At 44.7% G+C, this 71,213-nt stretch overlaps 4 protein-coding genes across 5 annotated transcripts; 2 read left to right on the forward strand and 2 right to left on the reverse strand.

The window, feature by feature from the left end:
* Positions 1-25,597: 25,597 nt before the first annotated feature.
* Positions 25,598-30,232, forward strand: LOC125540421 (4-hydroxy-7-methoxy-3-oxo-3,4-dihydro-2H-1,4-benzoxazin-2-yl glucoside beta-D-glucosidase 1d, chloroplastic). Its single transcript, XM_048704039.1, has 12 exons — positions 25,598-25,930; positions 26,101-26,170; positions 26,440-26,498; positions 27,005-27,080; positions 27,224-27,295; positions 27,388-27,475; positions 27,828-28,086; positions 28,190-28,523; positions 28,630-28,664; positions 28,904-29,006; positions 29,359-29,464; positions 29,682-30,232. Exons 1-12 carry the CDS (start codon positions 25,655-25,657, stop codon positions 29,896-29,898), a joined length of 1,695 nt encoding a protein of 564 aa, XP_048559996.1. The 5' UTR covers positions 25,598-25,654; the 3' UTR covers positions 29,899-30,232.
* A 2,188-nt stretch (positions 30,233-32,420) lies between these two features.
* Positions 32,421-38,027, reverse strand: LOC125540422 (SART-1 family protein DOT2). 2 transcript variants are annotated; one of them, XM_048704041.1, is made up of 13 exons: positions 37,730-38,027; positions 36,535-37,131; positions 36,236-36,401; positions 36,088-36,148; positions 35,828-35,941; positions 35,656-35,749; positions 35,518-35,584; positions 35,382-35,441; positions 34,652-35,258; positions 34,171-34,541; positions 33,689-33,909; positions 33,075-33,156; positions 32,421-32,889 (listed from the first exon to the last, which is right to left on the reverse strand). In XM_048704041.1, exons 2-13 carry the CDS (start codon positions 37,092-37,094, stop codon positions 32,809-32,811), a joined length of 2,484 nt encoding a protein of 827 aa, XP_048559998.1. In that variant the 5' UTR covers positions 37,095-37,131; positions 37,730-38,027; the 3' UTR covers positions 32,421-32,808. The 2 variants fall into 2 exon arrangements, with proteins under 2 accessions (XP_048559998.1, XP_048559997.1); XM_048704040.1 differs by having other exon boundaries at positions 36,535-37,136; positions 37,730-38,024.
* An 856-nt stretch (positions 38,028-38,883) lies between these two features.
* Positions 38,884-43,336, reverse strand: LOC125540423 (putative threonine aspartase). The gene is made up of 11 exons (XM_048704042.1): positions 43,072-43,336; positions 42,650-42,700; positions 42,225-42,345; positions 41,995-42,079; positions 41,455-41,536; positions 41,235-41,364; positions 40,047-40,213; positions 39,710-39,873; positions 39,380-39,500; positions 39,193-39,294; positions 38,884-39,103 (listed from the first exon to the last, which is right to left on the reverse strand). Exons 1-11 carry the CDS (start codon positions 43,276-43,278, stop codon positions 39,011-39,013), a joined length of 1,323 nt encoding a protein of 440 aa, XP_048559999.1. The 5' UTR covers positions 43,279-43,336; the 3' UTR covers positions 38,884-39,010.
* Positions 43,337-44,002: 666 nt separating this feature from the next.
* On the forward strand, positions 44,003-48,688 carry LOC125540424 (mediator of RNA polymerase II transcription subunit 15a). The gene is made up of 7 exons (XM_048704043.1): positions 44,003-44,255; positions 44,869-44,980; positions 45,283-45,385; positions 45,509-45,686; positions 46,384-46,495; positions 47,056-47,159; positions 48,277-48,688. Exons 1-6 carry the CDS (start codon positions 44,140-44,142, stop codon positions 47,110-47,112), a joined length of 678 nt encoding a protein of 225 aa, XP_048560000.1. The 5' UTR covers positions 44,003-44,139; the 3' UTR covers positions 47,113-47,159; positions 48,277-48,688.
* Positions 48,689-71,213: the final 22,525 nt, after the last annotated feature.

The following is a 71,213-nucleotide window of genomic DNA, read 5'->3' on the forward strand; positions in this document are numbered from 1 at the left end:
ATAAGGTCTGTGTGACCTTAGTTCAAGGAGAATACGGTGAGGACTGGGTGTCTTGGACTAAGTGTCCTTGACTGGGTGTCCGGGACTGTGTGTCCTCGAGTTTAAATACTCAGCCCCCCCAACCAGACGTACAACTGAGACAGTAGTTGGAACTGGTCTACCAAATCATTGTCTTCACCGAGCTTACTGGTTCTATTTCCTCGACTCTTTCATTTCCTCATAACTGTGATGTATGTTTGTTCTTATTTGTGTTTGAAGACTTTGACTGAAGACTTTCTCAATTTCCTCAGTTCAATTTCTTCAGTCTGTTTGTCTTCATCCTGTGTTATCCTGTGATTACGCTTCTTGTACTCTGTGCCTGTCTTCATTTCATCATGATGAGTATGCTTGTATTCTGTTGTGTTTACTTTTGAGTACTTATTCCACTGCTAGTAGTTCTTCGCTAAGGAATTTCCTCACCAGCAAATTCCTCAATGAAGAATTTCATAAAAATCGCCTATTCACCCCCCTCTAGTCGATATAACGCACTTTCAATTGGTATCAGAGCAAGGTACTCCCTTGTTCTGTGTGATTTTGGTTTAACCGCCTGGAGTTTTAGTTATGTCGATCGCAGGTATGACGAAGATGACATGCCCCATCTTTGACAGTCACAAGTATCCCAAGTGGAAGGCCATGATGAAGAAACACCTCATGGCGATGAACAGCGAGTTGTGGACCGTCACTGAGATTGGCCTGACTAATCTGTGCAAGATGGCGCATGCTGATGAAATTCACAAGTATACTCTTCTCAACCTCATGGCGAAGGATGTCATCTGCTCCAGCCTGTCACAAAATCAGTTCAGGAATATCATGCATCTCGATCATGCGAAGCTCATTTGGGACCGTCTCTCTGAGGTCTATGAATGTCATCGAACTTGTCATGATCCTTGGTTTGAGGACTTCAAGGAATCTCTCAAAATGATGACATTCGAACCAGAATCATCATCTTCTGCATCATGCCTTATGGCAAAAGATGTTGTGGTAACTGAATGCTACCTATCCGAGTCCAGTGATGATGAATCTGGTGATGAATTTGGACCCAGCTATGTCAAACTTGCTTCCCTTGCTACTAAACAACAAAGAGCTTTGGAAAAAGCTCACTATATGCTAAACAAGAGTGATGATATGTTGGGTGAGGAATGGATCAGTCAAAAGCTTTGATTGAAAGTCTTCAGAGACTTCATACTAAGTATGACACCCTTCAAGATCAACATAACACTCTCTTATTGGATCATGAGAAGCTTTCTTATGAATTTCTTCAAAGAAAGCAAGACCTTGAGAAGCTAAGAGTGAGTTATGAAGATCTTCAGAAGGAGCGCGATTCATTATTTGCTCAACAAATCAGCACTTCTCAGGAAGAATTTGTTCCTCCATGCTTGAAGTGCATTGAACATGAATCTGATAATTCTTCACCTGAATGTTCAAATGCTGCTAATGTTTCAAATTCTTCACATGCCTCTACTATCACTAATTCCTCATCTGAGGACATTGCTGGTATCACTGACAATGCAGGGTTGAAGGAATTGTACATGACAGGCATGTACAAAAGCCTCAAAGGGCATCAGGCTCTTTGTGATGTGCTTAAAAAGCAAATCCTCAACAGGAACCCTAGGAAAGAGGGTATCGCCTTTGAGAGGAAACTCAATGCTGATGGTACATATTGGAAGCCTGAGCAGTACCCCAAAACTACATGGGTTGCTGCAAAGGGACCTCCAGTTGATCCATCTAACTTATCTGGATTTGCATGTGAATCTCCTCATTCTGATGATGAGTCAATTGACTCCAACTATAAGCTATTCAAAAATCAGAATGGTGAAGTATTTGCTAGATATATTGGCACTAACTGCAGGAACGGCTCCCCTATGAAGAAAATCTGGGTTCCCAAAAGATGTCTTGATAATCTTCAGGTGAATGTCATCATGACGCCACCTGTGAAGAATAGGAACCCCAGATCAAATTCTTCATATGGACGAAATTCCTCATATGGAGCAGAGTCCTCATATGAACATCATCGTGCTAACCCGTCTGTTTCGTAGGGAATATCTAAGGATTATGGATATGTGCATTATTCTTCAAATCATTATGTCCATAAGTCCTCGAAGAATTTCTCTGCATACTCTTATGCTTACTCTAACCCCTCTTATGTGAGACGAAATGGACTGGCTTCCATGTCATCCTTTTCGTATGGAGCTTGTAGAATGATGAACTCTTTACCACCCCTTTAGATGTGGGTGGTGAAGAAAAAGAACTAATCTTTTCTGCAGGGTCAGGTCTCCAGACGCACATAATCATCTGAAGAATTTGCTGGAGACCTGAGCATGCCTGAAAGGACGCAGGCTAACCATGAAGAAATGAACTTTCATTTCTCACGTCCTCATATTGCGTTATTAGTTCTTTTACTTGATGAAATTGATCTGATGAATTGATGTCATATTCTTCACTGATGAAGTATATGAGTTTGTAAGCTGCACTAATTCATCTGCAGGATGATCAACCCAAAGCCACTGAGTGGGTCCTCGATAGTGGATGTACAAACCACATGACTGGTGACAAGAATCTGTTGATGGATGCTCCATTATCTCCGTCGCATCTGAAGCATATCATCTTTGCTGACAAAGGCAAAAGTCAGGTATTGGGTCTAGTTAAGGTTGCGATTACAAAGGATCGACACATGGACAAAGTCATGCTTGTTGAGTCCTTAGGATACAACCTTATGTCTGTCTCAATGCTTTGTGATCTTGATATAGTTGTTGTCTTCGGCAAGTACCGTTGTGTTGTGGTTATGGAAGCTGACAATTCCAAAGTCTTCGAAGGCTTTAGGAGAGGAGACCTGTATATTGTTGATTTCTCTACAGGACCACGACCAGCCGTGTGCTTACTTGCAAAAGCTTCAGAAGGCTAGCTCTGGCATCGACGACTTGGTCATGCAGGCATGAGGAATTTGCACACGCTTGCGAAGAAAAAGCATGTCATTGGCATCGAGAATGTCAAATTCCTCAAGGATCACCTATGCGGAGCCTGTGAAGCTGGGAAGATGACCAAGGCCAAGCATCTAGCGAAGACTATCATGACCACCACTCGCCCATTTGAATTGCTTCACATGGATCTCTTTGGTCCTAATCATTATTCTGCTATCTCAAATGAAGCATCTCAATATGGCTTCATTATTGTTGATAATTATTCTCGTTACACATGGGTACACCTTGTTACTTACAAACATGAAGTGCAGGAAGTCTTCAAACGATTTTCCTCGAGGGCTTCAACCAACTTTGGTGTGAAGATCAAGCACATCAGAAGTGACAATGGCACTGAGTTCAAGAATTCTGGTCTCGATGACTATCTTGATGAACTTGGTATCACTCATGAGTTATCTGCTCCTTACACTCCTCAGCAGAATGGCGTCGTGGAGCGCAAGAACAGGACTCTTGCTGAGATGGCTCGCACTATGCTTGATGAATACAAAACGCCTCGTCGTTTCTGGACTGAGGCAATTGATACTGCGTGCCACATCATCAACAGAGTATATCTTCACAAATTCTTCAAAAAGACTGCCCATGAACTCCTCACTGATAAGAAACCCAATGTAAGTTATTTCAAAGTCTTCGATGCTAAATGTTGGATTAGAGATCCTCATCACAACTCAAAATTTGCACTGAAAGCACATGAAGGTTTTATGCTTGGTTACGGAAAGGACTCGCACACCTACAGAGTCTTCAACAAAGTTCTTCACAAAGTTGTTGAAACTGTAGATGTGCGGTTCGATGAAACTAATGGCTCGCAAAGAGAGCACCTACCTACTGTGATAGATGAACCAGCACCTAAGGAAACTATCAAGTTCAAGGCTACTGAGGATGTCATTCCTACTGAAGAATCTGCTGAAGAATTCATTCCAGAACATGAAGAACGTCGAGCTAATGCACCTGAAGAAAATGCTGAAGAAAATGGTGCTGAAGAAAACGCTGATCAAACTCTTCAACGACAACCAGCTCATCCTCGCATTGCAAAAGAAGTGCAAGTTGAAAAGATCATCAATGACATCAAAGCACCAGGTCCTCTCACACGCTCAAAAGCTTCACATTTGTCTAACTTTTGTGGGCAGTATGCTTTTGTCTCTATTACAGAGCCCACTAAGGTAGATGAAGCATTTCTGGAGCCTGAGTGGATTCAGGCCATGCAAGAAGAATTACATCAGTTCGAGCTCAGCAATGTCTGGGAACTGGTCAAACGTCCAGATCCTCGCAAGCACAATATCATCGGCACAAAGTGGATCGGATCTACCACAACAAGCAAGATGAAAATGGCCTTGTGGTGAGGAATAAGGCACGGCTTGTAGCTCAAGGCTACACACAGGTTGAAGGAATTGATTTCGATGAAACTTTTGCACCTGTTGCTAGACTTGAGGCTATTCGCATATTACTTGCTTATGCTAACCATCATGATATCACTATGTATCAAATGGATGTGAAAAGTGCATTCCTCAATGGTAAGCTTGAGGAAGAAGTATATGTTGCTCAACCTCCAGGTGTTGAAGATCCAAAGAATCCTGACAAAGTCTTCAGACTCAACAAGGCCCTCTATGGCCTCAAGCAGGCCCCATGGGCTTGGTATGATACTTTGAAGGAACTCTTCATGAAGAAAGGCTTCAAACCCGGTACACTCAACCCTACTCTTTTCACTAAATCTTATGATGGTGAATTGTTTGTGTGCCAAGTATATGTTGATGATATTATCTTTGGCTGTACTGACCAACATTATAGTGATGATTTTGCCTATATGATGAGTGAAGAATATCAAATGTCTAGGATGGGAGAGTTGAAATTCTTCTTAGGTCTTCAAATTCGTCAACAACACAATGGCATATTCATATCTTAGGAGAAATACCTCAAGGGTGTACTGAGGGAATTCGGCATGCAAGATTGCAAAGGCGTCAAAATTCCTATGCCCACAAATAGCCATCCGTGCACTGATGAAAATGGTATTGACTTCGATCATAAGGTATACCGCTCCGTGATAGGTTCCTTATTATACTTATGTGGATCTAGGCCAGATATAATGCTTAGTGTTTGCATGTGTGCCCGATTTCAAGCTGCACCGAAGGAATCACACCAAAAGGCTGTGAAGCATATTCTTCGATATCTAGCTCACACACCAACACTTGGATTATGGTACCCCAAGGGCTTGGTTTTTGATCTTGTTGGATATTCTGACTCTGACTATGCTGGTGATCGTGTGGATCGCAAGTCAACATCTGGTACATGTCATTTCCTCGGACGATCTTTGGTCTGTTGGTCCTTGAAGAAACAGAACTGCGTATCACTATCTACTGCTGAAGTTGAGTACATTGCCGCTGGTTCTTGCTGTGCCCAATTGCTATGGATGAAGCAAACTCTCAAGGACTACGGCGTCAACATGAAGAATGTGCCTCTCTTTTGTGACAATGAGAGTGTCATCAAGATTGCTCACAACCCAGTTCAGCACTCGAAGACAAAGCACATTCAGATTCGTCATCATTTTCTTCGTGATCATGTGTTGAAGGGCGACATTTCTATTGAGCATGTGAAGACTGAAGAATAGCTAGTTGATATCTTCACAAAGCCCTTGGATGAGAAGAGATTTAGCAAGTTGCGGTGTGAGCTAAATATTCTAGAATCTTCGAATGTTCTGTGAAAAGGGCACTCATCCTAACACTTATGTAAAATTGATGACTTAGATATGCAACACATGAAGAAACGTTTTACTTCAATCAATGAAGAATAACACTCTTAGTGTGAAGAAATTAATGAAGAATTTGACTTTCAGAACCCTACGATAATTGTACGCGGTGTCTAAAATCATCGTTCTTATACGGTGGGTCACGTCACCACCAAAAGTTGAAATTCCTCAAATTATTCATATTCTTCAACTTTGCATAGTCTTCAGCGGTTCCGTCGTTTTTCTTCATTGGCTATATATATATGTATATATATATGAGTTTTTGTCCTCTACAGCATTCACTTATTGCTATTTCTTCAAGTTGGTTTTCTGCTAAGTGAATGTGATCGGACCCTTCCCCTCTATGCTATACTCAACCCAATCTATTCACAAATTCTTCATGTGCGTTCTATTTGAAACTCGTTCAAAATCTTTACTGTGTCCTTGTCAGCTGAAGAAATTGCGAACGGAACTTTAAAACCTATCTTATCGAAATTTTCGGTCTTGCCGCTCAAACCATTCCGCATCCCACGATACACTTATCCACTCACCCACGATCTAACACGATCTCCACCTCTCACTACGTGGGTGACACATGTCATGCGAATGAGAAGGGTCAGGGGCACGTTCGTCCAATTTCTTTGGGCGAGCAGTTTTTCACCGTGGCTATAAATACCCCTCCTTCCCTTCCTCACTTCTTTTACTCCGCTCGACCTCTCTCTCCGGCTCGAGCTTCTCAAACCCTAGCGCCGTCACTACTTCATCGCCGCCGGTGAGGAAGAGCTTCACTGCCTCGACCTCGTCGCCGACGTACTCGTGCCAACCGCTGACATCTTCACTCCACCGCCGTCGTAGCCATCTTCCTCCGCCAAGTTAGGGCGTGGAAGATCTGCACAGACGAACTTCACATCTCCTCACTCCAGTTCGTCGTGTTCTTCATCCAGGGTAAATAAAATTTACTTTTACTGCCCTCGTTGATTCGAATGATTATCTACAAAATCTTCAAAAGTGTTTTTCTTCATATCTTCACACACTGAACACCTCACAAGTCATCCGTTCTTGATTCGTTTCTCTAAGCATCATTTTTCTTCAAGATTCCTGAATTGTGTGGATCTTCGATCTATACAACTCTGGAACCTAAGACAAAGAACGCTTAGTGAAAATCTTCAAGACTCATCTGGTCAAATTCCTCAAACTTGTTCTTTTTGAAAAACCTTCTCAGAACGCATATGACCTCTTCAAATTCCTCGCAACTATACTCTGTTCACAGGTACACATGTCAGCTGCTGAATCACTAGGTTCTCATCAACTTAACTCATTTTCAGTGTTCCTCGAAGAAAAGTTGCATACTTCTTTAGAGAATTCAATTTTTCAAATTCCTCAACTGAAGAAAATGGCTGATGGTAAAAGGCCACAGAAGGGAGGAAAGAGGCCTGAGGTAAATACAGTGTTTGAAATCCCTGATGACATATATGCTGGGTACTGCACACCTTCTGAGGAAACCAAGAATGAGCGCAAAGTGCGCATTCAGAAGATAGAGAGGAGATGGGCAAGAGAATGGAGGGAGTACAGATATGTCACTCCTAAGTATATGAAGAAATTCGCACTCAATCCTCCATGCCCAAGAGCACCACTGGCACCTGACCAAATTGTTGATCCCACCAGCCTCAAGTGAGGTGAGGACTATCCTGATGAATGGGCCAAGCGCCAAGGCAAGTTGGCTAAGCAAGCCAAAGAAGCAGTGAGGATATTCAATGAAGACTCTGCCGCTGCTGCTGCCTCTGCTGAGGCCTTTGCTGTCAAGCCAAAGAAGGCTATGTCAAAGAAGCCTGCACGCAAGCCAAGTGCTTCATCAGCAATGCCCTCACGGCCAGAATCATCAAAGCCCTCACGGCCAATTCCTCATGCTGCTCCTGTTCCTCCAAAGTCCTCAGCTCCTCCGCCAAAGCCTTCAGCTGTTCCGACCAAATCCTCAGCACCTGTGCATCTCGCTTCGTGCCAAAGGACTGCCGGCATCTCCATTGCCTCAGGTGTCTCAGCTAGTTCCTCAGCTGCACCAAGTTCCTCAGTTGGCCCCTCACAGCTGAAGACAAAGGCCACTGCTGGACAAGGTCCACGCCCAAGTCCTCAAAAGAAGCAAGTCGCTTTCCAAGTGTCGTCTGATGAAGATGAAGCTGATGATGATGAACTTGCAGAAATCATCAGAGACAGGCAAGTCAGGGCCGCTAGAGCCAATGGATTAGAGGTGCCACTACTTTTGGATCCCAAGCTAATCCTCGACTACATTGATGATTGGCACAAGGACCCCAACACTCCCTTGCCTGACTTCAAGCTGACTCCTGGCCAAAGTCACATGCTGACCCACTTCATTCAAGAAGAAAAATGGAAATTTGAGAAGGCCAGACAGATCAAGAAAGCGCAGTACAAGAAGGAGAAATTTCTGAAGAACAACGTTGTCACTATGACAACTGATGAACTTGTAAAAATCCAATCTGAAATCAAAACCCTCAGCGATGACTTCAAAGCCTACTATGCTGATTGGCAAGGAGCCAAAGTTAGATTTGTAAAGATAACTGAAAAGTTCACTTCAAATGTTGCTGCCCCAACGCAACAGGAAATTCCTCAGGCTGAAGCATCTGCTCAGCCTACTGAAGAAAATGCCAGCACCGCTGATGATAATCAGGCTACTGAAGATAATGTGAGTTTCAGGGCTGATGACTGCATTCCAGCCGCTAAAGAAATTGCCAGGGCACCCACTAGTGGTGTGCCTAAAGAAACTGAAGAACTCAGGGCAACTGCATCAGTTGTGCCTGAAGAAAATCAACCAGATTCCTCAGCTGCTCCTGCACCAACTTCAACTCTAATCCTTCCATCTGCATCAGATGTGAAGAAGACCAAGGCTGCAGAGCGTGCTGCAGTGAAGAAAAGGAAAGCATCAGCTGCTTCAGATTCTTCAGCTCCGAAGAAAATGAAGCTTATGACAAGTTCATTTGCACATCCGATTGATGTTGTTCCCATCTCAACCAAGCCATCAAAGGACCTTGTTCCTTTTGATGAAGAATATGTGATCCCCAGTGGATCTGATGAAGCAACTCATTCTGCTGCTTCGTCTGAACCATTGGATGAAGAAATTGAAGTGGATGCGGTCCTTTCAACACCTATCATCTCCTCGCCTATGCCTCAGTTCACAGTTGAAGAGGTTGGCGTTGAAGAAATGGAAGATGAAGATGTGGACATTGACTGCTCCACACCCGTAATCAGTGATGAATTCTGGCAAAGTCAGCATCCAAACTCTCCAATGTTCACCCCTCTACAGCAAATTCCTCAGTCCCCCACACAAACTGTTCACATGGGCTCTGAAGAAACTCATCCCACTGCATCTGTCCATGAGGAAATTCCAGCCACTAGCGCTGAAGAAACTACTGCTGCTGAACAACCAACGACGCAGACTGCCACTGAGGAGGAACCAGAAATTCCTCAGCCTGAAGAACCTGCGATTGAGATTCCTGAGGTCGTGATGCAACTCACTGACACTCCTCTACCGAAGCCAAAGGATCCATTCTCACGCAAGCAAAAGTTCAAGGCTGATGATTTCTTCGGCGAGCACGTATTCTTCAAAGATTACAACCCATATGACTCTGTTCTCATTAGGAAGAGGCATTTCTGGACTGCTAGTCAAGCCAATTTCTATTCCTCAATGTTGTTCAACAAGGAGAAGATTTTCTACCATGAGCATATTCCTCACGTGGATATGGAATCTCTGCCGTGCTTCGCACCAGTCCTCAGTGTTCTTCATGATGCTGGACTGCTCAACTTCTGCTCTGACATCTGTGATTGGAATGAAGAACTGATTCTTCAATTTTATGCAATGCTGCACATCACCGGAGATGCTGAAGATGTGAATTCATGGGTGTTGGACTGGATGTCTGAAAACACTCACTACACTGCACCAGCCTCTGAATTGCTTCGTGCTCTACCACTCAGTCCTCCCCTTGAAGAAGCTCGCTGCATCTACAGTGAACCTGAGCTCACACATCATTACATGCAGGTGCTGATGAAACCTTTGAAGCCAGGACAAGCACCAAGAACCAAATTCCTCGTGAAGGAATTGTTGTACGTGCCTAGAACTGTTTATCGTATTCTTACAAGGACAATCAGTCCTATCAAAGGTCACGACTCATCTGATGAGGAAATTGTTGGCATCATGAAGAATCTGGTATTCAACATCGTTCATGGCATTCCTGTCAATTATCACGATTTCTTCATGAGGACTATGGCCAATGTTGCACTGTCTTCGTTTGAGTTGAAGCCTTATGCACCTTGGATCATGAGATTCCTCAGGACAAGGTCTTCACTCAACTACAAAGCTGATTTCCAGAATCATCTCAGCTACTTGCCCCCAATTGAAGTCCTCAAGCAGACATATTCCTCAGTTGATGGAAAGGGCAAGGCACCAGCTGTAATTGATGAAGGCATTCGTCCATTGGATGGTCAGTTTCGCAAAGCTGCATCTTATTCCACCAATGATGACTCTGCCACACATGACTCTGCCAATGCACCCAAGTCCACTCCTGAAGCCATTGCTCCGCGCGTGATGACTGACCGTGAACTTCTGCTTAGTCTTCACCAGAAGGTGGATCGAAATCACAAATGGGTTAAGCGTCAGTTTGGTTCACTTCTTCACAACATGACTGCCACACACAATGCAGTGAAGAAAAACCACTACTACCTCCATCAAGTCTTCGGTCGCACCTAGGCAATCCTGTCACATCTGTATGGTGAAGAAAATCTGAAGAACATGGGTGTTAATGAAGATTTTGACTGGTCTGCACCTCCACCGAAGAAATTCAAGAAGGTCAAGGTTCCTTCTCTGGTGGCCAGCTCATATTCTTCATCGCGCGGCACTGATGAACATGAAGATTTGGACGACACTGTGGCAGGCCCTACATCAACCAACGACCCCAACAACGCTAGCGCTCCTTCATCAACATGATTATCTTCAGGGGCGTTAGTCCTCATTTTCGATCCTTTTGGTCATTCGATGACAAAGGGGGAGAAATATGAGTTAGTCTTCAAGCGGGTCTACTATATGGGTGTTTTTTTGCTAAGTTACAACTCTCGTTCTTCTGAAACTTTATCGGATCGAGTTGTAATCTTAAACCCGATGGTGCTCTGATACTTTTGATGCACTGTGCTCTGATACTCTTGATGCACTATTCTGCATGCTCATTCCTCGTTAATATTATTGCACACATGCTGAATTTCATCAGGCACCATATTTCATCACGCATTTCAAATTCTTCATATTATATGTTAAATGTGTGTATGAATTACAAGATATAGGGGGGGATCTCCATGATTCAACTCTTCAAGTGTGCATTGCTTCAAAAGCAAATTCCTCACTATGCACATCTTCAGGGGGAGTTCTTCTATATCTTGCAATCAAATTTCTCAATATCAGTATTTACACTTCATATGTTTATCCCCGTTGAAAACTTAACCTATATTGTCATCAATGACCAAAAAGGGGAGATTGTAAGTGCATCTAGTGCCCCTTAGTGATTTTGGTGTATTGAAGACTTATAGGTTAAGGGACTAATGCGTGTGTGAGTATACACAAGTCTATAAGTCTATGAGGAGTTTGATATTTACAGGAAAAGTCGACCCCTAAAAATGAATATCTTCGACTGAAGATTTTGGTATTTCTGAAGACTTTCATGAAGACTTTGAAAGTGAAGAAATTGGTGTGTCCGTGAAGACTTGATATTCATGCGAGAAATATGAAGCTTGAAGACTTTCGTGTTCATAGTTTTGTTTTTCTCTTTCTTGAGTCATAGGAAACACCGTACTATTAAAGGGGGTCGGGGAAATACTAAGGAAAAATTTCCATGTGATGCTCAACTCAAAATCCTACACCTACCAATCCCTTCGAGTGAAGCCATTGGAAATCTCATACAGTTCAGTCAATTTCTTTAGTGACAGAGACGAAGTTCTTCTGGTCTCTGAGGAATTTGTCCTGACTGAGGAGTTAGGGATTCGCCAGTGCGGATTGCCTACACAGTGAGGAACATGATAGCCCTGAGGATTTTGCTACTCAAAATTCCACCAGTTGTTGTGCTATGCGCCAGCTGTCCCAAAATATCTATCCACCTAACGGTCATATCATTGAAGGGCATTTATGTCTTATCATGTCGGGCTGCTCCCTAGGCTATAAATAGCCGCCCCCTACAACCACTAGCTGGTTGGCTGCTCCGAGAGAAACTGACACTTGTCATTTGAGAGCAACCCATCCTCCGACGACTTTGAGCGAAAATCATCAAGTGAGGAAAAACCAAAAACCCAAACACCTACAAACCCCAAGTGGTTGAGCATCACTGAAGAGATTGATCCTGAGTGGATCCGACGCTTGTTACCTTTGAAGACCGTGCTTCTTCCAGACGGTTAGGCGTCATGGTCTAGAGCATCCAAGAGGAATTGTGGATCGCCGAGTGACCAAGTTTGTGAAGGTTTGGAAGTCGCCTGAAGACTTACCACGAGTGATTGGACGAGGTCGGTGTGACCTTAGTTCAAGGAGAATACGGTGAGGACTTTGTGTCTTGGACTAAGTGTCCTTGACTGGGTGTCCAGGACTGTGTGTTTCGAGTTTAAATACTCAGCCGCTCCAACCAGACATACAGCTGAGACAGCAGTTGGGAGAGGCGGAGCCCAATGGGCCAACCCTGTAGCACAGGCTACAGGGTCCGATTTGTTTTTACGTACTAAATATCAAGTTTTTGGCCCAGGGCAACAGGGTAGGCCGGAAAGAGTGCTACAGGGCCCATAATACCAGGCGCGCCAGGCCTCCTTTGGTCCGCTTCCAGCAGCAACTAGTCAACGATCTATGTGGCTTCCCGTATATAGCGAACAAAACAATCGATCCGAGAAAAAAGGCGTACCGCCGCGCACAGCGATTCGTTCAGCGACATGTGCAGCGGCCGGCGGCGATCGGTCGATCCAGGGATTGAGAACCTGTGCAGCAGCGGCGGCGATCGAACCAAGACTCCAAGAGGCAAGAGCTAGCTAGTAGGTACTTCTACTGTAGCTGCTCTTTCTATAGGGTTCGATTTAAATTTTGGAATTGATCTATTCCTGAGTCCTGATGAAGTGACGATTCGAAGCAGCCCGTAGCACTAGCACGGATCCGTTCCTGTCTTCCTCGTCGATCCGAACGTCCGCATGGCAGCGGCAGCCGGCACCGGGGGCGTCATAATTTTCTCTTCTTCTCTCTTAGCAATATATCAATGTGTTTTTGATTTTTTTTGTCTAGATTAAGGTCATCTATTGAGTCGAATTTACCCCTTATTTGTGTTGTTTGTCCTACATATTTTTGTATGTTGCCACAATTAAATCAATAAAATTGTTGCTAGCAGATTGAATGACCCGGGCAAGATAAAATTGATAGAACATTATCATCCAAAATCTGAAATATCTGGTAAGAAGAAAACACTTTCTAAGGCATTTTATTATGTTCTACTCCCTCCGTTTGTTTTTATAAGACATTTCGGGCAGCTTGTTTTGTACTGTTTTGTACAGTGTCCGAATGTCTAAACGTCTTATAGAAATGAACAGAGGTAGTACTTGAAACTGTAATTCTAATTTTGTTATTGTAGGTTATTGAGCCTTGGTGTCTCATAATGTGTTTTGGAATTTGAGAATGCAAGACATCCTTTTCAATACATTTTGTTGTTTATTTTAGCATTATATTGAGCAGTGTGACTATTGGATTGTTTTTAACCTTTTATAAATCGACTTCTATTATGTTTGGTAGTCCGTGTTACAAGCTATGAAACGCACCTTTGTTTAACACATCGGTTGCTAGATTTTTTTTTCCAATGGTTAAGTGGTGCATCAGGGTAAGATTAGCTCCAGCTCCGCCCCTGGCAGTTGGAACTGGTCTACCAAATCATTGTCTTCACCGAGCTTACTGGTTCTATTTCCTCAACTCTTTCATTTCCTCATAACTGTGCTGTATATTTGTTCTTATCTGTGTTTGAAGACTTTGACTGAAGACTTTCTCAATTTCCTCAGTTCAATTTCTTCAGTCTGTTTGTCTTCATCCTGTGTTATCCTGTGATTACGCTTCCTGTACTCTGTGCCTGTCTTCATTTCATCATGATGACTATGCTTGTATTCTGTTGTGTTTACTTTTGAGTACTTATTCCGCTGCTAGTAGTTCTTCGCTAAGGAATTTCCTCACCAGCAAATTCCTCAGTGAAGAATTTCATAAAAATCGCCTATTCAACCCCCCCCCCTCTAGTCGATATAACGCACTTTCAACTTCACTGTATTAAAAAAAGTTCACCTTATGTTCAATGTGCATTTTTGAAAATGTTCATCGTATATTAAAAAACTAAAAAGTACCCAAAAACTACATAAAAATTAGGAGGTAAAAAAGGGAAACGGGAGGGAAAATGAAAAAAAAAACGCTTCACTACAGTGAAACGGTGAACTGACTTTTTATTTTGAGCAACTACGGTGAACTGACTTGAGTAGCGTTGCCGCTACAGAGAATGCTACTGGGCCGGCCTATTGCGCTACCACCCTGTGGCGTCATCTATTTGGCGCGTAGGTCACTACATAAGCTCCCCCAGCTCTGACCGAAATTGCATTTCGGCAAACCCATTAGCTCTTTTTGGATTTGGGAAGGTTCAAACGGTTTTTTCTTTTTTCTTTTTGTTCTTTCCTGTATTTTTCATTTTATTTTTTTAATTTGCAATTTTATTTTATTTTTCATATTTATCTCTTTATCTTAAATCTGATCATTTTTCGAATACATGAACATTTTTTCAAATCGTGTAATTTTTTTAAAATTGCAAACATTTTAATACAAATCCATGAACACTTTTTTAAAACCTGAAAATTCATTAATTTTTTTTATTTTTGTACTTTTTGAAATTGTGAACAGTTTTTATACCATTAAATACTAACATTTATGTTGATGAATATTTTTTGAAAATTACGGAACAATTATTTAAATTCACAAACCTGTTTTTCTTTTGATGAACAGTTTTCAAATGCATAAAATGTTTTTTAATACATGAATAATTTTTTAATATATGCAGTTTTTTGTAATTCACGAACATTTTTGAAAAATTCATAAACATTTTTTGAATTCACGAACATTTTATCGGTTTCAGGAACATTTTTTGTGCACGAACATGTTTTCAAAATTACGAATATTTTAAAACTATCATGTATTTATAGAAAAATGTTTGTGTGAACTGCCGCAGTCACCAACGAGAGCCTAGGACTTGCTCCCCAAGGTATCCCTCACATTGTGAGCCCCGCCGGCGGCGGCCTCAGACCCCTTGGTCCCTCTTCGACGGCCCCGGCGCAAGCACGACAGCCACCCTTGGGCGTGCCCACCCAGTCGCCCGTAGTCTCGCTAGCCATCAGAATGAACACCATATGAAAAAAAATATCAAACGTGCATTAGATATATCAGCATCAATGATTTGAGTAGTATAGGGAAGTAGTTCACATAATAGAATGGGGACCAAAGGAAGCATTCATGAATGGTTATCACTGGTGCATCAAGGTCATGGTGACTTAAATGAGCAAGATGTGGTAGATTGAGAAGGATTAAGGGCACAGCCAACGCCAACCCTTAAACCGCCTGCATACGTTTGGACTGTGAAAGCCATCCAACACGGGTCTGTATCTGTCCACTCGGCGGCCCGGATGTCTATTTTCTCGTAAACCAGGGACAAACATGGGGGAAGGGCTTCCGGACCGCTACATGGCCCACGTCTGACCACCCTAGCCCGCCAAAAAAAAAACCACCGCCTCTCCCGCGCTTTCCATCCAACGCCCCGCGCCACTTGCCACGCCACATTCATGCCAGCCCAGAGCATGCAGCGGTCGGCATTGATGCCCGTGATTTTCTGCACGGGAGGGCGGCACTGATGGATGCGATCTCTCGAGCGTCGCCGCTTCAATGCGAATGGTGCATCCCGAGAAACAACCTCCGCCGCTGCGCCGCATTGAAGCGGGCTGGCCGCCCATTCAGCTTGCTTGCTGCAGCTATTTAAGCCGTGTGTCGGTGACGCACAGAGGCGCACTCCCCTGAGCACCTCCCCTCCCCTTCCCCGTCATCGTGCCGGAGCCCCTCCTCCTCTCCGATAACTACGGCGATGCCGAAGTCATGGTGATCCGTGCCGACAGGTGGCGTTGGTAGAAGCTCTTCGTATGGTGGTTCTTGGTGGCGCCTCCCTCGCTCTCCGGCTCCTTCGGCATCCACGTCAGCCGGCTCCTCCGCCAAGTAGGAGATAGTCATCTCCTCTGGTGACGAGGAGGACCATATGCCGCAGCAGCGGCCCCGCTTTCTCTCGGAGGCCGCTGTGACGAACAAAGAGTTCGTCCGTTAGATCGATATAATGACGGAGCGTTCGCTCCGACATGAGGCCATCGCCACCATCGCCGACGCGCGTCAAGGTGGAGCCGTTGTCCTTGCCGCGCCACCGTGTGAAGCACGAGCCGCCGTCCCACGCTCTGGCCGGTCGCGGCCTCGCCGCAGCTCAACTGCGGCGTCTAGATCGGATGCCGCATGAAGGATAAGCCATCGTCGCCCCCGCACAACCATGATGTCCAGATGGGATGCCGTGTCAAGGACGAGCCGCGTCCTCACTGCGCAGCTCGTATACCATGCTGCCACACGTTCATCACCGCGACGTCAAAGGTGGAGCTACCGCCAGGGATCACGAAGGCGCGGGGCCGTATCCTCCACTACCTCAGAGGAGTCGGTTACGGCGGTGCCTCCGGCTTTTGGGCCATGGTTTCCAAGGCAAAGCGTGTGACGTGGCAGCACGCGAGATATGACACGCACAATCCTGGTCACCGCTCCGCGTTCGCCAAGTCGGACGTGGCGCCGGAATGGGCCCGTAATGACCCTGACCTCGCATCCGTGTGGGCGCTCGATCGCTTTGTCACCACCGTGGACACGGGCGCCAGGCGCCGCCACCGCCTTGACAGCGAGCTTGCCAAGATTGACGAGGAGTGGCCTCTTAGCGGCTGCTCCGCCAATGCCGGTCGCAGCAAGGCCGCCGCCAGGGCTCCGAAGGCTACGTCGGCAGTGGCCGCGGCAGCCCTCCGCACCACGCAACAGGAGGCGAAGCGGCTCCTCCGAGAGCGGCAAGCAGCCGTTGGACAAGCTGTCGCAGCCGTCCTGCGCCGTTCCGCCACTGGAGGGACGACGACAACGGCGACACAGACGGCAATGGCGGTGCAGTAGGGAGGGCGGCCACGCATACAAGGTGGTCGCCCGGTATAGGGTTTAGGTATTTTTTTTGTTAAATGATCGAAATATCGACCTTTTTATGTAAATTATAATCGAACTTGAATGAAATCCGCCGTGTTTGCACAAATTTCGTCTGGCTGGTTTAAAATTTGTTGAAATGCATGCGGACAGTGTTGGATGGCTGCCTCCCGCATACGTGTCCTGGGACGGAGGCGGGAGCATATTTGTGGGTCGGCGTTGGAAATGCCCTAACATATCATGTAGAGTACTATACACATAGGGGATTAGGTAAGAAGAATCGATCAGCCAATGTTGAAGTGGTACGTCAACGAGCTAGCGTTTCATGCATGCAACGAAGGAGCATTGGTGTTGTTGTGGCAAATTGGCAATATAAAAGTTGGAACCACAAATCATATTAAGTATCTGTATGCAATGATCTATTTACGTGTGTGTGAAAGAAAATACAACTTGACGCAAATACCATACATGGACAAGATTAGAAGGTATACAAACTATGATTAGAGCGATGTAGATGTGCGAAAGAAAATACAACTTGACGCAAATACCATGCATGAGCATGATTAGAAGAGATACAAGCTATGATGAGAGTGATGTAGATAAGATGATCTAGCAAATTTCTATGAGTGTGCCCCGGTGAACACCCTATGTTAGATGTGCGGCTATAACACATGTTAGCTAGAGTGATGAGCCTGTGTAGATACTATTATGGTCTTGGTGGCCTTTTGTACTCCTAGTGCGAGATGTTGGAAACCTTATACTCCCTCCATTTCATAATGTAGTGTCTATAATTTTTTGCAAAAGTCAAACATTATAAACTTTGACCGTATCTATAGAGAAAAATAGGTACATCTAGAATACCAAATGCACATCATTGAATATATCGTGAGTTATATTTTCAGAATGTACATGTTTGATATTGTAGATGTAGATAGTTTTCTCTATACATTTAATTAAAGTTGGCAAAGTTTAACTTTCACAAAAATCTATAGACACTACATTGTGGAATGAAGGGAGTACTACAATAAGAGAAGGATCGATCCTGCATGGATCCATGCAGAAGCTGCGGTGATTTCATCATCTTTTCGGGAAAGAAAAACAACATTTTTATTGAGGTTCCAGGGTTGATGGGGCGGTGGAGCTGTGATTTAAACAGAATCCAGCTGCTGAGGACATGGTGGTCAACTGTGGCTACTGACTGGGCGGTCGGCTCGATCTGTATCTGCATGGGGGAGCCTGAAGGATCTATCTCCCTAATAAAGGCTTGACACGTACACATCACATGGCCATTTTAAGCATACTGACAAACAGAGCAGGCCCGAGTACGATCGCACGGGGCGCCCAAAAATTTGAGGGCCCAAATTACGTCTTAAATAGTAGCATTTAATAGTGTATTGATCAAGAGAGTGATGAATACTTGATCGCCCATGCAATGTTCCAACTTCCAACACCAACCAGTTCCAAATTCCAAGGACAATCAATACAAACACACACACACATTTCTTTTGACCTCTCTCTATTTGAATAACATTAATATTAATAATTAACGCTACTAGTACTTCGTTGGATTAGAAATTCCACATGCATCGAATTCATAACTACGTAGTACTACTTGAAGTAAGGCTGGTTGTAATGAGGAGTATCATATACTTCCTCCTGTCCTGTGGAGTATCATTATGGGATGGAGGGAGTAGTATTTACGTGTGGCTTGTGACGCCATGTATGCATGGACCCGAATAATAGTGGTACTTATTTCGCAAAAAGAAAAGAATAATAGTGGCACTCGGTGAGCGGCTGTTCGTCGTCTGCATGCATGTGGGACGTACGCGCGATTCTCGTCGACGTGTTTCTTGTTTGGATCGGCATATTTCCTGGTACCGGCACATCGTCGAGCTGGCCAATCGCATCGCTCGACGTAGCTGCCCTGGATCTGGATGGCATTATATATTGGTGCGTGATGCACACCAGGCCGTCCGTATCAGTGGCGACAATGCGCCACATCGGCGTCCATACTGCCAGGTTGCCCTTGCACCGTGCCCGCCGCACTTGTATCGTGCCCAGGAGACACCCGCCACGTTCCCTCCGTGGCCAATGGATTCAAACTGCGTGTTCCTTTTTCTTTTTGTTCTTCTGAAAAAGATCCAAATCAATTACAAAAGTTCATCCAAAAGTACAAAGCACTCTAAACATGATTAAAAAAATCACCGAGGACCCTGAACCATCGAACGACTCTGTGTGAATGAGCCGCGCAATGCGCCGCGGTCGCCACTCCTATACCAGTGCCAGTGCGAGCATGACCATGCCAAGAACAGTTGGAAAATGAATGGTGGCACTGAGTGAGTAGTTGTCAGTCACATGCATTGATGACACCAGCATGTAGTCAGTCCAGCTAGTGTTTCACATCGGTAAACATAGATGGCTGGACGGTGTACATACACGCTATTCTATGTTGCTCGATCCACGCGGACACATACTTACTTCCTCCGTCTTGGTCTATTGTGCCCCTCATATTTTAAGTCAAATTTTGATCATAAGACAATTTATTTGACTAACAGGAAACTTTGATCATAGACGTATAGTGATATATTGCTGCCTGATCCACACTAGCAGGTCTGCATCAGTGGCCACAATTAATGCACTAAACTGTATGCCAGTCGACATCATAAAATCTTACTCCGTGTGAGATGTTGGGTTTAACCTTTGCAATAATAAACGGATGTGTGCAATAACCGCACCCTCTTTCTAACCCCAAAATAAACAAAATCACATCCTCTATTGGAAGAGGGAAAGCATCATTTTTCGAGGTTCTAGGGTTGATGGGGGCAGTGGAGGTCCTGCAATATTTGCAGAATGCGGTGAGAATTTGGCGATCAACAGTGGCTGCGGATTTTGCGTACCGTGCTTCCAAACGGGTCTCCCTACATGAGCATACAAGTACGGTGGGCACAATATTTGATGCTCATGCGTCGAAGCTCACATCGCATGAGCTTCGACGCATGAGTATACAAGTACGGTGGGCACAATATTTGTGTACCGTGCTTTCGAACGGGTCTCCCTACATGAGTATACAAGAGTATACATGCACTCGGGATGATCTGGATCTGCATGGGAAACATAAAGGATCTTCCATTGATGGTAGGCTTGAACAGATACTATATTTTTGCCAGAAACGGCAGAACACACATCATATCACATGACTATCTTACCCTATCGGTACCCTCCTAAAGACCGTAGCTGCCTGGATGTAGTACATTATTGCTGCGTGATCCACGCTAGTACGTCTGTATCAGTGGTTACAATGCACGGCACTGTGCGCCACATAGTGTGCCCACCGTACTTGTAACCTAGGCTCTTAGCAGTTACATGTTTCCTGCGTTGTCTCAAAAAAAAACATGTTTCCTGCGTGCCCAATGCAGATGGTCCCGAATTAACCGTGCGCGTGGTCCTTGCTCTACACAATAGACGATATGCTGATGCACAGGAGCAAGGTAGGACACGCATGTATACTCTTGATGCTCATGCGTCGAAGCTCACATCGAGGGAGACCCGTTCGGAAGCACGGTACGCAAGCAAACCGCTGGCCGCTTTTATAGAAACAAAACCCAGATGCCCAGGATGGACCCCATCTGAACGTGCGGCGGCTATGGGCTGCCCTAAGCCAATTTGTTCATCCATAAAGCCTCGAGGATCGCTGCCCTACATCACGAAGAACGAATGAAGAATGGGAGAGAAAGAATAAGGAAGAGATGAAAAAATAGGGTAAAAAGTAGAATGGTTTTGCGATTGTGTGTTGTTATTTCAATCAGCCGTCAACCCTCATGTATATAAGAGGCGGTTGGACTTTTTGTACAAGAAAAAGGTTTGGATTGACCTCCAAAACCCGGAGTTTGGTTCCAACTCGGATGTTTGCTTTGAACTTTTCAAAAATGTTCGGTCTAAAAGCTGGTTGCATCTTGCGGGTCACTTTTCAGGCCGTATTTGAATTCGGATGAAAATGTGCCCAAAAGCAAATTTATCTGTTTCAACGAGACAAACAACTCTCGTGTCGGACGTTTTTTATTCGAGGCCATATTGAGTGCCGAATAGCTGGTGCAAAACAGGCAATAACTCATACTATCCACCAGACATAGTCATATGAGTGTCGGGTGTTGGAGTCACCTAATGCTCACGGTAGGGTTGCACTGCGCTGGCTCTAACTTTTGTGTACGATCTCGGATTAAGATGATCCAAATATCAAAATTGATCGACTCGACGAGGCGAAAACAATCTGTATAGAACACTTTTTCATATGAGCTATCTTGGATGCATATTTCACCAACAGTACTCTAAATACCAAATAGTATTACTTTGAGCACAACTTTGACCCCTGAGATGATATGAGATCGGATGGCGATGATCCAAACATCAAAATTGTTCATCTCGAACACACAATGATTTTTGATATTGTACACTTTCTCATTTGAGTTCATCTTATATAAGTTTCTTGTCATGGCAAAATCTGGTGTCTACAGTAGGAAGTAATCGCTTCCGCTATAAAAACCGAGCTAACCACCAATGCAGATGGTCGCGTAATTTGCGGAGATTCCCCCTAGAGTGAAAAAATTCATTAGTAGTACAATTAATATAGCACATCTGCCTATGCTCTGATCGGGCCCAACAATATTAATGACATGGCAGATTCTTCTTTCCTAGCCATGTGATACTGACGTGACACATTGATCCTCGCCACTGATAAAGACGTAGTACTCTTTCCGTTTAGGTGTATAAATCATCTTACAAAAACCAAATAATTCCAAAACACTTAGGCGTGATCCATTAAGTCTCACCTCATTTTTTTGTTTCTTGACATAAGTAAAGGAATCAACCAATAAGAGATGGGGGACGTGTATGCTTTCAATGGCTTGAGACTACCAAACATGACATGCAGTGGTCAGTTCATTGCATGCAATGCTATTAATTAGCAAATAAATATGAAGTTCTCTCATTTTCCCCTGTCTTGGTCACAGTGTACAACCTAAGATGATTTAAGAGTCATAGTGGGAGTAATTTAGGTAGTAACATAGAACACTCAAAGAAATTTTTGCTTATGTGGCATGTAGTTAATGAGGAGAGAGGTGTTTAGAGTAACATAATATGTCATTGTAACATAGCGCTTTCCGAGAAAGGATGAGTCTACAAGCTAATAAATGATGTCATCTATGACACTATAGTACTATGTTACTTTGCACTATGAAGGTAGTAATTTAGACTAGTGTCATATGCACGGCACTAGTATAAGTTACTCCCCACTATGACCAACTTTATGCACCTGGACGGAGGGAGTAGTACTATCTCCGTCTTGGTTTATTAGTCCTCTTCATATTTTGTGTCAAATTTTAAGCATAAATTTAACTAATAAATATTAATGCATGCCGTTAAAAATAATATCATTGAATTCATATTTAAACATAGTTTTTGATAATACTATTTTTACTATACATATAACTTATATTTTATTGGTTATAATTATGATTAAAATATGACACTAAATAGGAGGGGACTAATAAATTAGGATGGAGTTTTCCTTTTTGAAAAAAAATTTGGATGGAGTTTATGTGCGGTTCAGGCAGCAATATATTACGTAAAATAAATCAAGCCAGGTACGTTTAGCGATGCGATGTGATACGCTAGCTGGACCGACAACATGCCGGTGACATCAATATGTAGATTAATAGTGTACTTATAGAGATATGGTACCTACCAATGTGCAAGATAAACCTTTTTTATAGGGATGGTGTAAGATGGCCTTGTCTTGATCTCAACTCACGGCGACGAGAAACGCGGCGAGAATCCTACGCCCCCCACATGCATGTTGAGGACGGACAGCCACTCACTGGATGTGCGGACTGTACTGAAAAATGCAAGAACCACGAGCCACGCGTTGCACGAGCAGTTTATTGTTCCGACCACCAACGGTGAGTTGCTAGAAGGTGAAAAGGCCACTGTTCGGATCCATGCATCTCACCACAGGCCATGGTAAATGATTGATTCGTTAGCATCGTCGGCGTATTCCTGGTAGAGATGAGTACATGATTTAGATGCAAATTTAGGGGCCTAGACCATTCTGATGATGTAGTAGGTAGGTGATTTAGACGAGGACTTCGGGAGTTTCTTTCTTCTATAGGGTAGTATTGATGTGATATATACGATTAAGGAGTACTTACTTTAGATAATTTTGAACTGATCAAGGGCTAAGTTAAGCTAACTGGATTGACGCACTAAAGGGTGGTGCTAGGACAAATTTGATTTGTTGCCCCCCCCCCCTCTTCCTCTCTCTCGCGACCGCGTCGCGTCCCCCCCCCCCCCCCCCTGGGCGGCCGGCCGCGCAACCTTTCTCTCCCGCCTCCAGCCCCCCTCTCCCCCTCCTTCCCGCCGCTGTCGCTGGCACCCGCGGTCGGCCTGGCCCCGGGGTCGCTGGTGGCGACGGCCCTCCTGCCCTTCCCCTCCTGGTGGCTCCGGCGCGGGGCGGAGTTGCACCGGGGGGTGCTCCTAGGCGGCGGCGGCCCAGCTGGCGGCGGGGTTCCTTGTCACAGAGCTAGCGGGCGACTGGGCGGCGGCGCCGTCGTTGGCGGCGGGGTGGCGTTGTGGCTCGTCCTGGCGGCGGCGCTCGGCCCAGATCTAGGCCCTACGGGGCCCATCTGGACCTGGGCGGGCCGGCGGCGGGGCTGGTTGGCGGCGTGATTCCCGGGATGCAAGGGAGCGGCATTGCGTGAAGGGGGCTGGCGGCTCCGACGCCAGCTTGCTGCAGCACGGCCGGTGGGGCTTAGCGGGCCCGCTTCGGGCCTGGCCGGGCCAGGGGTGGCCTGGCATGCCCCGCTGTCGTGTCCGGTCGGCTACCGCGACAGTGCCAGAGGCATGTCTTCTCGCACGACGGCGGTGGAGGTGGTTCCCTTCCGCTCGGCCTTGGTGCTGTTGCTCTTGTCGCGTGGCGCTTCTCTTTGGTCTTCTCGGCCTCGTGGTGGTGCTCGGCGTGGGCGGCGGCGCAACCGCGGTGGCGCATTGGGTGGTTGTTTGGTTGGTTGGCTCCGGACGGGCAGTGGTGTTTGGTGTGCGGGAGAAATCCTTGCTGGTTCATCCGGCGCCGATGCGGTGACACCGGCGGGTGCCACCATTCCTTCTTGAAGGGCGTCGGTGGTAGCCATCCTCTACTTTCCTCCGCATACCGAGGGAAACTCTAGGACTTGTCCGGGCAGCAGCGTCGTCGGCGTCGCATACCTTCTTGGAGGTGCTGCTTGGTATGCGGCACTCGGAGCCTTGGGCTGTGGTGGGGTGTTTCCAGAGGGCGCAGCGATGGCAGGCCTTCCGCGCTTTGTCGAGCTGCCGTTGTTGGCATTATGTTTCTTCTTCTTTTTTGTCTTTGGGCTTGTTGTGCTGCTCGCCCCAGTGTCGAGATGTATCTATGTTGGCTGGTTGCTTTGGAATACAAAGCGGGGGAAACTCTTTTTCGGTAAAGTTATGAAAAAATAAGTTTATGAAATCTTATATTACTTGAGTACTTGCAAGATATATGTCGAGGGACAGCTTTGCTCTAACACTTGCATGTAGAGATGGTTTCCCAGCTGAACATGTATACTTTTTACTTTCTATAGGAGGCAGAGTCAAGTCATGCCTTTTTTCTACCGTTAATTAGCTTTTTTTCAATAAAGGACATTTCATTCAATTGACTTATCGAGGTAATACAACCACATTAAAAAGGAAGCCCATCTTCAGCATAGCACGATGCGCACAACCAACACAATCAAAAATAAAATATTGTTCTACAACAATAATAAAAAGTCCAGCATAAGATGGGGTAGATCCTATCCGAAGATTACTTCACCATCCATGAATGGAGAAACCTCCCTGGCCGTATGCTCCAGCCGGGTAGGCGTCATCATAAAAATATATCTGTCCTCTAGCCTCTGTGGGATAGATCATGTACAGAGCCATCTCTTACATGCATGAATAACCTGCAAAGGAGATGAAACACATTTATTATTAAAAACCATGCCCTTCCTGATAAGCCGCAATGCCTAACATAAGGCAGCTGCCCCAACATGTGTGTAGAAAATTGTTTGTCGATACCCCGCAATCAATTTCCGAATATATTACATGCACAACGTAGGGGGTAAAAATTTGAAACTACTGTTAATTAGCTTAAGATAAGAAGAGTTTCAACATGTCAATTAGGGTAGAGAGATTGGTATTTAAAGAGCCCAGTTTGGCCATTTCTTTTTAACTTAGTGTGTTCAAATATATATGTGTGCCATTCGAATGTCTACATGTCTACAAGTACAACTTTTCAATGTTCTCTTTAATTTATTTAAAAAACACATTTTTTTTGTTACATTTGACCCAGAGGGATACGCTCCTCTGCCATACTTGTTTTGGGGTGAGCTGCTGGAATGCACAGTGGTAAGTTACAAAGAGCTCCCACCAGGTTAGCCAATTGCCTTGTGTCTTAGCTAGGGTTCCAGCCGCAGCTTCATTCTCATCCCACCACCACCCCCACTTGACAGATTCTCCATCCGCATCTATAAATAGATGCATAAGCCTGCAAGGGAACTCACTCCTCAAGCTGCTCACAACACTTCAGCCAGCCGCTAGCAAGAGATGGCTCTACTTGCTGCCGCTACCCTGAATCCCACCACCCACCTTAGCCTTAGAAGCCGTGCAGGACGCAACAGTGAGAACCTATGGCTCCGGTCTGCTGCTTCATCACAGAAGAGCAAGGGAAGGTTCTGTAACCTCACCGTCAGGGCAGGCACACCGTCAAAGCCAGCAGAGCCCATTGGGCCTGTGTTCACTAAGCTCAAGCCCTGGCAAATCCCTAAAAGGGACTGGTTCGACAAGGACTTCCTCTTTGGTGCCTCCACTTCAGCGTACCAGGTATTGATTGTTTTCTTTCTAGCACAAATGTATATCTGTTAATTTTAAAGAAATAATGGTGCCAACTGTTTCAATGATAACTAATACCTAAGGGAAAGCATGATGTCAAAATGCATGTTTAATGGTTTGTTCGATTGCACAAAATGTTATATATGTCGTCATCCATGTAGATTGAAGGTGCTTGGGATGAAGATGGCAAGGGGCCAAGCACTTGGGACCACTTCTGCCACAAATATCCTGGTAACATATACCCACAGCCTCAATTTTTGTTCTATCTATGTAACATAAGTTGATATATATGATGTACTCCCTCTGTTCCAAATTACTCGTCGCGGAAATGGATGTATCTAAAACTAAAATACATCTAGATACATCCATTTCTGCGACGAGTAATTCGGAACGGAAGGAGTATATAGCAACAACAAGATCTACTTTTCAGTGTTATAAACATATGGTATTATTCTTTCCTGCGTCCTTCTCCTTAATTTCATGTGTATATTTATGAACAGAGCGCATATCGGACAGGACCAATGGGGACGTTGCAGCAGACTCCTACCATCTGTATGAAGTAAGTACTGGGATGCTCTGTCATATGCACCGCATAACTCATCCGTGGGAATATCCAAGGCACAACTACAATAATCATGCTAAGGGAACAGGAAAATTTTCAACAATTTTATCACAGAAACGAGATATTAGAAAAAAGAAAATACAAAGGAAATCACAACTGGATATATTAAAATATTGTTAATAAGAACATTAATTATTTTCTACCACATGAATTGTGTTTTCTGGCCATGATTATACCAAAATCAAAAATTGGGAAGCTGGTCGAAAAAGGTGCGAGTGGTCCTTTCATATTTTTGGGACATGCATGAGTTTTGGGTAACAAGCTAATATATTGGTTACATATGCGAGTTAGCTCTTTACATGTAAGAAATGTTATGAGATGATTGATTTCATGTCGTTGCATTTTTTTTGTTTGGAAAGACCATTTTGAATATGCACTTCTAATTAAAATATGCATGATAATATTTTGTCATCATTATTCATGTCATCATTTATGACTGGCAGGAGGATGTCAAAGCGCTGAAGGACATGGGCATGAAAGTGTATAGGTTCTCCATCTCTTGGTCGAGAATACTGCCAAGTAAATACAAAATAACCATATATGTTTTGTACGGTGAATAAGTTACGAACAATATAGATGTCACGTACAAATTAGACGCAACTGATAAGAATTGTTATAATATTGGGGTCCTAATTTCATCACATGTTTATCACGGCTTTCAGATGGGACGGGGGAAGTAAACCAGGCAGGCATCGACTACTACAATAACCTGATCAACTCACTGATAAGTCACGGTGAAAACCCTTTTCTTCTTGGTTTGATTAGTGCTTAATGAGTCAGACTCGCAAGGGCTTGCACAAATAATTATTTGTTTTTTCAAACTCAGACATAGTGCCATATGTTACAATTTGGCACTGGGACACCCCTCAAGCACTGGAAGACAAGTACGGCGGCTTCTTAGATCTGCAGATTGTGTAAGTATGCAGCAAACAAAAGAAAATTCATCTGTAAGAAGATGGTTCTAAAGAAAGAACAGTAATTGCAATCACGATGTGTATAAAAGCTACAAACTATAATATTGTTAAATTTGATTTGAACAAGATTACTTTATAAATGATTTTGCTTATACACGATTTGGTTTCGCGTTTCATATATAACTATTAGAGGAAGGCCATTCGTGGACCATGATTTAAAAAACGTTTCTTTTCAGATCACAAACAATGTTGTATTGTCATTGGATGATGCATCAGTAAACTAACATAACTACTTATTGTTAAGCTAAAAAACAATATTGTTGAACATCCTTCGGGTTTGATTTTCTTCCAGAGATGATTACAAACAATTCGCCAAGGTGTGCTTTGAGAGCTTCGGCGACAGGGTGAAGAACTGGTTCACCTTTAACGAGCCACATACGTATTGTTGTTTCTCCTATGGAGAGGGGATTCATGCTCCTGGGAGGTGCTCGCCGGGGATGGATTGTGCCGTCCCAGAAGGAGACTCGCTCAGAGAGCCATACACTGCTGGTCACCACATCCTCTTAGCTCACGCTGAGGCTGTTGAGATGTTCCGAACGCATTACAACATGGTACATAAACAAAGAGAGAGATATACATTGTCTAGGAAACAAGTAACAACTAGTGGTATGCATTTGTATATTTAATTTATTTATATTGACGAACCAACTGCAGCATGGAGATTCCAAAATAGGGATGGCTTTTGACGTAATGGGTTACGAGCCATACCAAGACTCCTTCCTCGACGATCAGGCCCGGGAAAGATCCATCGACTACAACCTCGGATGGTTCCTGGAGCCAGTGGTTCGTGGTGACTACCCCTTCTCCATGAGATCACTGATCGGAGATCGGCTACCCGTGTTCACTAAGGAGGAGCAAGAGAAGCTAGCCTCGTCATGTGACATCATGGGGCTCAATTATTACACCTCCAGGTTCTCCAAGCATGTTGACATTTCACCGGACGTTACGCCAAAGCTGAACACCGACGACGCTTACGCCAGTTCAGAAAGTAAGAAAATATGGTTGAGGACAAACCTTAGTACTACTTTACAGATCCTTTGAGAAATTTGATGTTCTCATACTAATCATGTGCCTTTTTTCTTCTCTTCGAGCAGCTACAGGGAGTGACGGGAATGACATCGGTCCTATAGTATGTATCTTCCTACTACTTGATTGATTTTGCATACAACATATATGATGATAGTGATAATGTAGATTATTTTAACCAAAATCTTATGGTAGAACTAGTCAGCCAGTACTTTAGTTAAAATTTTGAACAAAAAAGGTTAAGTGGCATAGACATGACAATGCTTTGTTTCTGCAATAAAGCTTAAACAAATCTGAAGTTTTTTCTCTTTGTTAATTCAAAGTTTGGACATTCATTTGCAGACTGGGACTTATTGGATTTACATGTACCCAAAAGGCCTAACGGACCTCCTTCTGATCATGAAGGAGAAATACGGAAACCCACCCATCTTCATCACTGAGAACGGTAAGTAGTGATATGTACGTGTATATATAGCATTGGATTTTGTAGTACTCCAATGATCAATCATCGGTTCATATCGAACTTTAGTTAACTTGCAGCAATTATCTTTTCAGTTCTCATCGTGTGGGCCTTTTGTCAAGGGGTTGATTAATTAGGTAGTTTTCAGTTAATAAAAAGTTTGAAAATCTGACATCAAAAGTAACTAGTTAAATTTCCATGATCCTCAAGACTGATACACACTATTCTTTAAACAATCTTTGTGGTCGAGTGGTACTAGTTCCCTATCGATGGACATGATGATGGTTTGTGAGAGGTTTTTTTAGTGAAGTGTGATGGATTTAACTTGTGTGTGCAGGAATCGCTGACGTGGACGGCGACGAAACCATGCCAGATCCGTTGGATGACTGGAAAAGGCTAGACTACCTCCAGCGCCACATCTCAGCAGTCAAGGACGCAATAGAGTAACTACCCACTCTAAAATCCTACCTTTTACTAATTACTTTGCACTTTGCCTACATATATAAATACAAACATACACACACATACACTAACAATACATTGATTACTCGCTCAGTGGTACTACTAATGTTTGTACCTTACCATGCATGCATATGTATATGTATACATACACACATGGTTGAATTCAAGCTAAGCTCTTTCATATATTCGTGCCTTCAGCCAAGGCGCAGACGTACGGGGCCACTTCACCTGGGGTTTGATTGACAACTTCGAGTGGGGCAGCGGCTACAGCTCACGTTTCGGCCTCGTCTACATTGACAAAAATGACGGCTTCAAGCGCAAGCTCAAGAAGTCAGCCAAGTGGTTCGCCAAGTTCAACGCCGTCCCAAAACACTTGCTTGGTACTACCAAGCCAACTGGGCAAGCTCCCGTGTGACGGAGAAGCAATGTTATGTTCAAATAAATAATCCAATGCTCAATGCATGGTATGCAGTTTGAAGAATAAGTAATCCAATGGATGCAATAAAATGAAGGAATGTGGCCATTTACTACCGGTGATGTTGAATTAGTAGCATTGACTCCAGAGGGTGTAGCTCTTCAACATCCCGCTCTGGCTTCTGGTTTGTTTTCTTTATGTTGGGCTTACCTGTGTTGCAGCCCAGCCCAAATTATTTCCTTTTTGCTTGGTGAACCTTCGTATTCGATAACTATGTATTTGTGGAACTCGCCGACTTATCTATAAAGTGGGGCTTCATGCCTGTTTTTTATTATGTTGAATTAGTATGGACGATGCATGGCCGGTATATTTAAGGGGAATCTCAAGGGAAAAACTATGTGTGTTTACTGTTGGATTCTACCCTCAACAACTCAGCCATCCATAAATCTATTTTAATGATAGCATGTATTTGTAAAGATTAGAATGTTGCCCTCTTAGGGAAATGCTGAAATGGATTTGGAATCTAGAAAATGAGAAAGGAGTTTGGCAGAATATGCTGCATAAAAAATATCTTAGCAAACAAACCCTTTCTCATGCTGGCAATCAAAGAGCTTTTCTACTACTTCTGCAGAAAAGAAGTACATAATGGGAAATCACTAGATTTTGGGAGGGTCCCTAGATTGGTGATGAACCACCCCCATCCGCTTCTCCCTATGAAATTTAGTGGAGTTTACACTATTACCTTCTCCCAAAACATCACTATGTACAAGGTGATCTTGAGTCACTAATGCCTTATTTTAGAAGGCTCTTTGGGGAGAATATTTAGAGCGAATGCTTGTAATTCCAAGGGACATAAGCAAATGTCAAGCGAAAACTCTGTATGTTTGTTGTTTCATTCTGCACTCGATGGCTCACCCATCAATAAATCAATTTTCATGATGGGCAGCCTGAAAAAGAGAAGAAAGGGCTATTTGCCGTTGTGTATTTAAAATGGAAATATGATATAATTGATTACATCTCTCTTGATAGTTCCGCTAAAATGTGAATAATTAGGTTGTTCTATACTTCAACTACATAATTCTTTGATAGAGCAAAATCGACATCTTGAGTGCAGTGGTCTGGGCAGGCATCATAGTAATTAATAGTGTAGTCTAGGACATAGAATCCATATTATCAATAACATATAAAAAGGGAGTTTTCAATTAAAAATCAGGATGTTCTGTTTGACGACGCAATTCTTTCATAGAGCAAATCTAAGATCTTAAGTGTCGAGCTCCGAGATGGCATCATATTTTCTGTTTTGACATTAAAACCCCTTATTATTAACTTGCGATAAGAGTTACGTCATTAAGCGCTAGGGGGGTCCACTGAGAGCTAACTGACCCCCTAGCCATTCTCATGGCGAAATTATTAGGTTTCGTACGTAGAGCATTGTTCAAAGGACTGGAAGTGATTTCACAAGCTAAACGATGGCAATCATCAAAGATCGTTGTTGCTGCTTCTGCCAATCTGCCCCCTCCTTCATCGTATTTATAGATTCAAAGTTATCTGAATTGATGACCACTCTATTGCATCCAGCAGCGAAAGCGGGAGAGAGCCCGGGGTGGAGCACGATGGCGTCTGTCATAAGAACATCTTGGCACCAATCGGTTTTCTTATTGTTCCTGCCACAATCATTTGGCCAGTGCCTCACGCAGTATACCACTCACTAAGCCTTGGAGAAGCATCAAATACTGCACCAACATTCGATTTAACCTGACCCTATAGGTATGCGTCAAGCTTGCAGTACATATATAAGTGTTGTTCCTTTTTTTCTAGCGACATTCTGGTTGCTCCCTAAAAAAAGGCAATGCTTGCAAATATTGACCGCTTCTGAAATCCAATCCTCAAATCACAAGAAAGATGGGACTCGTTTTGGGAGCTTCTATGGAGGTGCTAGGCGGTTTGGGAGTTTCAAATCAGCCATCAGACTTGTCGTCTCAGTGTGACTATTGATCAATCATCAGTGAGGACCATGACGGTCTTTATGGGGACGGTTCTAGCATTCCGTCTTTCCCACCACAACCCGCTCGAGCTATGCTGGTCGTTAGCACTAGCTATTGGTGAGTTGAGGAAAGAGAACATGAATTAATGAGCCTGTGGGGAGGCATCCTACACCGGGGACAAGACTTGCATGCTCCCTTCTCGTGTGTCCATCCGTGCTCCCGCATACGTGGCTTGATCTGATTGGAACAAAATAAGGCCCGGGCCCATCCCCTTAAAATCAGGGGGGAAGATGATTAGATTAGAAAGAAAAAAAGGAGAAAGACAACCGTTGGATCCCTACACCGGGGGCAGAGGCAAGGATGCGACGCCCGGCAAAGAAGGGAGTAAGTGTTGATGGGTGGACATGACTTTAGTTCACCCACTACTGGAGAAGCCGAGAAGGGAAGGCAGCTAGGGATTTCAGCCAGGAAACGAGACACGGAGATGGCCCACGCAGCGCAAAACCCGCTCCACACCAACTGACAGCCATAGCACCGTCAAAAAAAACATTAAGCATGCTATTGTAATGTTTGTCATGGAAAAGAAATCCTAAGAACAGAGGAGTGCGTAGCTACAACTTGCATCACTTTCCACATAAAGGTTAGCAAGCATGCTTCTCTCTGCAACTTTTAGAGCGTGCATGGATAGAAACATCGTTGCGTTACAAGTTACACCATCTCTGTGTGTGTCACCATCAAAACAATCGGTTTAGGGTGCAAATTTACAGGTTATTAGTACATTTCAGCGCATCTGAGGAAGGGTGCTCCTGCATGTGGCAGGCGTTTGGCGCCTTCCGTCCATGTCGGTGACTCATAATCTGCTCCAAGATTGCATACTCGCTATAGAGCTGCCGCTGGTTCCTGTTCACTCCACTCCGCTGCAACCTCAGTTCTTAGGCTTCTTTGGCGGCAGAGGCGGCATGCCTCCGAACTGGGCGCTTCGTTTGATGCCCAGAAAGTGCTCCACCTGATTAAGAATTAGGTCAGTAACAAGTACGTACATCTGGATATGGCAAAACACTAAATGCCCAATTCAGTAAATGCTATTCCCTCTGATCCAAAATAACTGTAGTTCAAATTTGGTCTAAGCTACTGCCACTTAGTTTGGATCGGAGTACAGAACAGGAGCGGTAACATCATATGCCAACCTACCTTTTTGTCGCCGAGCATGGGCGTCAGACTCCCGGGATGCGCCTTCTCCACGCTGGCAAAGCCACTAGCATCGCCTGTCGGGCTACATCACAAACAAGAATTTGATCAACAACCTCGGCAAGAAAGGAACTTGCAGGAAGACAGAAAACTAGGAGGACATTGCAGGTTAGTTAGCCACTTCCATTCAAGCAGGACCAACGCATTTCAGATAGCATTTGCAATATTCAGACGAGACATTTTATGAGATGATCGATATGTAGTTGACATTAGAGTCGTTTGGGAATCTTTAACATATTCAGTTATTCAGATCTCAATCAGAGTAGCAAAACAAAAATCATCAGTATGGCCCTCGAGCCCTTATAATCTCTACTAAATCTAAATCACCCAAACCTTATCCAAAGGTCTGGATCAGGAAGTCGCATAGCACCCCAAACTCACTAGAGAGTAGATATCCTAGATTATAATCATTAATATACATTAATTACCTGTACTCATGAGTCATGATTTATAATAAGTAAACCAAACGAAAGAAAGTTTTGTTAAGACTAAGAAAGCATAGTAGCATCAACAGGACCAACAAACATGGACTATTCGAATTAGAAGCATGAACATACCCTGATTTTGCATTGCCACTTAAAACAAGGTATGGTGTTTGGCCACGAGCTTGAGCGTCTCTCATCTTTTCCGCGGACATCAAAGGCGTGTCAGAAGATTTCATTTGCTTAGCTTTCATATCATCCTGGTACTTCTTCTGCCGTTTTTCCAGCTTCATTTTACCTGGTCCCTTGCCATGGAATTTGTGCGAAAGATCCCTAAATGCCTCCTTAGGTGTCATCTGGAGGAAAAACACAAAGTTATGGTAAATAGCATATCATTGTTTTGTGGCACATGTTCTTCGAAAGGCTAAACAAATACACATGGAAAAAGATGGTGTCAAAAATGCGTATATCAAGTGGTATGCTATGATAAAAAATGATAACCAATGCTGCATAAATCATAGCTACCACACCAAGATGCACCTCAGTACTATAAGATTTCATAGAAAGGAGACCCGAGTATGAGGGTGGGTAGGACAGCATGCAAGATGATTACTTACCACTCGACCGAATTCATCCATTCTTTCTATGCGGATCTCTTTTTTCCCGTCCTGAGCCTCTTCCTCAATACCAACAAGCTTGCTTTTCTTCTTGTCCGTGGTTCTGCCTCCCCAATTTGTGCCCTCATTGAGGGTCCCTCGCTCCTTTAGAAACTTCAAAGCTCCACCCAAACCCTTGCCAACTGCAGCTTCATGCACAACCTCATCCGGTGTGACTTCTTGCTCCTCTACATCCTTTTTTGGGTCTTCAATGACAGCTTCCTCTTTGATCACTCCCAATCTGCTTGTGTCATCTTTTGCTGTAGTACCTGAAGGCATATCATCATCGTCTTCATCCATAAACACATCTTCTGCTTCTGGCTTGCGTGTTTCTGCAACAAGATAATAGCAGCAGTCAATATCAATACTCAATACAATTGATTCATTAGTCAGCTCTGTACAATTGTTACAAATTTATCAGAAAATACTTCAAGTAGGTTACCTTCATTCAATTGCAGACCCCACACAAACTCTTCCATCTCAGTGATAACAACCTTATTCTGTTGTGCATCTCCCTCTGCAGCATCTACATCTCCTTGTCCCTTGTTTGCAGCAGCCATTTCTGCTACAGACAGAGGACCAGAACCTGCAGCCTCTTCCTGCTTCCTTAGAGATAGCTTCCTTGCTTGCTCCAGAGATTTCTGCAGATCTTCATAATCGTCACCAAAAACAAGTTCTTCCTCTTCAGCCGGTTTACTGGGCATTTTCTCCTGACGCAATGCTTTGGATGCCTCTTCAGCCTTTGTAATGGCTACTTGGTATGCATTGCTTCTCTTTTCAGCATCAGCCTTTTGCTCTACCTCCCTAGCAGACTGTCGTTTACCATTATTCCTGGACCCAAGATCAGCTGCTCCCAATCCAGAAGCAATTGCTTCTGCTTCAAGTGCATCCAGATCTAGCTTTTCTTTCTTCCTATGGGATTTCTTTTTCTTTGGTTTCTTAAACTGCAGCATTTCATCAGCGGTATAGTAATCTGATGCCATCTTTGCTGCGGAAGTAAGGTCTTCTGTCTTTTTCAGAACAGAGCCACCTTCAATCCTTTTGCGGAGCTGTCAACAGGAAAATGTAAATTAGTAAATCTATCCAGAGCTCCGGCTTTGGCATTTCCAGGTTTTCGTAGAAAACTACAGTACCAATAGCATATCAGAATTACTAGGGAAAATATAAATTACCTCTTCCAACTTCTTCTCTGCTTCACCAGTGAAGCGCCCACCTTCATCAAGTGTCACTCCCTGTCAAGTGAAAGGCCAAAAGATTAAAGAAATATCAATAGAGTATCTACCAATTGAAGCAGAACAGCATGTTTACCTCATCTTCCATTGGGTCATCATAATGTGAGAGCATAGGTTTCTTTGACATCGGGTCATCATTGAACCTACCAACATATTCAAGAAACAAGGATTATGATGAGAAAATTCATCAAAGAAACACAACTAGTGAACTTACTTGTCATCATATGTTCCTTTCTTCTGCGCAGCCTTGTAAGCTTCGTTTCTTTGCTTCTGCTCACCAATCTCAATGTTCTCAAGCATATCAGCCTCTATAAATTTTAATTTTTACATAAGTCAGAAAAGGTCAGAGGGAACAAGTAATAACAAGTAAAACAACAACACATTACCTTCATTGATATCCCCATCAGCCAGAATACTCTGATCTTTGAGAGTCATGACAACTGCTCCACCTTCTATGACTTTGTCAAGGCCGTGAAGAACCTTCACTCCAGATAAGTGATCTTTTTTCAAAACAATGGGGGGAAACAAGAAACATGTTAGCCTGACTTCCATTGAAAGAAAACTACGACTAAAATAACTCATTACAGCAATAAATATAGTGGTTGACAAAATAAACTTTGATAATTCAGGATTTGTGGGTGATTACCTCCACCAAGTTTATCAGCCTCATCATAGTCGTCATCACTATTTTCTGCTAACATATCATCCTGAAAATTTTAAACCATGAAAGTTATTAGTAAATAACATGGAGTCATGCTGGATAACATATCCAAAACAAATCACTAAATCATCACCTGTTCCTCAAATACTCGTGCAAGACGTAACGCCTTCTCCTTTTCAGCTTGTCTTTTCTCATCAAGTTTGCGACTCTTGCCTACCCAGGATAGTATCTCTGAAGCATCATCTTTATCATCCAGAATTCCTCCTTCCTTTTTATCCTTCAACCTTTCTTCCTTGGCCCTAAAGCAGATAGCCTAATTAGAAATTATTTGTATTCTTAATTGTTCAACAAATTAAGAGATTGACAGTGTGCAAATTCATGACTGAAGAAAAGGCTAGTGAATCGAACAGAAACAATTACTCAAGGGCATACCTCGCAATGCGGTCCCGGAGGGCAGATGTGGAGGCCTGGTCAGGCTCTCCTGGGAGGTCACCTCCCTTCTTCTGGTCTCCCTCATCACCCTTAGGCAAATCTGCGTCTTCTCCACGGTCCTTTCCCCTCAACTTCTCCCGTTCCCTATCCTCCTTGTCCTTGTTCTTATCTCTGTTACGGCTCCTGTCCTTGTCCCTATCCCTCCGTTCCTTTTCTCTTTCCCGCTCCCTCTCTGTATCCCTTTCCCGATCCTTCCCGCGATCACGGTCACGGCCTCGGTCACGCTCTGAATCCCTATCCCTGTGCTTGCTGCTATCCCTGTCTCTGTCCCTATCTCTTTCCCTCTCCCTATCCCTGTCCCTATGCTTGGTATCATCCTTGTCCCTCCTCCTCTCATCCTTATCTTTCTCCTTCTCCTTGTCCCTCCTCCCACTGCCATGGTGATCCTTCTCCTCCCTCCTGTGTCTATCCCTCCTGTCCTTGTCCTTGCCACGGTGCCTGTCGCCACCATCAACATCCATCTCTTCCACCGCATCCCTAGCATCGTCAGCCTCCCCCATTACCACAGTCCAAGATTAACCAACAAGCAGCAGCCCCCTGCCCTGGAAAATATCAGTTAAGAGCACAGTAAACAGTGGGGAAATGGAATGTTTGCCTCAAATTCAGTGGCATTGTATCGCATATTCGCATGCACTTCAGTTGATTGCAATGGAAGTTTTAAGTTTTTCTTGATGCGTCGCATTGCCCCACCCCTCTAATTAAACATGTTTCTATTCATAACAACAAATAGCCCATTTGAGAATTTGAGGAAACATAAATGCCCATCTCTGTTCTTTTCTGTCCTCCAAACAAATGCACTTATATCACTAGACTCAAACCTGCAATGATAGATATCTCTACCTGACACAAAACTGGACCAATTGACCCAAACACAACAAGATTATGCAGCCCATGGACAACATAACTACGAACTATTCACACATCAATCACATTCCCAGACATGGATTCCTCTTAGGGAGACCGCTGCACCAAGTCCGCAAGCCAACTAGTTCACATCTCACAGTCAGGTCCACGACTAATAGCCAGTCACAAGCAAGGCAACGCCCCGTCCTCCCACCCTCCGTAGCAAGACCTAGCTAGGGTTTAATGGACCGCACGAATCACGCAAGGGGGGTGGAGAGCACACAGGCCATACCTCGTGGAGGCGGCGCTGGCCGCAGGAGAGGGCGGCGCCCGAGCCCGAGGGGCGCGCGGCGGGGTAGGGACCTACGGGTCGCGCTGGGAGCGAGCGCACCGCCCACCAGCTCCGCGGACGAGGTAGGGCTTCCTCCTGGCCCAGCGAAAGGGGTCGCGTCCGGGACGGGCGCCGGTGCCGGCGGAGGCTGCGGCAGATCACGGTCTGCGGGCGGGGCGCGCGGGCTCTCCGGCGGGAGGAGGAGGAGGCGGCGGCGGCGGCGGAGGAAGCCGATGCGCGAGAACGAGACGAGACACCGGCCGCCAAATCCGAACCCACGCGAGCAGCGGCGGCGTAACCCAGAGCAGAGCTTTCTTTGGGCCTGATGGCGGTCGGTGTTGAACTGGTGACATCGGGCCAGGCTGGCCCGTAGTCCAGCGATAGATGGGCCGCGCAACACGTTGCATCATATTTGATTGAGCCCGGAGAGCTGATTCTCAAAAAAGAAAAAGATTGAGCCAGGAGAATGCCTGATTTTTTTTTTCTTTTCAGACAAACCGTATTAAAAAAATAAGTACTTATAGCATTCTAAAAAAAAATACTCCCTCATCCATTTCTCCGACAAGTATTTCAGGTTTGACAAACTGTCAAATCATGTCCCGAAGTCGAGCTAGTTCAGGTTTGACCAAGTTCACCAGGCTTATTAAATTTCTTGCGTTGATCATATAGATTATCAACATATACAAAACCAAATACCCCCTCCGTCCAAAATTACTTGTTGCAAAAATGGATGTATCTAGACATAGTTACATCCATTTATGCGACAAGTAATTCCGGATAGAGGAAGTATTATCTAGTACTAGTATTGATTTGGTAGTGTAGATATAAAATTGGTTTCTACAAATTTGGTCGAACTTAGAACGAGTTATGTAAGATTCTTCGTGCAACGTTCTTTTAATAATCCATGCAACAATCAACACTGTGCAACGTTCTTTTAATAATCCATGCAACAATCAACGTGTGCAACGGTCTTTTAATAATCCATGCAACAATCAACGCTGTGCAACGTTCTTTTAATAATCCATGCAACAATCAACGTGTGCAACGTTCTTTTAATAATCCATGCAACAATCAACGCTGAATAAACCGACCACTGCGAGTGTTCAAACAAACAATTTCAGTTACGAGTACGACGTATATTCAAAGTTTGGATCTATGGCACACACAGAATCTGTTCACCCCTCAACACAACAGAAAAGTTTCCCAGGAAAAGAAAAAGGGAACCACAGGGGCAGCTGATCGTCATCCTTCGCTCGACGGTGCACCGAAATTCACACGGGTAGCGAAATGCTGGACAGAGCCGGATGGTGCTCTTGAATCCCTAAGCATTGAAACCTACAAAACATTATCCAGCATGAGAAGACTGATCCAAACAATCAATCAGTTGAGACGGGTTTTTAGCAGAGACTACAACATATACCTACCTTTGGGCTGTTCATATTGCTCCCGAAATACCCGATGCCAAACGATGGGGATGAGTAGGCGGCAACGAGCTCGACGGCTTCGAGTAGAGGCAATTCCCCTCTCTGCGAACATGCATTGTTAGACCATGAATGGAGGAGGTCGCTCATCCAAAGTCGAAGGAAAGGAAATGGTTTTGCAGATGATAACCTTTGTAAGGTCAGACTGAACTAGCAATAGCCCAGCACCCGTGTCATGAGACATCTCGCTGCTGCTCTGCACCACCGAGCGCAGAACTTTGGTGCACGAGGAAGCAGGGCCAGACTGTGACCTGAAAAGATACATATTGAGTTGCAAATGTAATGCTGATTCTTTTTCTAAAATAGATGTGATGCAAAAGATACATGTTTTTCATGTTCGTCAGTCCGTTGAGGTTAGCAAAAGGTCTTGTGTACGAGATGATCATTTTAAACACAAGACAAATAACTGATTTTCCAATCCAAGTAATATATGGACGAAGTCGATTGAAGAAAAACCTACAGTGATGCTGAGATACAACATTCACGGGAAGCAAATCCTCTAATTAAGTGTTCACCAGCTCCGGTTGCACAACACCCAATTACGAATGGTGTGCCAAATGGTCCTTTGGATGAAGCCCAGCACCCAGAGCCATACATAGCAGCTAATCCAACACGGCCATCTACCTGCAAGAACATCATGCTTATCAGCGTCTATAGGCATAAAAATCATGCTTAATTTGCCCAACAGAGATCTTCTTTGAAACAAACAAAGGGCTTATATGAAGGAACGACAATTCCAAGTACACTCCTAGAGCTCAACTGCTCAAAGTGAGTGATGAATAAAATGACCAAATGACCTTTAGCGCAATGCCACCACTAGATGCCCCAGATGCTACATTTCCATATCCATCAACACATACAGCGCCAACAGTATCCATTACACAATCTTGATCATCTTCCATGATTGATCTACTGAATTCTTTCTTGATCTTTTTTGCATTGTTCAAATTCTCAGCTTGAGCTCCTAAAATAAAGTGGGACAGGTGAGGTGGACTGGTGGAATACAAATACTGTATGCCAAAAGCAGAGTTGAATCACCAGTGCACACAACAAGCACAAGCCAAATATTTGGGTGTTGAAAATTGAAATTTATTCTCTGGAAAGAGATCTATAAATACATAAAAGCAGCTACATGACCATTTATGGAGACCAAAAATAACTAAACAGATGAATCAAGATAACATGCAGCAGAAGATATTAAGCCAAAATGCATGAAGTTTAAGCAAAAAAATCAATGATCTGAGTATCTAATATAAGCACAACGAGACTTGGTCAAATCATTATTCTTGCCCTACATTGTGCAACATCGATTGATTTGACGATATATGTTGGACGTTGTGCTGTTCGTGGAATAGATTTTCTCCCTTCTTTTCATTTTGTAAATTACCTATGCAGCATGCAAAACTATCGGCAGAATATAACATCAATACAAGAATAAACTGAAGCATGGTTGGGTTACAGGTGGATCTTCTAATTTTGCTCAAAATCATATTGTTAAGAGAGCATATTGGGTACTGCCTGAGACAGAATGGCATCCAGGATACTGAATGGAAGAAATACCTCCTAAAATAACATCGAGCTCTAACATAAGAGGCTGTCGCAGTGGCACATATAGCTATATAGGGTGATATGTATGTCAGACATATTAAACTAAGCATCGTACAATAGGTCACACTGTACAATTGTAACTAAATCTTCTGTACACAGGTGCAAAGCATCGTGCAACAGCTAATAGTAAACTTTTTTTCTTTCAAAAATAGGCCTGAGCCCAGCTTCTTATTGAAAGCTTAAAATAATACGTATAATCCTTAAGCTCATGGTAAACTTCCTATTCTAACTTTAATATTTGTATGTAAAGACCAATGCTAATCATACAAGTGCAGTCAAGTTTCAGAAGATAAACCAACCAAAGGAAGCATATGGATGCCAGAATCTTTGGTTACAATGAAAGCACAAGTGAGATATAAACAAGCAGAGGAAGGAACCTGATGGGTCCAACTGTATTGAAATAGATTCTGAAGCAGAAGCAGTGGAGCGATTAACAGATTCCTTGGCACTAGCAAGCAACGCACTGTATTTTACCCACTGTGCTTTGGCATTCTCAGTCACTAACCACTGTGTGAGAATGAGAGAGAGAGAGATAGTAAATTACCAGCGATTAGGATTGAAGAATTGGATGAAAGAATTCTACAGAAGATGGTTTACATTATTATCCTCCGATGTGGCATCGATTATGTCAATCCCTTTACATTTTGCCCATTGGCATGCTCCCTCGCCGACCAAAAACCTAAGAAAGATAGAATAACTCAGCAACTCAGGATTACTGGTAGGATGGATAGGTGCATGATAGATTGCCATCCTTGGATAGGTTCAATTCCTCAATGCATATCTAATATGTTCAATGAATATAAGCCGTCATTTGCATTACTTATTTCAGCATGAGCCAGGATTAATTCCAAATTACTCCCTCCGTTCCTAAATATAAGTCTTTGTAGAGATTTCACTACGGACTACATACGGAGCAAAATGAGTGAATCTACACTCTAAAATGCATCTACATACATCCGTATGTGGTCCATAGTGAAATCTCTACAAAGACTTATATTTAGGAACGGAGGGAGTAGAAGATAACACAACGGAATCGGTCATGTGGCGGAAAATGACAAAGGACAGGAAACTACTGAAAAAGAAAAGGTTATGGTAATGAAAACGTGGAGAAGAAGCTTGAATTTTGTGATTACATACATGGGGGGTATCCGACCAAGCAGTGAAGGACCTGACATTTGTTCCTTTGTCAAGTGCAATGCAACTTGGATGGGGTTCTTTACACCTGATCTACAAGAAACAGAAAGTATGGTCAGAGCTTTAAGGTTCTCTGATTGTAAACATTCATATCAGCAGTAAATTCTCTGATGTACTCTCATTTAAGCTTCTACTCTGTAGGATCAAATTTTTAGTAAATTTGTGACAACTACCTTGCACAGCTCCAACAGCTCCGTAAGAACCTGTAGTTCCATCCATGATACTCGCATCGCATTCGACCTGACCACTCTCGGTCAAACTTGAACCTCGGCCAGCGTTTGTGATGGGGTCATCCTAGTCAGGCACGGATGAGAATCAAAACTTACATTCAGCTTTTGAAAGAAGCAAGTACCAATAAGGCTATCATGCACCTGAACTAAAACACCAGAGACTTGCTTAAATCTAGGAGGGTCGTAAACTTTGATTATACAAGTAATGCTACTACTTTCCCATTTTGACATTAATAAATTGGGACTAAATCAGCTAAGCATACACCAGATGATTTTTTACTCATACAACCCATACTGCCGGAGATGTTAACGAAACAAACTGTACAGATAGACACTACATCTGTCCACAGGGAATGATATGTGCATACCTCTAGCACTCGAATGGCAGCTGCGACGGCATCAAGACTTGTGCCGCTGCCCTGCAGATACACAAGGAGCATTAGGGATTATTATTCACAAGAGCAGAGCTACATGGACGCTTCTCGGGTGCGCCATTGTCACATCAGTAACCACAGTGGAAATGCAGGCCCCTTCCAAAATCTAGTACATCAAAGCAATTAGGCCACTGTAACTTCTTGAGGGTTGATCTGGTGGTGTAGTGCTCGTCGGTTCATACACAGTAGACTCTATTGTTGTTCTAATCTAGGGGTAAAATCCTAAAATCCCCCACGCTACATATGCTTGACGAGAGAGCACGGATGAATCCGAGCGACACAGGCAGCACGGCGAAACCAACGCGCTACAGAATGCACGGGAGGAGGAGGGGAGTTCTGGGGTTCAAGGAACGGACCTCGCGGAGGACGGCGGCGGCGGCGAGGCAGGCGCGCCTGATGACCCGGCGGTAGGCCCGCTCGTTGGCCGGAGCGTGGAAGCCCGCGCCCACGTGCACCGCCACGAAGAGCCTGCGTCCGGGCCCACGGACAGACCCCGCCCCCGCTCCCTCGCCGCCTCCATCCGCCGCGGCCGAGCTGCCCTCCCCGCCGCCGCCGGTGGCCATGTCTGCGCCCCTGACAGGGCGAGGAGATTTCGGAAATTACGAGTCGGACCCCTGCAGAGTTGGCAATTTGCGCCGGGGTATTAAATGCAAGGTGAAAGCATGATTTAACTGTAAAATAATGCACAGGAAATCCTGAAAATTACAGTGATGATTTGTCATTATCTCTAGGATTACTATAATTTTCAGGATTACTCTAGCTCGCTAGTATTTATTCTACTCTATTCTTTTCTAAATTTTGCGAATACCAGAATTACTTTTTATAATTATGCTTTTGTTTATTTTGATAGATTCTTGTGCAACTTGTATGCTTACTATACTACTGCATAGTTTTTGGTTTGTCCTTGATCAAGAGAGCCTATGATAGTGTTCCTTACTGTAGCTAATGTTATACTACCATGTTTTCATGATGTATACTCCCTCCGTTTCCAAATATAAATTTTTATAAAGATTTCAACAAGTGACTACATACAGAGCAAAATGAACTAAAATCTTTCTAAACGATTGAGGGAGTTTTCCACATGTGACATCAAATTCGAAGGCCGGTCTTCCAACTGGGAAGCACATAATTTAGCTAGATTTTCTAGTTCTCTAGATGTTGTAGGCCATGTGTGGCGATCCCCTAATTAGTCCTGTAAACTTTGACACTATTTAATAAAGCGTGTTTTTTTAAAAAAAGCGGCTGGCTTTGTGATCTTTAAAAAAAAGAGACACCACTAAGGTGGGCACCCCGCGAGCGTCTTTCCCTCCTCGTCGCCGTCGTCTCGTTTTGTATATACAAAAGGCAGAGGCGGGGCGCCTCCACCTCCACCTCCATCCCCTCGAGGCCTCACCAGCCAGAATACTACACACGAATCACCAGCCATGGACGCCAACTGGGGCGTTGGCGTTGGCGTTGACCTGAACGCCCCGCCGCCCACCGGCGGCGACTGGCGCGCCCAGCTCCTGCCCGAGGCGCGCAGCAGGGTCGTCAACAAGATGTATGTATGGACTCTGCTCGATCTGCTCTGCTCTGCTTTCCCCTCCCTCTAAAACATACTCATTCGATCCTTCCTCCGCGTTTGCTTTCGGTTTCCCAAGCAATTTCCTGCGTGTTTTCGGGTCGATCTTGTCGTCGATCCATCCGATAGAGCTTCGATCTAGCCATGCCCTTAGCGGCAGCACCAGATTCTTCGTCGTCGATCTACACACTCCAGTCTCTGAGCCTCTGTACTATATTACTCAGGTCAAAATTGACTGACTAATCAACTTCCTAATCAGTCCAGCCTAATCACTTCATCATTTAACTTAACTAGGATTAAATTATGTCTGAACAATTTAACACAGAGATGTCACAGCGTTTGATCTCCTTGGGGAAACCATGCTATTAATTAGTACTGTGCCGGGATGCAGTTTTGTTTTGAAACTTGAGTTCTTCCTATGCAGTATGCTTCCCCAAGTGGATATATATTCCCCAAATGTTCAGAATTACGCCTTGCTTATAGGAATTCAGAATTGGGGATCTACCTCAATTGGCTGGCTGCTCTGCCTACTCGTTCCACCATACATCTCAGATGCGACATATTTTATTCACATTTTGCATTATACGTGTAGAATGGAATGTCTGAAGAAGCATCTGCCGGTATCAGTGCCAGAGGGACTGAACGAACTTCAAATCATCGCTGTGCGGTTCGAAGACAAGATCTATGCTGCAGCGACCAGCCAGGTAATTTAATCCATCTTGGCAGCTACTCGAAGCAGAGCACAGTCTATTTTATTTTTAGTTATGGGGGTCAAACAAGGTTTATGTGCTAATAAAGTAATAATAGAGCAGAACTGTCTCCAAATGTTGTAGAGGATATTTTTGAAGTCATGTTAAGTACCATCCTCCTATAACTATGATTCAAATGTTAAAAGCTGAAGCACATTCGAGCACGCTAAACTGCTAATCAACCAGAACTGTTGGTCGCAAGCCACTATTAGTAATTTGGTACAAAACTTTACATTGTTTCCCTTTGTATTACCCAGTCTGATTATTTGCGCAAGATCTCTCTGAAAATGCTATCTATGGAGACGAAGACACAACCTGGAAATGCTCAAGTGATTCCAAATCAAATGAACCTCGGTCAAGGTATCATATACAGTAAACTGAGTGTTGCACATTTTATCATTTTCGCTTGGATATTGTTTTTTGTTGCATCAAGCGCTGAGATTGTGTGCTTTAATGCATTAAATCAACCTCCACCCTCTCCAGCATCATGTTTAAGAATGCCCGACGGAACCCCCTGGCGGCCCACCCAGGGGCCAGACCCCGCTGCAGTCGCTGCTGCCGTCGCCGCCGCCGGCGTTCACCCGAACGCCTCGGCCCCCACCGGAGGCGATTGGCGCCCCCAGCTTCAGCCCGAGGCGCGCAGCAGGATCGTCAATAAGATGTAGGGACTGCAATTGATTTGCTTTGCTTTACTTTCCCCTCCCTCCAATCATATTAATTCGATCCTTCTCCACTTTTTCGGTTTCTCACGTACAAAAAAAGAGAAATTTCCTGTGTGTTTTCGGGTCAATGATCATCGATCCATCTGATATATCTTTGATTCAGTCATATCCATAGTGGCGGCAACAGATTCGTCGTCAATCTACACACAAGCTCCCAGTTTCTGTTCATCTATTCTTAGGTCAAAAATTCCTGCTGGGGGATTGACTAATCAACTTCGTATTGTACCTGCTTTGAATCCAGCCTAATTACTTCATTTAAGTATAATTAAATTATATCTAAACAATTTAACACAAGTTTATTGACGAAGAGGTGCAAATCTGTCATGGCATACACCAATACAGTATAACACAGATATCACAATGTTTGATCTCGTAGGGGAAACCATGCTATTAGTACTGTGCAGGGATGTAATTTTGTTCTGAAACTAGAGTTTCTCGTATGCTGATATTTCTCCTTGGTCTTATCAAAGCGAAAATTACGCCTTACCTATAGGAATGGAGGGTGTATATGATTGAGAATTGGCTGCTCTGCCTACTCATTCCACCTTACATCTCAGATGCCAGATATTTTATTGCACAAAACCGTTGAAAGCAACGCATCCCCCAATTTATTCACATTTTGCATTATACGTGTAGAATGGAATCTCTGAAGAAGCATCTGCCAGTATCAAGGCCAGAGGGACTGAACGAACTTGAAAAAATTGCTGTGCGATTCGAAGAGAAGATCTATAATGCAGCGACCAGCCAGGTAATTTATCCTATCTTGGTGGCTACTCGGAGCAGAGCACATTTTTGTAGTTATGGATGTCAAACAAGGTTTATGGGCTAATAATAGAGCAGAACTGTCTCCAAATGTTGTAGAAGATTCTTTACATCATGTTTAAGTACCTTTAGCAGTTTCCCTTTTTTGGGATACCTTGGGTGACTTTTTTGCTCTCCAGCTGCCAACGTTTTCTTTACCTGCTCTTGGGAACATATCCTGGTTTTTCTCATGCTTGGAAACACATACAAAATTTTCTGCGGTTGCCGGGACTTGAACTGGGGCCATGGGTGTGTCAACGCCCACACTCAACCATTTGGAGCATATCTGAGTTATTTTAGCATTTTCACACTTAGTACACATACAAATAGTAAGTTAATAAGCTACTATATTTTAAATCATTTTAATTATGTTACATAAATGATAGACCAAAACGCTGATCATGATCTTGGTTATTATCGATCACATGTTGGGTGGAACTGTTGGTTGCAAGCCACTATTAGTAATTTGGTATAAAGCTTTACATTGTTTTCTTTTGTATTACCCAGTCTGATTATTTGCGGAAGGTTTCTCTGAAAATGCTATCTATGGAGACGAAAACATAACAGGCTCCTGAAAATGCTCAAGTGATTCCAAAACAACCCCGGTCAAGGTATCATATACAGAAACTGAGTACTGCACATTTTATCATCTCCGCTTGGATGTCGATTCTTTTTATTGCATCATGTGCTGAGATTATGTGCTTTATTGCATTAAATCAACATCCACCCTGTCCAGCATCATGCATAAGAATTTTGCATCTAACTTGTGTGTCATGTGTCCATAGTTATTGAACCCGGAGCGATGATCGACATGGTAAGTGCGTCTGTTCACTGTTCAGACCGCCGGATCAGCAGTCCAACCTGTTGGTTAAATAAAATATTATTGCACGGTTTTTGTCTGTTAGTACATGGTAGAAACAATGTTTTTTTAGATGATATGGTAGAAACAATGTTAAGTACGAAGATAACAAATGAACACAGCCTAGTTAGTTATCGGCTGGTGTAGCCTACCTTCATCCTATCTTAAAGACGGTTCAATTGCTCCCACCTACAGAATATTTTACTGACCCCTGGTTCAGCGCCCAATTGGGTGGTTTAACCGGGTTTTTGCGGAAGATCACAACAGGTTGATTGGATCAACCTTCACTGCAAACCAGATTGGAACAGGGCTTGGTACCGCTTTGTTCTGGTCGGTTTTAATAACTATGCATGTGTCAGCTGAGACAAGTCCACTTTCTAGGTTGATTATTGCAGAAGTTCACTTTTCAACTTTGAACTCGGAATCTGGTTGTTTTTAACCTTGAATTACTAAATTGTTTTACTTTACTCCCTTGGCCCTATCCAAAGTGGTTCCCTGGTGATATGGCATCAGCTTATACAAGCCAACAGCAATTTAAGTAACAAAAAAATAGAAAACCAGAAAATATATAAATATATATCATAGTGTTTTTTTTGGGGGGGGGGGGGGGGGGGTCTGTTTTTAAAGGAAATTTATCACGCTACACTTTATATCATTCATCAGCTAATATTTACTTGCTTGTTCTTGCACATGTTACTTGTACTCCCATTTACTGTAAGTGCGATGCCTATGGCATGTCGATGCTGAAATTTATTGTTGAGCAGATTGTATGTCATAAGCATCTAGATCAGCATGCATTCATTTTATCCTCTGCTCTTGAATGTCTTGCGATCATTCAACATGCTCACTTGACTTGTTCATTTGGCCAGATGCATAAGCTGACGATTATCGTGATACTAAGTTCGCTAGCGGTATGATGACTAGGTGTATTCTCAATTGCTTGTTCGTGTGGGGATGGCGTCTCTCCATGTTCGAGTGTGATGTATGTTTCCACTGCCAAATGAAGAAGTTGTGCTTGTGCCCTTAGTGCCGTTGAGGTGCCATGTAATAAGTTAGACATTGTGTAAGACTATGTTGTTTAATGTATGGAATTTCTGTATCAACCATGCTTCCTAGCTTCATGATCCTGGGGCGTGAGCCGACTAGATAGGAAAGCGAGGCTGGATTAACAATTTGAAGCTAATAATGTTTAAACAGTGTATGACTAGTTTTGTATATACAAACAAAGATAAGGATGTAATGTCTATGCTCAGGTCAGGGAAAGTTATTGCCCTTTGGACATGGTTGGACATCTCCGTTATTACCCTATTCTGATTTGGAAACTTCACAACACACATTAGTATAATGACAATGCAAGTGTCAAAGAAGAAAATAAGGGAATACTCCGTTCATGCCCTTAGTTGGTTCCTATTTGAACTAAAACCTCGGCACTTGTTTCCAAACGGAGGGAGTACTTTCGATCCGAGGGTTCTGCCCCTAGTTTTCAACTCTGCTTGGTTTTGCCCCTAAAGTTGAACCTAAGGTTGCCTGGATGAGAACAAAATGTCACTTATAGGTGGGACTCAACGAAAATAAAAGAAAATCTGTCTCCCCCTCCCTCCTCTCTCTCTCTCTCTCTCACACACACACACACGCGCGCGCGCATGCACGCGCGCGCACACACACACACACACACACACCTCAAATGGGCGGCGAGGCAACAATGTCATCATTTGTCATCCACGCAACCATCGACCACCCCAAGCCTAGCCTCCATGTCCTAGGCGAAGGAATCGACAAGAGTTCCCATGAAGCACCACCTCGGTCTTGTTCCCCATCTGCGGTTAGATGCCGCCGCAACCCAATCTCCTCCGCTTCGCCCCGTCGCTCTTCCTATACTCTCATCTCTGAGTACTGTTTATTCCATTATAGTCCGGTGTCCACCTTGCGCTAATACAAATGCACTAACAATCCATCTTAGTTTCCACTTACCATTAGCTTATACACAAATCACATTTTCTGACAATAAATTGGAGCAACTTTGCCTAGCCTAAGAAACTACACAAAAAGCTAGAAACTTGTAAGAAAGTAACACCAATGGAAAAAGAAAAGGTACTCATTTGTAGTAGAAGGTGATATTACGGAACTAAGCGTGCCTTGCCGCCGGTCGGCAGATTTGCCTTGATGAGCTCAGAAGTTCCTGAATAAGATTGTTAGGAATCTGTTGGTCTGTTGACCATAATGCGAGTTCGGGTGAGGTCTGATCTTATACTGGCAGGCAGAAGTCATCTAGTGGCCGTCAGAAGGCACGTCATTAATTCAGACATAGTTCCTGATAGGTTTGCGCTCGCAGAAGAGCTAACACTTTGAGTTCCCTTCACAACAGAGCTCTCTCGAATCGCTGCAGAACCATTGGTGGGATGCCAACAATAGTTGGGCGATCAAACAGAACTGTTGTCGCTCTTCTGGAGCCGTGCGGCCAGAAGTGTGACGCCGTCAGAGTGATGCTCCGGCGATTTAAGCCATCGTCAGAGGTCTGAGGTCTATGGATCGTCAGGATTGCCGTCCCGACAGACTTGCTTTGCCCCGGTATCTGCTGTTCTGCCAGGGGTCCGTTCCTTTTAATTCCAGAGCCATCAGGGGACTTCGAATAGCGGGCTTGGGCCGCCCCGTGCCTGCTGGGCCTCTTCTGTCCTCCGTGGATACAACATCTGCCTGCCAGGTTGGGCTACAGGTGGATCTTCTAGTTTTGCTCAAAATAATATTGCTGAGAGAGCATATTGGGTACTGCCTGAGGCAGAATGGCATCCATGATAGTAAATGGAAGAAATACCTACTAAAATAACATCGAGCTTTAGCATTACGATTATTCTGCTCCGATGTGGCGCCAATTATGTCGATTCCTTTACATTGTGCCCATGGCATGCTCCCTCACCGACCAAAAGCCTAAGAAACATTGAGTAAGTTAGCAACTCAGGATTACAGGTAAGATGGGCAGGTGACAGAAAAATGACACAAAGGCTTTACATTTGCATTACATGTTTCAGCATGAGACAGGATTAGAAGATGACACAAGGCGGATCAGTCATGTGACAGAAATTGACACAAGGGCAGAGAAGTTAAAAGGTTGTGGCCTGTGGGTAACCAAAGCATGTAGAAGAGGCTTGAATTTTGTGGTTACATAGATGGGGGGTATCTGACCAAGGAGTGAAGAGCCTGATATTTGTTCCTTTGGCAAGAGTGCAATGCAACTTGGATGGGATTCTTCACGCCTGATCTACAAGAAACAGAGAGTATGGTCAGAGCTTTAAGCTTGTCTGATTGTCAATATACTAGTACATATGAACAGTATCTCATTTAAGCTTCTACTTTGGAGGATCAAGTTTTAGTAGTAAATTTGGCACAAGTACCTTGCAAAGCCCCAACAGCTCCGTAAGAAGTAAGAACCTGTAGCCCCATCCATGATACTCTCGTCGCATTTCGTCCGTCCACAGGGAACGAAGCGTACCTCCAGCACTCGAATGGCAGCCGCAACGGCGTCAAGACTCGTGCGGTGCCACCGCCCTGCAAACACGCAAGGAGCATTAGGAATTATTCACCCAGAGCAGAGCTAGCTAAATGGATGCTTCTATCAAGTCAAGTGTGCCGTCGTCGCATCACAGTATGACACACAGACACTATGGGGGGTAGACAGTCGACATACTTGAGATTCAGATAACAGTAACTCAGGCAGCGGAAATGCAGACCCACAGATAGCATAATGATGGCGTAATCAAACTAGGCCACCAGTACAATTTTACGAAGGGATGATCTGGATGATGGCGTAATGCTCATCGATTCATCGCCGGTAGACTACTCTACGTCGCTGCTCTAATCTACGGGTTAAATGAAATCCCGGCGCTGGAACAGTCGGCGAGACCGCGTGGAGAAATCAAGCAGCTACTACAACATGGAAGTTTTGCGGTTTGCGCCCCCAGGAAGGCCGTATTTGCGCCCACTTTTTTTGCGGGAAGGAAAGAAAATGCGGGCAGGGGAGGCAGGAGAGACGGGCGGGACGAGATGCTTTCCATTCTCGTCCGAGCTTATCTTTATCTGCTGAGGTTGCGTGTCTTGAGCCCCGCCTGCGCGTCTTCAGTGCGAGACAGACAGACAGACACACATACAGGTCTGACGGTAGACTGATTTGATCTGATCTGAATTTGACTGCACCATGCGAACCCAGGAGGCTGGTTTTGAATCTTAATTTGATTGAGCCGTGCGAGTTGATAGGAAAATCGATTGCTTAGAGAGAACAAAACAAATCATTCGTTCATGCACGTTTTAATTTCCTGTACCTGGACTGTACCTACTCTGTTTTGAACAACACAGCCACTGAAGGTTTCACATCATGACCGTCTTTTTTATGTATGCATGTATGTATGCATGTATGCTTATTCGCAAAAAATAAAATAAAAATGTGTCACGTATGCAATTGCGCGCGTGCTTGATCCATGTCATTCATGTTGTTAGTTGTTATCGTTGTTGGTCCAAAGTGCATGTGTTTCATGGTACTCCCTCCGTAAAGAAATATAAAAGAGTTTAGATCATTAAAATAATGGTATAAATGCTCTTGTATTTTTTTTACAGAGGGAGTACTTGTATTATGTTGGTTCGTTGGTGGGCTAGTTAGTTCCATCATACTATCTCCGTCTCGGTGAACAAGTCATTCGCTTAGTTCGGGAGCAACTAGTTAACGAGCGCTCCTTCAGGAGCCTCGCAATGATCAGCGCCACTTGGCACGCTCTTAGCCATTTGCCATGTGTCGCGCTCTGGACGTTCCCTTCGGATTTTGTTTTTTTCTTATTTTTCTGCATGTGTTTTCGGCTTTTAAATGGTTTTTTTCCGGTTTGGCTTTCCCCCGGTCTTCTTAGCTTTTTGATAAAAAAATTGCATGAAAAAACGGGTTTTCTTTTTTTTCTTTCACGAAAGTCACGGTTTTTCTTCCACGAGATGCACGGTTGTGCTTTCGCGAGAGTTATGGCCGTGCCTTTCGGAAACGAAAAAAAAACGCGTTTTCTGTTTTTTTTCTTTCGCGAGAGTCACGGTTTTGCTTCTGCGAGAGGTACGGTTGTGCTTTCGCGAGAGTCGCGGCCGTGCCTCTCGGAAAGGGAAAAACAAAACGCGTTTTCTGTTTTTTTTTTCTTTCGGGAGAGTCACGGTTTTGCTTCCGCAAAAGGCATGGTTGTGTTTTCGCGAAAGTCACGGCCGTGCCTCTTGGAAAGGGAAAAAAATACGCGTTTTCTGTTTTCTTTTCTTTCGCGAGAGTCACGGTTTTGTTTTCGTGAGAGGCACGGTTGTGCTTTCGCGAGAGTCACGGCCGTGCCTCTTGGAAAGGGAAAAAATACGCGTTTTCTGTTTTCTTTTCTTTCGCGAGAGTCACGGTTTTGCTTTCACGAGAGGCACGGTTGTGCTTTCGCGAGAGTCACGGCCGTGCCTCTCGGAAACGAAAAAAAACGCGTTTTCTGTTTTTTCCTTCCACGAGAGTCACGATTTTGCTTCCACGAGAGGCACGGACGTGCCTCTTTCGGAAAGGGAAAAATAACATGCTCCCGGTCCGGTTTTTTCGCCTGGTTTTTTTCGTCCGATTTTTTTCATAAAAAAAAGTTCGTCAAAACCTATTAACATGGGATCTAGTTTTGAAGATCTCGACGCGAGGAATCCAACGGTGAAAATGGTTCGAGATTTGAAGGCACGGTTTAAGAGATAAAACGTTTTGAGTAAACGGATCTACGAAAAAAGAGAAAACTCCCAGGTTGCGACAAGTGGCGCGCTGCATGTGCGCCACTTGTCGCGACCTGGGAAAGTGGAGTGCTCTTTGCAACGAGTACTCCTTAATTAGTGATTTCGGCCTAGTCCTAAGTCGATGATTTAACTATCTAAATATGTATTATATGTGATAAAAAATATATATTTAGAAACTACATTCGTGTAGAAATCTAGTGATATATTTTTCATGATATATAACACATATTTAATTCCTTAAATCGATGACCTAGAAATACGCCAATGACTTATTCATCTAGATGGAGGTAGTAGTCTCTTTTTCTTCTTCTAATAAAAGTCGTCTCCCTCTCCACGAACCATAGCCGGCACATTTGTTTTGTGTCTTGATCCCCTAGCTCCTCTAACCGGCGAGACCAACTTCGGTATGGGGAGTCTGTGAGGTTTTCTTTTGTGTGGCCGGATTAGGTGGTCTGCCATCTTCATCACGTTTCTATAGCATCCAAAGCCAGACCCTCAACCCCTCTATACATCCGGGTGGACGCCCTGGTTAGTGACCGGTCGTAAAAATGCAACCCAACCGCCCCTCAAACCGGCCCTATACTTATGGGTTGTTTGCCACCCCTCAAACCCAGCACATATCTGGGGCGGACATGGGGATTGCCAGGTGCACCGGGACGCATTCGCCATGTCGGATCCGACAAACCGGACCCACGTCAAATCCCTTCAAATTGACCTAGTCCACCAAATTGGACAGACCTTCTCCATGTTCATCCTCCATTTCCTGCGCCCGAGCCGTCGCCACCGTCCATGCCCGTCCGCGCCGCTGCCCGCATTCGAGCCGTCGCAGATGTCGTCGCCAAGTACACTGGCCCCCATGATGCCTCAATGGAGTTGGTGGGGTCCCGTCTATGGCGGTCAATTGCAAGGCGGAGAACGTCGCCCGGAGGGAGCGATGAAGGAAGTTGCGCCCAAGGAAGCCGCAAACAAGGAGGTGGTCGACATCAACATGGACCCCGATGCTTCGCTGTCGAGAAGGAAGGTGTCACCCCCCCCCCCCCGATTGAGAGTGAGTCCGGACGATTGGACGATTCCAGATGGCTTGATGCAGCATGACGCGTCATAGACGGTGTGTGACTCGTTGCAACTCCAACAGGAAGGGGTAGCTCTCGGAATCGCCGGAGCCGGGTATGCCCAGTTCCTGTTCAAAAAAAGGTACACCAGGACATGGTATAATTTCCCCCCTCTTCTGTTTGTTTCGTATGCCATTCGATTAAATTAGGGATGCATGTGCCATTGAATCAATTAGGGATGCATTGTTGGGGAACGTAGTAATTTCAAAAAAATTCCTACGCACACACAAGATCATGGTGATGCATAGCAACGAGAGGGGAGAGTGTGATCTACGTACCCTTGTAGATCAACAACGGAAGCGTTTGATTGATGTAGTCGTACGTCTCCACGGCCCGACCGATCTAGCACCGAAACTACGGCACCTCCGAGTTCTAGCACACGTTCAGCTCGATGACGATCCCCGGACTCCGATCCAGCAAAGTGTCGGGGAAGAGTTCCGTCAGCACGACGGCGTGGTGACGATCTTGATGTACTACTGTCGCAGGGCTTCGCCTAAGCACCGCTACAATATTATCGAGGACTATGGTGGAAGGGGGCGCCGCACACGGCTAAGATTATGATCACGTGGATCAACTTGTGTCTCTTGGGGTGCCCCTGCCTCCGTATATAAAGGTTCAAGAGGGGGAGGCCGGCCGGCCACCATAGGGCGCGCCAGGAGGAGTCCTACTCCCTTCGGGAGTAGGACTTCTCCCCCAATCCTAGTTGGAATAGGATTCGCGAGGTGGGAACGAAGAGAGAGAGAAGGAAGGGGCGCCGGGCCCCTCTCTCCTTGTCCTATTCGGACTAGGGGGGAGGGGCGCGCGGCCCAGCCCTGGCCGCCTCTCCTCTTCTTCCACTAAGGCCCATGTACCTCCCGGGGGTTCCGGTAACCTCCCGGTACTCCGGTAAAATCCCGATTTCACCCAGAACACTTCCGATATCCAAATATAGGCTTCCAATATATCAATCTTTATGTCTCGACCATTTCGAGACTCCTCGTCATGTCCGTGATCACATCCGGGACTCCGAACAACCTTCGGTACATCAAAATGCATAAACTCATAATATAACTGTCATCGTAACCTTAAGCGTGCGGACCCTACGGGTTCGAGAACAATGTAGACATGACCGAGACACGTCTCCGGTCAATAACCAATAGCGGGACCTGGATGCCCATATTGGCTCCTACATATTCTACGAAGATCTTTATCGGTCAGAGCGCATAACAACATACGTTGTTCCCTTTGTCATCGGTATGTTACTTGCCCGAGATTCGATCGTCGGTATCCAATACCTAGTTCAATCTCGTTACCGGCAAGTCTCTTTACTCGTTGCGTAATACATCATCTTGCAACTAACTCATTAGTTGCATTGCTTGCAAGGCTTAAGTGATGTGCATTACCGAGAGGGCCCAGAGATACCTCTCCGACGATCGGAGTGACAAATCCTAATCTCGAAATACGTCAACCCAACATGTACCTTTGGAGACACCTGTAGAGCACCTTTATAATCACCCAGCTACGTTATGACGTTTGGTAGCACACAAAGTGTTCCTCCGGCACACGGGAGTTACATAATCTCATAGTCATAGGAACATGTATAAGTCATGAAGAAAGCAATAGCAACATACTAAACGATCGGGTGCTAAGCTAATGGAATGGGTCATGTCAATCAGATCATTCAACTAATGATGTGATCCCGTTTAATCAAATGACAACTCTTTGTCTATGGTTAGGAAACATAACCATTTTTGATTAACGAGCTAGTCAAGTAGAGGCATACTAGTAACACTCTGTTTGTCTATGTATTCACACATGTATTATGTTTCCGGTTAATACAATTCTAGCATGAATAATAAACCTTTATCATGATATAAGGAAATAAATAATAACTTTATTATTGCCTCTAGGGCATATTTCCTTCATGCATATCCCATTGAATGTTTTTTTGCAAACATCATTAGTAATCATGATCTTTTTAGGAGGCCATCATGACAGACATGATCGATGATGGTCAAGAGCCTATGCATTATGACTTGGAGTTGGAGGATATCAACTCTCCTACGTATGATGTTGGGCAAACATCAACATCCATAACCAAAAAGAAAAGGATACCTAAGGCAAGAGGTCCGACATTCTGAAGCGAGGGTGTTTTGTTGTGTGAAGCTTGGTCAGCCACAAGGATCGACCCTATATGTGGAACCGAGAAAAATGGCATAAAATTTGCAATTGCTATTAATAATCCGTGCACAAGGAAGGAAAAAGATGTAGGTTTTTTGACGAGTGAGGAGTGATGATGTCGGCGTGTTATAGTGCTTATAGTCGTTGATAGGTGGTCTACAGACGTAGATGTAATTTATTACTTATGGTGTTCTTTGTATTATATAATTTTTTCAAAAAGACTATATTATTGTAAAGAACAAAATAGAAAAAAGTTTATCTTATTACTCGGTAACGATAATGATCTAAACCTCTACTGCATCTTCATATTTTTCATGGGTGATCGTAAGGCATTTTTTTTGTTTTCTACCACGTTTCTCAACACCTTGGATTTTAAATATTGGACCGTTTGTAATAGTTGAGACCAACTTAAAACTTGCCTGGCTGTCTTAGCAGAAGTGAGTGAGAATAAATTTTGCAATTGCTATTAATAATCCGTGCACGAGGAAGGAAAAAGATGTAGGTTTTTTGACGAGTGAGGAGTGATGATGTCGGCGTGTTATAGTGCTTATAGTCGTTGATAGGTGGTCTACAGACGTAGATGTAATTTATTACTTATGGTGTTCTTTGTATTATATAATTTTTTCAAAAAGACTATATTATTGTAAAGAACAAAATAGAAAAAAGTTTATCTTATTACTCGGTAACGATAATGATCTAAACCTCTACTGCATCTTCATATTTTTCATGGGTGATCGTAAGGCATTTTTTTTGTTTTTTACCACGTTTCTCAACACCTTGGATTTTAAATATTGGACCGTTTGTAATAGTTGAGACCAACTTAAAACTTGCCTGGCTGTCTTAGCAGAAGTGAGTGAGAATAAATTTTGCAATTGCTATTAATAATCCGTGCACGAGGAAGGAAAAAGATGTAGGTTTTTTGACGAGTGAGGAGTGATGATGTCGGCGTGTTATAGTGCTTATAGTCGTTGATAGGTGGTCTACAGACGTAGATGTAATTTATTACTTATGATGTTCTTTGTATTATATAACTTTTTGAAAAAGACTATATTATGTAAAGAATAAAATAGAAAAAAGTTTAATCTTATTGCAAGGAAAAAAAGACTTACTTCACTGGGTAGCTAAGCCAGTGAACGCTTTTTTTCCTCGGCAGAGTTGATAGGCCAGGTTAGCTAGAATAAGCTGGCTCATCTCTGCGTCGTAGGAGTCGCCTTAGCAGACCCGATAGACCAACTGTCTAGCATGGCTGGTCCGTGATTGCATCCTAGGCCGATACAGAGCGTACTAACAGACTATTTAAACCGGACAGAGTGTTTGCACGCGACCGATGTGGGACTAAACAAATTGAAACCGAGCGGTGTAGTTGATGTGCTCGCTCCCGGTCCACCAGCAGTTTGTCTGGGCCGCCGTCGTCTTCGGCCCACCTGCTTAGTTAATCGCGAGGAGGAAAACAAAAAACAGCCGAAGCAGACATTGGGCGACCGCGCGAGCGAACTGACGCAAGCCGTCTGCGTCAACCAATTCCGATTCGGAGAACGCGCGTACTGGTCGACCTAGACTGCCGCTGGAGTATAAGATTGAGTGCTACTTTGGAGCAACTCCACGCACGTATCTATTTCATCCGCGCGCCGTTTGAATCGTTACGGACATAAAAGTCAGCTCAACGCGCCGACTTAAACGGACGCGCGTCCGCCTGTCGACCCATTTCTAGCCTAATTATGGGCCTCATTTATGTCGGCGCGGACAGAAAGCGGAAGCGCGCCTACCCCCCTTGCCCCACCAAGTCGGTGTCACATTGGCTCTTCTCTTTCACCCCTCTCGACAGCAAGTCCTCGTCCCGCCCCACCCAGTCGCCGCCGCCGCCTAGTTCCGGTGTCTCGGCCAGCAGTCCGCGCCTCCACACCTCCTCCCACACGCCGCCACCTCCCCACGTCGCCGCCACCACCGCCTCGACGCCGGGCCACCGCAGCTTACCACCCCTACTCCGACGTCGCCGCGAGCGCGAAGTCGCCCCCCTCGAACCCGGCCAGCTCCTTCCTCCACTCGCCAGACGCCGCCACGCACGTCGGACAGCTCCAATCCAGCCACCTGGTCCAGGGGAGGCTCGCTTCTCTTTGGCGATGCCCGCATGTTGTTCGGCAGTTTGCCTCAAGGTGCAAATGGACTCCGCCGACGAGTTCTTTTTCCACAATTTTCTGTGCGACTCTGATGATTCCTCATCCGATGATGATGAGGAGATGGTGGCTGCTGTGTTGGTCCATGACCACCTTAATAGGCAGCAATCGTTGTTCCAGGGCTCGATCCCGGGGCACACTCCGACGTTGAATCGCAACCAAGAGAGTGGCCATTTCGTTCTTTGGAATGACTACTTTGACACAGCCAACCCGCTCTTCAAAAATCACCAATTCTGACGGCATTTCCGTATGTTTTCAACCATATTCGAGAGGGGAGGGGGTCGGATACGATAATTATTTTGTGTACAAAGAGGACAACCTTCGAAAGATTGGCTTTTCATGTTATTAGAAATGCACTGCAGCTATCCGAATGCTTGCATACGGAGTGCCCGGTAATCTTATTGATGAGTACGTCTGTAGTTGAACAAAATTCTAAACTGATGAACAAAATTTGAAATTCTAAATATTTTTTTGAAAATGTGAACAAATTTTGAACAATATGATTTTTAAAAAATCTAAACATTCTCTGAATTTGAACAACTAATAAATGTTTTGAAAAAATTTGAAATTCCGAACATTGTTTGAAAAGCATGAATAAATTTTGAAAATTTGAACAGAATTTGAAAATTTTGAATTTTTTTTATTATGTTGCAGAATTTTCGATTTTTTTATTTTTTAAAACAATAAAGAAAGAAAAAAAGAAACAAGAAAAGAGAAGAAAGAAACAGAAAAACGGAACAAGAAAAATGGAAAATGAAAACCATAATCAAAAAACCAGAAAAGAAAGTGTTTAGGAGCCTTCTGGAAGGTTCCCAAACTGGAAACGTTTTTTTTTCTAGGGAAAATCGGAACATTTTTTTCGGAACAGATCAGGAACGGTGGGTCGAACGCTTGGATGAGCCGGCCCAAACAATCGATCGGGGTGTGCGATGCCTCGACTGTTTGCCCCAAAATGCGGCTAATAGGAAATCTGCAAAGACTACTTTACTTTTTTTTCGATGTCAAAGACCGGTTTACTGGTAGGAAGCAAACCCACCTAGCGGTTAGTTTTTTTAGAAGAACACCACATTTTGTTTCATTCAATAATGTTTAAAGAGATACAAATGTGATCCGGTGGATCAATAAGCCACACATGTCTACCAATACAAAGTGTAGTGGATGATCTAGCTAATCTGGTTGCAACTCGTAACTCTGCGGTGTTCGTGGACAAACTCGCGACTCTGCAGTCTCGTCTTTCTATCGTCAATCTCTCTAAGGTTCATGTAGTACTTGCCAAGGTTCCGCTCGCTCTTTAGGTCGTTTATGACTCTCAGACAGTCAGATGGAATGCGTACTTTTCAGACGGCCAGGTCCTCCGCAAGAGCTAATGCTTCTCTGCACGCGCACGCCTATAGAGTAGCAGGTTCTGTCACACCTTGAAAAACTACCCCGGACGCTCCCAAGAATACGTCACGGTCACTTCGACAGACCACACCAACAACACCAAAGTTTGAAGATTTCGCCACCGCTGCATCAACATTCATTTTAACTGCCCCATGCTCGGCGGTAACCATTTTGTACCTCGCAAGCTTGATGTTGCGTTTGTTGTACATCTGGTTCGTCGCTTGGGTAGTTCATGTATCTCCTGCAAGTAACGCTCAATGAATAAATGTGTCAAGAATGGACTCTGGAACTCGTGTTCATGGATAGCCCTTCTTCTCGCCCATCAGATTGTCCATAGTGTGGCTAGGACCGAGATGAATTTATCCTTGCTCAATGTATTACACAAACTGAAAAGCCAAAGCTTGGGGTCCGGTGTCTCGTCGCCATAGACCGGGACCAGTGCATGATCCTCCTGGAGTGACCACACTCCTTTGGCCATGTTACAGTCGAGGAGATCATGCCTCCATAAGTCGACAGCAGCCGGCGAAGCGCTGAAACCAGGCCCAGGGTGCTTGTTTCAGGCCGTAGAGCGACTTGGCGAGGCAACAGACATGGTGAGGCCGATCGGATGTAACTTTTCGAGTAGATGATTTTTCATATAAAAAACTTTTTCATCCGAGTTAGTATGCAAAAGTTATGCCCATTTTTACAAATTTCAGAGAGATTTTGCAAATAAAGTCAAAATTCACATTTGCAAATTTTTCCAACAACTAGACCACATATCACATGGGAAACTTATTTTCTTTTATTTTTTTGACATTTCCATCATTTTCTTTTTTTTTTTTTAAAAACGGAAAAGGCGATCCGGGAGGGGGGGAGGGGTAGAGTCTGAAAATGGGACCTTTAGTACCGGTTCGTGGCACGAACCGGGACTAAAGGTCTCAACCCCATTAGTCCCGGTTCGTGCCTCAAACCGGGACTAAAGGTCTAATCTTTAGTCCCGGTTTGAGGCACGAACCAGGACCAGTGGTTGTGGGCCAGGAGCGAGGCCCATTGGTCCCGGTTCATCCTACCAACCGGGACCAAAAGGTCCAGATGAACCGGGACCAATGGCCCACGTGGCCCGGCCGGCCCTCTGGGCTCACGAACCGGGACCAATGCCCCCATTGGTCCCGGTTCTGGACTGAACCGGGACTAATGGACTGATCCGTCCTGGACCAAAGCCCTGTTTTTTACTAGTGACTGGTGGGAAGAGCACGTCGTGCATCGCCTGCTGGGGTGGAGTGCCGGGGCACGACCTAAGGATGCTGGGCGCGGATGGGGAGCGGTGGCGCAGGAGCGGAGCAGCGGCCGGCCATCAGTGCATGAGTCGCTCGCAGTCCGTACAGCCCGATGCTCCTCAAGCAGCAGAAAGGAGCGGACCTGGAGGAATCAGGGCAATGGCACCTGCGAGGTGACATGCGGGGTGGTACTGTCGGCTGAGCCCACGAAGAAGACGAAAGACATGTCGCGTCTCCGTCACCAACTGGCCAAGATCACGCAGCTTATCAGTGAATATCTTCAACCGGGTGTAGTACTGCATGATGGTCATATGGCCTTGCACGACGGCAGCGTCAATGTAGACGGCACGCGCGAGTTGGCTGTCGTAGAAGATGCTGTGTCGAGACGGTGAGTGCGGTGTCTTGCGGGTGCATGACAGCGTCGAGGAGCTCCGGCGAAATGGTGGTGTAGAGCTAGTGCAGCACGACATGATACAATAACACTCGTGTCCCCCGCTGGTCGTCTAACACGGTCATCTCCAGCCTACGCCATGTCGGCCTTGCTTTTCTTCCTGTGGGCGTCCGACAGGAAATCGATCGGGTTCCCCGTGCTTTCTTTTGTCCCGGAGAGACGCCTTGCTCCGGAAGGATGTGCGTCGGCCAAAGGACGTGGGCATCCGGGGCCTCGCGGCGCAAAATTCTAGCACGAGAGATGCTACATCGATGTAAAGACTCACATATGTTTACGGGCTGGTCTGAATTGGCCACGTTTAATCTCTATTCCTAATAGAGCAGTTGGTAGTCTCGCTTCCAGGTTTTTTTTGTTTCGTTTTTTTCGTAGATTAATCATCGTAGATTTTTTTCGATGTTGGTTTCTTATTCACCGGTTTATTTACCCCTCAGCTCTTTCCTTGCAAATTAGTACTTTCCAAACGTGCACGCAATCACGGATCTAAATTTACTAACTTATCCAAATCAACCGATACCTTCCATTATTGCAAATTTCTTTAGGAAACAAATAATAGATTTTAAGGAAACAAATAAAAGATTTTAAAGACGCATCATACTTTACTAACAATCACTAAAAATCAAATCTAAATTAATTAACCTTACCTTAAATCACTCAATCACTTTAATTAGAAAACATTTTCTTTCCTAACTGCACCCCGCTTAGTGTGCACATAACAATCCGAAGTAATTAGAGTCACATGATTGAATCCATTTATTTAGAGCGACATGATTGAATTCATTTATTAACAATAATCCTCACCAAAAATGCGTTTAGCAATTTTAGAGGGCGGACCAAAACTCTGCCATCCGCTCGCCCGCGTTTGTTTAGGTACAGAAAAAAATGGCATATGGAAACAACACGACCAGGGCGGCGGCGCAATCTTCGGGGATAGGGGATCGGAGGAGAAGGATTGGCCTGGCAGCATGATCGGGGTGCTTCCCGGCGGCCGCGGCCGTCCTCGCGATGCCACCTACCCGAAATCAACGCTGCTCCTTGCCGTCAGCCAAGGCGACGCCGCCTGCCCTCCTACCCACAGTCCGCTGCCGCGTGCGGCTACGGCGGGAGGAGTAGCGACGGGGCCGAGGTCCTTCATGCGTTCCGGGATGGAGGCCATGATTTCGTCGAGGTCGTTGCTGCCTCCTACACTCAGGGTGTGTCGCCGAGATCGAGGCGAGCATGAGGAGCTGTGGCCACCGCCATGGTCACCCCATCGCAGGGGATGGAGCACGCTGTCGGCCTACAGCTTGTGGAGATCACCGTTGCTCTTCAGGTCGCGTGGTGACCGGATCTTGCCGATGTGTCCCTCCCCGACGACCTCCTCTTCGCCCGGTAGGCTGGCATGGATCTCGCCACTGCTGCCATCAACTTCTCTGCCTCGAGCTCGACGGTCAGCCACCATGGATCCCCCAGCTGGAGGGTCGCGTGAACCAGCCGTCCTCCCGTGCTGCAGCGGTGAGAAGGTGACATGGCTCTCCGTACACGAAGAGTGGAGTTCAGTCAAGTACTTATATACTTGGCCTCTACTGCTGATCCATGTACATGGAGAAGAACAGACAACCGCTCATTCATGCTTCGTTCCACTCCTTTGCGCTACATTACTGGAGGTGACATTTTCCTATCTCTCTATGTTGTAACAAGCCTGCTGCCTGCATAGTTAATGGATTTTTTATTTAAATTTATCGCTGCTTAGTGCTTTGTTGCAATTGTTCACCCAAGATTCTTATATATAATCTGAGCGTATGTAGGCATACTTAGCTTTGCTATTCCATTTTTTCTGGCGCATAGAAATAAGAGTATTGTCCAGGTTAGGTATTCAATTGAGTATGGTATTTGGATTGCTATCAGAATGTCTTTTCTATGCATGTGATTTCTCACATCTGGTTATAATATTTGTGAAGACGTACATTGCACGTGCACTTGGAAGCGGGCCCGTGGCCCGCGCTGGACGGCGCCGACGCCGACCCGAGCCACCTCGTCCGCGTATTCTTGGAGCTGTGGCTGGTTGATTTACATGAAATTAATTCCCTCAGTTCTGGTGGCAAATATAATACACATAATCTATATTGTTATGCACTAGCGTGTATGTGTGAAATAGATGGATTATGGTCCCGTACCCAATAAGATGGATATATGTGTGTGTTAGAGAGAGAGGGAGAGGGGGATAGAGAGTGAGGAAGAGGGAGGGAGAGTGTGTGTCTGTGTGTGTGAGGATTTGCTGGTTAAAAAGGTCGCAAATGTCGTAATATTGAACTCTTAGAGTTAATGTGGCCCCGTTGCAACGCACGGGTGTTCTTCTAGTTGGATTAAGGGGAGGGCCGCGGGTGCGTCTGATTGGGTGGCTTGTTGCCAAAGGATCGTGTTCACTCAACAAGTGCAACCAGGACGAGGACCGCTGTGAACTTTGTTGCAAAACCTCTGAAACAAGTGCGCACCTGCCCTTCGGCTGGTGTCGCATTGCCCACGTTTGGCACGCCACTGTTTTATTAACAACTCTATGCTTCTTCTTTTATTTATTTTCGAGGTGCCACTAGGGATGAAGACTGAAGACTTGAGTGTTGTTCTCAGAAAGAAGAAAGACGGGTCCTATATATTGATGGCTGGGCCAATTCTTTCTATAGTTCATGCCATGTTAATTGCAGAGAGAGCTATTTCCATATATGGCATTATAGTAGTTGAAGAAGTTGTATATTTACTGGGTGATGCAATGTGTATAGGAGGCAAACAAGAAACATAATATTTGATATCATGACCTACCCCATCATTAAATGCTATACATTGCAGTTTTCGGGCTTTTACACAAGCATGCCGATGATCAAAACGACCTACCAAAGGCATTAAGTAAGGTCTAGTTTGACAGAGTGAGCAGCAACTGTTCCTTTTCACTTTATTTAAGAAATCACATACCCAAATAAGTGATAGTGTGCTTCTGTGTTGTTCCTAGTTTTGGCTGATTTACAGAATTTCAATGCCTAGTCTGTTTTTATGTTTCCCGTGACAAACTGTGCCACTTTTCCACAACTTGCTCTAAGTTTACCTATTTAGAATCAAAGAATAAAATCCCAACTATCCATGAGAAAAAACTCAAAAGTATCCAATATTCTACTCAGAAAGAGGAAAGAAGGATCTTATATTTGTCACTGGGCCATTCCTTTCTCAAATTCCTGCCATGTTAATTGCCGAGTTATTTACTTCCATGGATGGCATTGTAGTAGTTGAAGAAGTTGTGCGATTCCTGGGTGATGTAATGTCTACAACATATTACTATTGTATATTAGGCCAGTTATAGGCGCCGATGCGCCGGGCCCAACTTTTGGCCGGATGCCTGGTAGCCATCCGATCTGGCGACTCCAACGAACTATATCCGCCCTGTGTACAGCAAAAAAAAAGAAACACCAATGGCTTGAAGCATCGCCAAATCCGTCCGTGTCTAGACTCTAAGCACCGCTGGCTCGCCGCCGCCGCTCGTCGTTCTCTAGTCATAGCTTTTCTACCTGTTAGTCGTAGCTTTTATCGTCGTCGGTTGCAACATCCTTGTCTCTAGTCATATTTTTTCTCCTATCCAACACCCGTGGCATCAAACGCGACGGGGCTGGGGAAAGAGGTTTGTCGCGGAGGTGGCGTGGGAGATGGCGGCCAGCTTGCCGGAGGAGAAAACATGTGAGGAATGGGTAGGGGATCTCCCCCATGCTAATGGGAAGGGGAGGCCCGCGAGGCAGCGACTACTGACTTCTTCGTCACGGACGCCCCGGACTCCGACGACTTCTTCCCCGACATCGACAACCTCCTCGACGACATGGCTGGCGAGGACATCGACCCCAAGACCGGTGCATCTGCTCCCGTTCTGTACGTTCTCATACTCTTCCTGTTAGAGGTTCTGTCACAACTTCTTGCTCTAGTGTCTGTTCTAGATGTGTTCGGTTCTAGTCCATATATGCATATGCTATTTACCTTCTCACTGTCAAATCACATGACTTGTTTTATCACTGCTATACTAGTCGTGCTTTATCTAGTATTTCTGTTAATAAAATCATTCGGTAAATTGCTCATATTTCCAACAGAATTTGCTCCTCCGACGATGGAGAGATATTCTTAGGGCCCTCTCGGTGTAACGATCTCCAGCATCGTCTGGCCAGACACAGGTGACTATGTCACGGGGATGTCGGAATACGTCAATGTGAAAGACGATCAAAACAAGTAATGAGGAGACCGGTATAGTAGCGTGTGTATGACTCAACAGGATACCGTTACATCTCACCTCGGGTTTTGTAAAGTATCGCGAAGTAAGGGAAACATCACATGATAACCAAAGGTTCACTCAGATGTCATTCGTGTAATCATAGGGATCGATATGGACATCCACAGTTCCGCTATCGGTCATTGAATGGCGGGGTTTCGTTCATGTCTACGTTTCACCGAACCTATAGGGTCACAAGCTTAAGGCTATCATGATCTGCTGAGTATTAGTAGGATGAGAGTATTGAGGATTTATTTGTGGAATTTTTCATTAATATTCAAAATAGTATCGAGAGGAACCGGAAGCATTTCGGGGTCACGGGAAGGGTTTCGGAGTTTATCAGGCAATATTGGGTTTTACCGATAAATAATATACATGTGGAAAATATTTTCAGGGATGTTTATGAAGGAAATATGCCCTAGAGGCAATAATAAAGTTATTATTCATTTCCTTATATCATGATAAATGTTTATTATTCATGCTAGAATTGTATTAACCGAAAACATAATACATGTGTGAATACATAGACAAACAGAGTGTCACTAGTATGCCTCTACTTGACTAGCTCATTAATCAAAGATGGTTATGTTTCCTAACCATGAACAAAGAGTTGTCATTTGATTAACGGGATCACATCATTAGTTGAATGATCTGATTGACATGACCCATTCCATTAGCTTAGCACCCGATCATTTAGTATGTTGCTATTGCTTTCTTCATGACTTATACATGTTCCTATGACTATGAGATTATGCAACTCCCGTTTGCCGGAGGAACACTTTGTGTGTTACCAAACGTCACAACGTAACTGGGTGATTATAAAGGAGCTCTACAGGTGTCTCCAAAGGTACATGTTGGGTTGGCGTATTTCGAGATTAGGATTTGTCACTCCGATTGTCGGAGAGGTATCTCTGGGCCCTCTCGGTAATGCACATCACTTAAGCCTTGCAATCATTGCAGCTAATGAGTTAGTTGCGAGATGATGTATTACGGAACGAGTAAAGAGACTTGCCGGTAACGATATTGAACTAGGTATTGGATACCGACGATCGAATCTCGGGCAAGTAACATACCGATGACAAAGGGAACAACGTATGTTGTTATGCGGTCTGACCGATAAAGATCTTCGTAGAATATGTAGGAGCCAATATGAGCATCCAGGTTCCGCTATTGGTTATTGACCGGAGACGTGTCTCGGTCATGTCTACATTGTTCTCGAACCCGTAGGGTCCGCACGCTTAAGGTTTCGATGACAGTTATATTAGGAGTTTATGAGTTTTGATGTACCGAAGGAGTTCGGAGTCCCGGATGAGATCGGGGACATGACGAGGAGTCTCAAAATGGTCGAGACATAAAGATCGATATATTGGACGACTATATTCGGACATCGGAAAGGTTCCGAGTGATTCGGGTATTTTCGAAAGTACCGGGGAGTTACGGGAATACGGGAGAAGAAGTATATGGGCCTTATTGGGCTTTAGGGGAGAGGGAGAGGCAGGCCGCGCGCCCCCCAAGGCCTAGTCCGAATTGGACTAGGGGGAGGGGCTGTGCCCCCTCCTTCCTTCTCTTCCCTCTTCCCCTTCCTTGTCTCCTACTCCTACTATATGGAAGGACTCCTAGTTGGACTAGGAAAAGGGGAATCCTACTCCCGGTGGGAGTAGGACTCCCCTAGGGCGCGCCATAGAGAGGGCCGGCCCTCCCCTCCTCCACTCCTTTATATACGGAGGCAGGGGGCACCCCATAGACACACAAGTTGATCTTCGTGATCGTTCCTTAGCCGTGTGCGGTGCCCCCCTCCACCATATTCCACCTCGATCATATTGTAGCGGTGCTTAGGCGAAGCCCTGCGACAGTTGAACATCAAGATCGTCACCACGCCGTCGTGCTGACGGAACTCCTCCCCGATGCTTTGCTGGATCGGAGCCCGGGGAGCGTCATCGAGCTGAACGTGTGCAGAACTCGGAGGTGTCGTCCGTTCGGTGCTTGGATCGGTCGGATCGGGAAGACGTACGACTACTTCCTCTACGTTGTGTCAACGCTTCCGCTTCGGTCTACGAGGGTACGTAGACAACACTCTCCCCTCTCGTTGCTATGCATCACCATGATCTTGCGTGTGCGTAGGAAATTTTTTGAAATTACTACGTTCCCCAACAGTGGTATCAGAGCCTAGGTTTTATGGTTTGATGTTATATGCACGAGTAGAACACAAGTGAGTTGTGGGCGATATAAGTCATACTGCCTACCAGCATGTCATACTTTGGTTCGGCGGTATTGTTGGATGAAGCGGCCCGAACCGACATTACGCGTACGCTTACGCGAGACCGGTTCTCCCGACGTGCTTTGCACATAGGTGGATTGCGGGTGACTGTTTCTCCAACTTTAGTTGAACCGAGTGTGGCTACGCCCGGTCCTTGTGAAGTTTAAAACGGCATCAACTTGACAAACTATCATTGTGGTTTTGTTGTGTAGGTAAGATTGGTTCTTGCTTAAGCCCGTAGCAGCCACGTAAAACTTGCAACAACAAAGTAGAGAATGTCTAACTTGTTTTTGCAGGGCATGTTGTGATGTGATATGGTCAGGACATGATGTTAAATTTTATTGTATGAGATGATCATGTTTTGTAACCAAGTTATTGAAGGAAATATGCCCTAGAGGCAATAATAATGTTATTATTTATTTCCTTATTTCATGATAAATGTTTATTATTCATGCTAGAATTGTATTAACCGGAAACATAATACATGTGTGAATACATAGACAACAGAGTGTCACTAGTATGCCTCTACTTGACTTGCTCGTTAATCAAAGATGGTTATGTTTCCTAACCATGGACAAAGAGTTGTTATTTGATTAACGAGGTCACACCATTAGTTGAATGATCTGATTGACATGACCCATTCCATTAGCTTAGCACCCGATCGTTTAGTATGTTGCTATTGCTTTCTTCATGACTTATACATGTTCCTATGACTATGAGATTATGCAACTCCCGTTTGCCGGAGAAACACTTTGGGTGCTACCAAACGTCACAACGTAACTGGGTGATTATAAAGGAGCATTACAGTTGTCTCCAAAGGTACATGTTGGGTTGGCGTATTTCGAGATTAGGATTTGTCACTCCGATTGTCGGAGAGGTATCTCTGGGCCCTCTCGGTAATGCACATCACTTAAGCCTTGCAAGCATTGCAGCTAATGAGTTAGTTGCGAGATGATGTATTACGGAACGAGTAAAGAGACTTGCCGGTAACGAGATTGAACTAGGTATTGGATACCGATGATCGAATCTCGGGCAAGTAACATACCGATGACAAAGGGAACAACGTATGTTGTTATGCGGTCTGACCGATAAAGATCTTCGTAGAATATGTAGGAGCCAATATGGGCATCCAGGTCCCGCTATTGGTTATTGACTGGAGACGTGTCTCGGTCATGTCTACATTGTTCTCGAACCGTAGGGTCCGCACGCTTAACGTTACGATGACAGTAATTATGAGTTTATGCATTTTGATGTACCGAAGGTTGTTCGGAGTCCCGGATGTGATCACGGACATGACGAGGAGTCTTGAAAAGGTCGAGACATAAAGATTGATATATTGGAAGCCTATATTTGGATATCGGAAGTGTTCCGGGTGAAATCGGGATTTTACCGGAGTACCGGGAGGTTACCGGAACCCCCCGGAAACTAAATGGGCCCTAGTGGGCTTTAGTGGAAAAGAGAAAGGGGCAGCCCAAGGTGGCCGCGCGCCTCCCCCGTCCCCTAGTCCTATTAGGACTAGGAGAGGTGGCCGGCCCCCCTCCCTCTCTTTCCCAGTTGAGGATTCCTATTCCAACTAGGATTGGGGGGGGGAGTCCTACTCCCGGTAGGAGTAGGACTCCTCCTGGCGTGCCCCATGGCTGGCCGCACCTCTCCCCCCTTGCTCCTTTATATACAGGGGCAGGGGGCACCTCTAGACAGACAATTGATCCCCGTGATCGTTCCATAGCCGTGTGCGGTGCCCCCTGCCACCATATTCCACCTCGATCATATTGTAGCGGTGCTTAGGCGAAGCCCTGCGACGGTAGAACATCAAGATCGTCACCACGCCGTCGTGCTGACGGAACTCTTCCCCGACGCTTTGCTGGATCGGAGCCCGGGGATCGTCATCGAGCTGTACGTGTGCTAAGAACTCGGAGGTGCCGGAGTAACGGTGCTTGGATCGGTCGGATCGGGAAAACGTACGACTACTTCCTCTACGTTGTGTGATCGCTTCCGCAGTCGGTCTGCGTTGGTACCTAGACAACACTCTCCCCTCTCGTTGCTATGCATCACCATGATCTTGCGTGTGCGTAGGAATTTTTTTGAAATTACTACGTTCCCCAACAGTGGCATCCGAGCCAGGTTTTATGGTTTGATGTTATATGCACGAGTAGTACACAAGTGATTTGTGGGCGATATAAGTCATACTGCCTACCAGCATGTCATACTTTGGTTCAGCGGTATTGTTGGGCGAGACGACCCAGACCAACATTACGCGTACGCTTACGCGAGACCGGTTCTCCCGACGTGCTTTGCACATAGGTAGCTTGCGGGCGACTGTCTCTCCAACTTTAGTTGAACCGAGTGTGGCTACGCCCGGTCCTTGCGAAGGTTAAAACGGAGTCTATTTGACAAACTATCGTTGTGGTTTTGATGCGTAGGTAAGATTGGTTCTTGCTTAAGCCCGTAGCAGCCACGTAAAACTTGCAACAACAAAGTAGAGGACGTCTAACTTGTTTTTGCAGGGCATGTTGTGATGTGATATGGTCAAGACATGATGCTAAATTTTATTGTATGAGATGATCATGTTTTGTAACAGAGTTATCGGCAACTGGCAGGAGCCTTATGGCTGTCGCTTTATTGTATGCAATGCAATCGCGCTGTAATGCTTTACTTTATCACTAAGCGGTAGCGATAGTCGTGGAAGCATAAGATTGGCGAGACGACAACGATGCTACGATGGAGATCAAGGTGTCGCGCCGGTGACGATGGTGATCATGATGGTGCTTCGGAGATGGAGATCACAAGCACAAGATGATGATGGCCATATCATATCACTTATATTGATTGCATGTGATGTTTATCTTTTATGCATCTTATCTTGCTTTGATTGACGGTAGCATTATAAGATGATCTCTCACTAATTATCAAGAAGTGTTCTCCCTGAGTATGCACCGTTGCGAAAGTTCTTCGTGCTGAGACACCACGTGATGATCGG

Source organism: Triticum urartu, chromosome 2, assembly GCF_003073215.2.
Source record: "Triticum urartu cultivar G1812 chromosome 2, Tu2.1, whole genome shotgun sequence".
In the NCBI taxonomy this organism is placed as follows: Eukaryota; Viridiplantae; Streptophyta; class Magnoliopsida; order Poales; family Poaceae; genus Triticum; species Triticum urartu.

Coding starts and splice junctions, on each gene's coding strand:
- LOC125540421 (XM_048704039.1), top strand. CDS start 25,655: ATGGCTCTACTTGCTGCCGCTACCCTGAATCCCACCACCCACCTTAGC. Junction 25,931..26,100: donor CCTCCACTTCAGCGTACCAG/GTATTGATTGTT, acceptor TCATCCATGTAG/ATTGAAGGTGCTTGGGATGA. Junction 27,296..27,387: donor CAACTCACTGATAAGTCACG/GTGAAAACCCTT, acceptor TTTCAAACTCAG/ACATAGTGCCATATGTTACA.
- LOC125540422 (XM_048704041.1), bottom strand. CDS start 37,094: ATGGGGGAGGCTGACGATGCTAGGGATGCGGTGGAAGAGATGGATGTT. Junction 35,750..35,827: donor TGATGGGGATATCAATGAAG/GTAATGTGTTGT, acceptor TAAAATTTATAG/AGGCTGATATGCTTGAGAAC. Junction 35,585..35,655: donor AAAGGAACATATGATGACAA/GTAAGTTCACTA, acceptor ATATGTTGGTAG/GTTCAATGATGACCCGATGT.
- LOC125540423 (XM_048704042.1), bottom strand. CDS start 43,278: ATGGCCACCGGCGGCGGCGGGGAGGGCAGCTCGGCCGCGGCGGATGGA. Junction 42,701..43,071: donor CCGCCGCCGTCCTCCGCGAG/GTCCGTTCCTTG, acceptor GTGTATCTGCAG/GGCAGCGGCACAAGTCTTGA. Junction 39,501..39,709: donor TGTTGTATCTCAGCATCACT/GTAGGTTTTTCT, acceptor GTATCTTTTCAG/GTCACAGTCTGGCCCTGCTT.
- LOC125540424 (XM_048704043.1), top strand. CDS start 44,140: ATGGACGCCAACTGGGGCGTTGGCGTTGGCGTTGACCTGAACGCCCCG. Junction 44,981..45,282: donor ATGCTGCAGCGACCAGCCAG/GTAATTTAATCC, acceptor TGTATTACCCAG/TCTGATTATTTGCGCAAGAT. Junction 45,687..46,383: donor AGCAGGATCGTCAATAAGAT/GTAGGGACTGCA, acceptor TTATACGTGTAG/AATGGAATCTCTGAAGAAGC.